This window comes from Nilaparvata lugens, chromosome 14, assembly GCF_014356525.2.
Source record: "Nilaparvata lugens isolate BPH chromosome 14, ASM1435652v1, whole genome shotgun sequence".
Classification (NCBI taxonomy): Eukaryota; Metazoa; Arthropoda; class Insecta; order Hemiptera; family Delphacidae; genus Nilaparvata; species Nilaparvata lugens.
The window spans coordinates 7,990,096-8,056,011 of NC_052517.1; the positions used below are offsets into that span (position 1 = coordinate 7,990,096).

General features: G+C 33.9%; 3 protein-coding genes across 10 annotated transcripts in view; 2 read left to right on the forward strand and 1 right to left on the reverse strand.

Annotated features, from left to right (window-relative positions):
• LOC120354181 (myoneurin-like) overlaps positions 1-16,925 on the reverse strand; it is a 20,230-nt gene extending 3,305 nt beyond the window's left edge. Inside the window, exons 1-5 of one of the 2 annotated variants that reach the window (XM_039440709.1) lie at positions 16,650-16,925; positions 15,070-15,109; positions 14,294-14,370; positions 10,897-10,965; positions 5,828-5,933 (exon numbers count right to left, since the gene is read on the reverse strand). In XM_039440709.1, coding sequence (XP_039296643.1) covers positions 5,828-5,933; positions 10,897-10,965; positions 14,294-14,370; positions 15,070-15,109; positions 16,650-16,652 — 295 coding nt within the window. In that variant the 5' untranslated portion in view covers positions 16,653-16,925. Of the gene's footprint in view, positions 1-5,827; positions 5,934-10,896; positions 10,966-14,293; positions 14,371-15,069; positions 15,110-16,242; positions 16,537-16,649 lie in introns of those variants that run through there. The other variant, XM_039440710.1, reaches the window with a different exon arrangement.
• Positions 16,926-32,473: 15,548 nt separating this feature from the next.
• Positions 32,474-45,698, forward strand: LOC111053232 (TATA-binding protein-associated factor 2N). Of its 5 annotated transcripts, none has more exons than XM_039440717.1 (4): positions 32,480-32,617; positions 43,450-43,710; positions 44,851-45,012; positions 45,043-45,698. In XM_039440717.1, exons 1-4 carry the CDS (start codon positions 32,557-32,559, stop codon positions 45,126-45,128), a joined length of 570 nt encoding a protein of 189 aa, XP_039296651.1. In that variant the 5' UTR covers positions 32,480-32,556; the 3' UTR covers positions 45,129-45,698. The 5 variants fall into 5 exon arrangements, with proteins under 5 accessions (XP_022195775.2, XP_039296651.1, XP_039296652.1 ...); XM_039440718.1 differs by having other exon boundaries at positions 43,450-43,620; positions 43,651-43,710; positions 44,851-45,698; XM_039440715.1 differs by having other exon boundaries at positions 44,851-45,698.
• A 7,833-nt stretch (positions 45,699-53,531) lies between these two features.
• LOC111053231 lies at positions 53,532-58,711 on the forward strand. Of its 3 annotated transcripts, none has more exons than XM_039440702.1 (3): positions 53,532-53,683; positions 56,703-57,991; positions 58,193-58,711. In XM_039440702.1, exons 1-3 carry the CDS (start codon positions 53,596-53,598, stop codon positions 58,580-58,582), a joined length of 1,767 nt encoding a protein of 588 aa, XP_039296636.1. In that variant the 5' UTR covers positions 53,532-53,595; the 3' UTR covers positions 58,583-58,711. The 3 variants fall into 3 exon arrangements, with proteins under 3 accessions (XP_039296636.1, XP_022195774.2, XP_039296635.1); XM_039440701.1 differs by having other exon boundaries at positions 53,540-53,683; positions 56,703-56,977; positions 57,014-58,711; XM_022340082.2 differs by having other exon boundaries at positions 56,703-58,711.
• Positions 58,712-65,916: the final 7,205 nt, after the last annotated feature.

The following is a 65,916-nucleotide window of genomic DNA, read 5'->3' on the forward strand; positions in this document are numbered from 1 at the left end:
GTAACTAAGCATTTTCGGATCTATGTTAATTTGAACTTTTTCTTCTTTTGATGAGAGGAATCACGCCCTGACTTATGGGCACCTTTATTCAGAACACTCTGTATAGACACTGAAATAGAAGTAGTTAGAATATTAAGGAGAAAAGCATCCAAGCAATTTGTTTTCAGCTTCAGTTATGCAATGCACATAATATGCACATCACCTATGCATTGGTATTGACCACCATCACTCAGCCAGTGCAGAGTTATTAGACCAAGTTGAATTTTGGTTGAAAGGGAATGGGATCATTGATTTGGATGGATAATTAAATGCCCGATAGAATTTAACAACTCCTCCATGTTCAATGGTGTCATACAGAAACTCTCATTAAATTCTGATTGTAAGTTGGAATTCCAACTCTAAGCCATTTTATCAATCAATTGGATTGATCCATGAAGGATATGCTGAGTCCACCCCTTAAAAGATTGAGGTCTAGGCATTATCTCCGACTGGCAGAAGTTGAGAGACAAGATATTATAGAATTGTGGCGGCAGGAATGGTTTCAGGTCAACATTAAGAATAAGACGTTGGTGGAAGACCCATCTGTGCCTTTGCCTGGAATGGATTTGAAGAGGAAACTTTGGTGCAGGTTGAATCGCTTTCGTACATCTACAGGCAGGTGTGCTCAAGCACAGACTACTTGGGGCATAGCCACTGACCCCCACTGCACCTGTGGAGTTGTGCAGACGATGCAGCACTTAGTTGAAGACTGTCCACTGTATTCCTATGAAGGGGGGGGGACTCAGGGGTATTCACCTGGCGGATGAGCGTGCCATGTCATGGCTGGAGGGGACTGTGGCAGAGCTTGGCATTTGACCTACCAAAAATGAAGAAAGCCCGACGAGACATATTTATGTTGAATATTATAAACCCTATATGTACGTTTGATTCATTAGTTTGTCTATATGTTGTTGTTTGTGTGTTTTATTAATGAACTGGGCCTGAAAAAAGCATAAGCATATATATATATATATTATATATATATATATTATATATATATATATATATAATATATATATATATATATAATCAATTGGATTCATGAGTTGATTAATTTTGTTCAGTGCATAATTTACATGAGGCAGGCATCCCATTCATGAGCATCATTCCTACGTTATAATTGCAGTGGAGAAAGATAGGAGAACAACGTCGCCGATCCTCAGTCTTGTCAATGCCTTCTATAGATGGTCGCTGATACAGGTTTATTGATGTAATATTAACTGTTCATCCTCGTTTAAATGAGTTATATTTTATTAAGCATAAAATTATATTTTTCAATAATTTCATGAGTTTTCATAACTAGTAGTTCTGTGAACAGTAGACCTCGCGCAGTTATAAACCACAGTCTCCTCTAATACTGTCTATCAGAGTAAATTCTGTCCTGTCCTGTCGTGTCGGCGAGATATCGGTGTATAAACGACTAATGGCTGTTTGGGTTGTTGAATCAAAAATGCTAATAATTTGATGTAAACAGCTATGCTACTATCATCAAAATCTTACCGAGTTGGAAGCAGAGAAAAGTTTGGAGAAAATACTATGCTACTTCAAGTTATCAATTGTATGCCTCACTGCATGCAATTAATAGTCCACACAATACTGTGGCTGTATTTTCAATAAGTTACATTGAGATATTGGATTGCATGCGTCATTGCATGCAATTTATAATCCACTCGACAGCTGATTTATAATCTATATAAATAAAAATCGAGCCTAAAATTTTGACATTCAATTTATTTATTTTTATGTTATTATTTTACAAAGGAGACTTTCTAGAAGTATTGTAAGCCTAGGTGATGATGATGGGATGAATGATAATACAATGAAGGTAGAGTTATGAATGAATAAAAATGATGGGTTATGCTATCCACTTGAATTGATTTGAGTCCACTTTTCAGTACAGAAGTAAATAAACTAGAAATTTTGAATTTGATTAAAAACCGAATATAATAGAATGATTACATTCAATAAACTCTCGAAAATTGAACTTGAAAATATTGAGTTATTAAGAAAAATTTTGAACCAGAAATAAAACACAAACTAATTCACTGAAAGCTCAGCTGTTAAAATAAATTTTTTATGTGTGCACCGAATTTGATGATTTTTTTTAGTTGTGTTTGTTGTGTTCAGGAGCAGGTTCATGGCCTATCAAATTTATGATCCGACTTCAAGACTCTTTCCTACGGCCCTTCAAAGTTTACATTTAATCCTTATGGGAGGAGATTTGTGAGGTGGACCAATACCTACTATTACTTAGTAATAGTAGGTATTGGCTGGCCACACACAAGTTAAAATCAGCTGTTATAATCATTGCGTCATCCAACTGCCGTCGGTAGATCTGTTTTTCCATTTTCTTTCTATTGATTTACAAAATTTCAATTCTAATAAAAATGCCACGGTACGAACGACGTCAAAACTTGGGTCGTAGAACTCGAAATACTGTAAATTTAGAATAAGCACGGGAAAAACAGCAGCAAGGAGATATACCATTCTATTTCCCAGCAAGCTGCATTTAACTATAATAATAATAATAATAATAAATGTTTATTTCCCAAAAAACTAAAACTACAACATTAATTACAAAAATATTAGATAAATTACAATATTACATACAATAGTTAGTTACAAAAGATTCTTATAATGTGTTCTCTACTTGTTTAGTTTTTCTGTGTGGAAATTGACCTACTCCACTATGGCGTACCATGTTCTAGAGTAGGTTTTGTTATTTTTTGTGTGTATTATCAATTAGTGTTTAGTAAGTCATTAGGTGGTTAGTTGTTATTTGAAATAATGTTTTCTATGTTCTGTCTTCCTTTGCTCATCAACCAATTGTGTACTATTGCTTTGAACTTTCTAGGAAGAATTATCTGTTTAAAGTTTGCAGGAAGTAGATTATATAATTTTGGTGCTAAATGATTGAAATGTCTCTGGTATAGTGCCTTCCTTGCAACACTGGTGATGAGAAGATTCCTGTATCTGGTGTTGTGGTTGTGGTTTCTAGTTTGAAATGTTGTTGGGTTCTTGTGCAATCTGCATAGTATCTCCTTGGAGTAAAGCTGTCTTGCATCCATCACGTCAAACTCATTGAATAGCTGGTCTGATGAATAACGTGGAGGCTTCTGGTTGATGACCCTCATGATCAGCTTCTGCACCCTGAGGAGCGGTTCAATGTGCAAGAAGCTTGCACCTCCCCATCCCACAATCCCATACAACATGAGAGAAGTAGACAACTCTTAGACATCCCTTGTCGACCAGTGTCCTCAGAATCCTGAATCTGTAGATGGTCTTCCTCAGTCTCCCGCATAATTCATTGAGATGATGATCCCAGCGCAGAAAAGAGTCCATAGTAACTCCCAGGTATTTCTGTGACTGTTTCCTGTGAACTGTGTATGAAGTGTTATTCCATTGATTCTTGATTACTATCTCATCTCCTGTTGGCTGTCCATGTTGAGTCGCCGAAAAGGTCAGAAAGAAGGTTTTCTCATGGTTCAATGTTAGCAGATTTTCAGCCAACCAGCGAGACACCCTCTGAAGTCCAGTCTCGGCTTCTCTCCAGGTCATCTCCCAGGTCGGTTCAGAGAACAGTATAACAGTATCATCTGCAAAGGTGGTGATTGATCCATTTATTACCATGTTGCATAATGGATTTATGTAGAGGAGAAAAAGAATTGGTCCTAGTACTGTTCCTTGTGGCACTCCAAACTTTACAGTCAGCTTGTTGCTTATACATCCATTGACTCTGACACATTGTGTTCGGTTTGATAGGTAGCTCTTGAAAAGATTCCATGCGACTCCTCTTATTCCATAGTTATCAAGCCTTGAAAGAAGAATGTCATGTGACACCGTATCAAAAGCCTTCTTTAAATCTAAGAATACTGCTATTGGTTTCTCTTCAATGTTTATTTTATCGGCAATCTGAGTGGTCACATAGTGGATAGCATCATTTGTACTGCGACTAGATCTAAAACCATATTGGTTTGGCGATAGAAGATTATTTTTTTCAAGAAAGCTGACTAATCTAAAAATACAAACTGCTGCACAACTAAGCACATAGGAAGTCCATATTGAGATATAAATGTAAATACTGATTGTTGGATAATTTAAAAAATATATAGTGCATCAGATTAAGCTAAGGCTATGCACACCTGAGGAGGCGCGGCTTGGTGATACAAAGTGTTGATCTTATGGAGATTGCCTTATCACACCGTTTCACGCCTTGCCCGATTCAGTGTGTGTAAGTTCTTCCATTCAAACCAATAAGAAAGAAGCACCTGGATGCACAATGCCGCATCGCGCCTCCTCAGGAGTGCATCCAGCTAAAGTTCGTCAAGAGATGCATTAACTATTTGGCGGTTTCAAAGTTCGCCGGGCCAGCTAGTGATGAATAATTCTATAGTCTGATTTTTACTCTAATATTGGCATATGAAGGAGGTTCCTTTTCCTTTCATATTAACCTCGAAATGCAAAATTTCCAAAAACCTTGTATATACATCTGTTGAGGCCATTTGAAATTGTATTCATTCACTCATTGACTGCCAGATGGCAGGAGAGTTTCTATAATTTTATAATAACTATTACTCATCAATTTATCGCTCAGGCATCGGCCGGTTTGAGAGTCAGTGTGAAATCAGCTCTCGCTCTGCTAGCACTCCCTGTCGAGGCTTTAACAATCAGGAAATTCATCCTGAATCTGCCTAAATATTCGTGTCATTTAATATCATAGGAAATTCGGCCTATACATTTATTCGTGAACATAAATTACATTTCCATTTTACGTGAAAAGTTACTCACGTTTCGTATTAATAAGTGAAAAGTGAATGCCAGAACGCAAGTTTAGTTTTTTGTTTGTATTCCTATTCAAATCTTAGTGTTAAATATCCAGTCAGTAAATTTCATCTTAGAACCGGGAAACAGCAAGGAACCAACTTTAATAGTCGCACTTTCGGTTTGCATAATTTCACCTATCTTTTCCTCTCATCTATCCTATCCAACTGTCCACCTTTTACCTCAAATAGAAGTAGGCAAACAATTTGATTTATGACATATTGGATTTGGGATTTGGTGAGTACATTTTCTGATTTTCTATGTTCTCTATGTATGTAGTGTTCCTGAATGGATATAATTATTCAACTCAAAGATTTGATTCCTTTTATACAGTCAACATCAGAGCATTTGAAACTTGTAGTTTGAAATATTTAAATTTAAAGTACCGGTATTTACGTACCAACATCAACGTGCAATTAAAAAAGAAACATACCTACCTGTCAAATTTCATGAAAATCTATTACCGCATTACGCCGTTTTGCTGTAAATGCGGAACATATAAACATAAAGAGACATGCAAAACCGTCGATTTGAATCTTAGACCTCACTTCGCTCGGTCCATTAAGATGAAATATTTCGTTAATTATTAATTTTACATTTTTAAAAGACGATCTGGCAGCAGAGCAAAGTGAGAAAAAATAGCGCTATCTGCTTTGTTGAATGATAAACAAGGATAGCAATACCATTGCTAATCTAACACTGCCATTATAACGTGGACCTTACTATATAGACAGTCAATCCTTATTAAAACTGAGAAATTTTCGAGAAGACTTGGTCAAACTTATAACAGTCATTGATTGACCGAACGAATGGCTTTGCTGCCATTATAACGTGGACCTCACTATACACTGATTATGACTAATATTAATAATAATTTTCCAATAAAACTGCACACTATCTAATCACCCAAGCAAAGTGTGTGGACCCTGATTAACAACGATTCGAGTAGTGATAGTATTAATCTCACCATATGGCTCCTCTTTAATGAAAATCATGTTGTAGCCAGGGATTAGATAATGTTGTTGGCTGCTATCATCCTCCTCCTCCTCCTTTTTAACAGTAACTGTCGCAATCTGAAATATTCACATTCGCAATGAAACACAGTAATATTATTATAGGCTCCTATTATTTATGATATTCTACAGAAAAGGTTAAGTGTGAGGTTCAATGAAGCACGAATTGGATGAAATTTGAGATATAAGCAAGCAAGTTTTTCAAAACATCTCACAAGTGCTCCATAGACCAGATAAAGCTGCAATAATCATTATTTCATCCAGGACCACTTGCTGTTGACTTTTGTGTAGTTGAGAAGTTGATATTGTGGTAATTATTCATATTGAATGAAAAAGACTAAGGAATTGTCAAAAAACCACTGATTTATTGAAAATTAGAAAGACCGGTTTCGGTTATTACACCATTGAAAATAAACCTCTCAGGTTTATCAGAGATTGGCAATGGTGTAATAACCGATTTACGTGTATAATTTGTATATGATTTACGTGTATATTTTGGTGTAATAACTTTTCTACCATATACGCTGCTAGTTGGTTGATTTCTAACTCAACAGCAAGTTGAATGAAAAAGACTAAGAAATTGTCAAAAAACACTGATTTATTGATAATTAGAAAGACCGGTTTCGGTTATTACACCATTGAAAATAAACCTCTCAGGTTTATCAGAGATTGGCAATGGTGTAATAACCGAAACCGGTCTTTCTAATTATCAATAAATCAGTGGTTTTTTGACAATTTCTTAGTCTTTTTCATTCAACTTGCTGTTGAGTTAGAAATCAACCAACTAGCAGCGTATATGGTAGAAAAGTTAGTATAACAGTAAATAGGTCAATAGCTATTCTATTATGTGAGATGAAAATACAATGTGAAGAAGACAAAGAGGTGCTGCATTCACTTCTTAGAATAAAAATACATCGATAATTTATTCTGAATCATCTCCAAATCATTGTTGGCAGTCGTTTATATTTATATTGTAGTACCAACTATAGAAGGTGATGCACAACAAATGTGGCAACATTATTATTCCCTCTCACTTAATAGCCTAAATCACACTAAAGGAGTGATTCCCGGCCTGGCAAATAGTATTGGCTCTCATCAAATTAATGTCCATTCACTTTTTTATCTGTTTGCGAATATTTACAGTTGCAAATGTATTTGAGGTGGTTGACAACATTATTGCAAGCAATTTGGATGTTTGTTCAATAATAACGAACATTGAGTATATCAGCAGTAATATATTTTTCTAGTAAAGATAAAACACATGCCTGATTGAAGGTTGGTTGTGGCTCTTCTTTGATGTGATTAGTTTCACATTCTTCTCTCTCAATCTTTACCTGTGAACAAAAGAAAAGTCTAGTGTAATTTGAGATTCAGGTTATGAATTTACTATCCTTTTCTGTCATTGGAAAACCAGATAGCTCAATACTTTCCCAGCTTAATTGTCATTGCTACATCGTTTCTAGGCTATGTGAAATACAATGAACTACCACATTATTCAATCTAAATGAAAAAATCTGGTGTGGCGCACTCACACAACTTTCCTTGCCGTTATGAAAATTGATCACCTGACGCTAGTGGTCCAGCGCATCTCAAGTCTACTATTCAAAGATTTGAGCCAGCTGGTGACAGGGCAATAACGCTGGAGACACACGAGGTCTGCTATCTCTTCATAGTGAATCATTCAATAGATTCAACAGTTTGCAATTGGATAATCACATTTTCTCGAATTTCGAGCTTATTTTTAATTTTAGGTTAAAATGTTACTGAACATTAATTGTAGAGATTCTCTTGCTCAATCTATTCCAATCGAAATTTTTTGTATAAATTGTATCTGAAGCCTGATAATTGAGAATCTAAAATCAAACTTCGCATAGATGGGGCGGAGCTCCTGAAATTTTTACAGATATGGGACTTGTGGCAGTTGATAGAGCTTATTGATAGTTAAATATCTATAGTAGTAGTACTACAACCCCATTGTTATAGAATATAGCTGACTATGCATTGTCTTCTTTATGTCTCAATTAATTATTTTCAGTTAGTTCTACTCAAACTCTTGACGAGAGCACTCGGCTCCCGAAATTCTTTAATTCGGTATTTTCTGTAGTTGTAGTGTTAATAAAGTTTCAATTTTTAAAAACTCAGTCGTGTCGTCCAATCACTTAACTGATGACTATTCCAGGTATAACTTCAATCAAAATCGTTGGAGCCGTTTTCGAGAAAATCGTGAAAAACCCTGTTTTTGACAACATTTTCGCCATTTTAGCCGCCATCTTGAATCGCATTTGATCGAAATTGTTCGTATCGGATCCTTATATTGTAAGGACCTTACGTTCCAAATTTCAAGTCATTCCGTTAATTGGGAGATGAGATATCGTGTACACAGACGCACATACACTCATACACACACACACACACACACACACACACACACACACACACACACACACACACACACACACACACACACACACACACACACACACACACACACACACACACACACACCACACACACACACACACACACACACCACACACACACACACAAATTAATATTATATCCGACATTTTCGGATGACTTGAATCACAGCTATCTACCAATAGAAGGTGATGGAAAATCACAAAAATGTCATTCTCAATGTACACTGATTTATTGATAATTAGAAAGACCGGTTTCGGTTATTACACCATTGAAAATAAACCTCTCAGGTTTATCAGAGATTGGCAATGGTGTAATAACCGAAACCGGTCTTTCTAATTATCAATAAATCAGAGGTTTTTTGACAATTTCTTAGTCTTTTTCATTCAACTTGCTGTTGAGTTAGAAATCAACCAACTAGCAGCGTATATGGTAGAAAAGTTAGTATAACAGTAAATAGGTCAATAGCTATTCTATTATGTGAGATGAAAATACAATGTGAAGAAGACAAAGAGGTGCTACATTAACTTCTTAGAATAAATATACATCGATAATTTATTCTGAATCATATCCAAATCATTGTTGGCAGTCGTTTATATTTATATTGTAGTACCAACTATAGAGGGTGATGCACAACAAATGTGGCAACATTATTATTCCCTCTCACTTAATAGCCTAAATCACACTAAAGGAGTGATTCCCGGCCTGGCAAATAGTATTGGCTCTCATCAAATTAATGTCCATTCACTTTTTTATCTGTTTGCGAATATTTACAGTTGCAAATGTATTTGAGGTGGTTGACAACATTATTGCAAGCAATTTGGATGTTTGTTCAATAATAACGAACATTGAGTATATCAGCAGTAATATATTTTTCTAGTAAAGATAAAACACATGCCTGATTGAAGGTTGGTTGTGGCTCTTCTTTGATGTGATTAGTTTCACATTCTTCTCTCTCAATCTTTACCTGTGAACAAAAGAAAAGTCTAGTGTAATTTGAGATTCAGGTTATGAATTTACTATCCTTTTCTGTCATTGGAAAACCAGATAGCTCAATACTTTCCCAGCTTAATTGTCATTGCTACATCGTTTCTAGGCTATGTGAAATACAATGAACTACCACATTATTCAATCTAAATGAAAAAATCTGGTGTGGCGCACTCACACAACTTTCCTTGCAGTTATGAAAATTGATCACCTGACGCTAGTGGTCCAGCGCATCTCAAGTCTACTATTCAAAGATTTGAGCCAGCTGGTGACAGGGCAATAACGCTGGAGACACACGAGGTCTGCTATCTCTTCATAGTGAATCATTCAATAGATTCAACAGTTTGCAATTGGATAATCACATTTTCTCGAATTTCGAGCTTATTTTTAATTTTAGGTTAAAATGTTACTGAACATTAATTGTAGAGATTCTCTTGCTCAATCTATTCCAATCGAAATTTTTTGTTTAAATTGTATCTGAAGCCTGATAATTGAGAATCTAAAATCAAACTTCGCATAGATGGGGCGGAGCTCCTGAAATTTTTACAGATATGGGACTTGTGGCAGTTGATAGAGCTTATTGATAGTTAAATATCTATAGTAGTAGTACTACAACCCCATTGTTATAGAATATAGCTGACTATGCATTGTCTTCTTTATGTCTCAATTAATTATTTTCAGTTAGTTCTACTCAAACTCTTGACGAGAGCACTCGGCTCCCGAAATTCTTTAATTCGGTATTTTCTGTAGTTGTAGTGTTAATAAAGTTTCAATTTTTAAAAACTCAGTCGTGTCGTCCAATCACTTAACTGATGACTATTCCAGGTATAACTTCAATCAAAATCGTTGGAGCCGTTTTCGAGAAAATCGTGAAAAACCTTGTTTTTGACAACATTTTCGCCATTTTAGCCGCCATCTTGAATCGCATTTGATCGAAATTGTTCGTATCGGATCCTTATATTGTAAGGACCTTACGTTCCAAATTTCAAGTCATTCCGTTAATTGGGAGATGAGATATCGTGTACACAGACGCACATACACTCATACACACACACACACACACACACACACACACACACACACACACACACACACAAATTAATATTATATCCAACATTTTCGGATGACTTGAATCACAGTTATCTACCAATAGAAGGTGATGGAAAATAAACGTAGCAAAAATGCCATTCTCAATGTCCACTGATTTTATAGTGTGAATTTCACCATGGAAGTAAGAAAGTGGAGATGATCATTTAAAAAATTGGACTCTGTTAGTCATTGAACTGGAATGTGAAGGAGGTCCTGAAATGTAATGTACAGTTATGCAATGATACAACTCTGAAATTCCGTACCTCAGAGTAAGAAGGGCGTAAGTCTCAAACGGCTGATTTTACAGGAGAGCCCAAAAAGTATTGCATTCCCGGCCTGGCAAATAGTATTGGCTCTCATCAAATTAATGTCCATTCACTTTTTTATCTGTTTGCGAATATTTACAGTTGCAAATGTATTTGAGGTGGTTGACAACATTATTGCAAGCAATTTCGATGTTTGTTCAATAATAACGAACATTGAGTATATCAGCAGTAATATATTTTTCTAGTAAAGATAAAACACATGCCTGATTGAAGGTTGGTTGTGGCTCTTCTTTGATGTGATTAGTTTCACATTCTTCTCTCTCAATCTTTACCTGTGAACAAAAGAAAAGTCTAGTGTAATTTGAGATTCAGGTTATGAATTTACTATCCTTTTCTGTCATTGGAAAACCAGATAGCTCAATACTTTCCCAGCTTAATTGTCATTGCTACATCGTTTCTAGGCTATGTGAAATACAATGAACTACCACATTATTCAATCTAAATGAAAAAATCTGGTGTGGCGCACTCACACAACTTTCCTTGCAGTTATGAAAATTGATCACCTGACGCTAGTGGTCCAGCGCATCTCAAGTCTACTATTCAAAGATTTGAGCCAGCTGGTGACAGGGCAATAACGCTGGAGACACACGAAGTCTGCTATCTCTTCATAGTGAATCATTCAATAGATTCAACAGTTTGCAATTGGATAATCACATTTTCTCGAATTTCGAGCTTATTTTTAATTTTAGGTTAAAATGTTACTGAACATTAATTGTAGAGATTCTCTTGCTCAATCTATTCCAATCGAAATTTTTTGTTTAAATTGTATCTGAATCCTGATAATTGAGAATCTAAAATCAAACTTCGCATAGATGGGGCGGAGCTCCTGAAATTTTTACAGATATGGGACTTGTGGCAGTTGATAGAGCTTATTGATAGTTAAATATCTATAGTAGTAGTACTACAACCCCATTGTTATAGAATATAGCTGACTATGCATTGTCTTCTTTATGTCTCAATTAATTATTTTCAGTTAGTTCTACTCAAACTCTTGACGAGAGCACTCGGCTCCCGAAATTCTTTAATTCGGTATTTTCTGTAGTTGTAGTGTTAATAAAGTTTCAATTTTTAAAAACTCAGTCGTGTCGTCCAATCACTTAACTGATGACTATTCCAGGTATAACTTCAATCAAAATCGTTGGAGCCGTTTTCGAGAAAATCGTGAAAACCCCTGTTTTTGACAACATTTTCGCCATTTTAGCCGCCATCTTGAATCGCATTTGATCAAAATTGTTCGTATCGGATCCTTATATTGTAAGGACCTTACGTTCCAAATTTCAAGTCATTCCGTTAATTGGGAGATAAGATATCGTGTACACAGACGCACATACACTCATACACACACACACACACACACACACACACACACACACACACACACACACACACACAAATTAATATTATATCCGACATTTTCGGATGACTTGAATCACAGCTATCTACCAATAGAAGGTGATGGAAAATCACAAAAAATGTCATTCTCAATGTACACTGATTTTATAGTGTGAATTTCACCATGGATGTAAGAAAGTGGAGATGATCATTTAAAAAATTGGACTCTACTGTTAGTCATTGAACTGAAATGTGAAGGAGGTCATGAAATATAGTGTAGCCTATAGCGGCAAACTTGAAGTCGGTTGCCGGCATTTTCACAACAAAATATTGCTCTGAAAATAGTTAAATCATAGAGAAAACATTCGAAGATTCAATCTTGAGTGGGCCTAATGTTTTCTCTATATGGTTTGATATTGAAGAAAAATTATCTAAAAGTTTTAATAATGAATTACGGAAAAATTACTAGGAATTTTTTAGTCAAGGCTGAGTTTCACCAGTAGGCTTACCTTAAACTTTAGATCTCTGCTGTATTTTCCTATTATTATTGTTGATTGTATTGCATTAAGAAGTGGAATTCGATAATAAAAAGAAACAATTATTACTCTACCTCACTTTAAATATTGATACAATTATTGTACTTTGATTTCAAATTCGATTCTTCACTTTTAAAGACTTGCGATACGTACCTTTCTGACAATGGACAATGTAGCCAACATTATATTGTTGAGGCTATGGAGATATATCATCGTATTCTATTGTTTGATATCAAAAACACAATAATAAATATTAAATTATGAAACAGTAATTTATAAAATATATTATTATAGACATAATACCGCGATTCACGATACATAATATATAGATTATTACAGTCATTATGAGATTATCTCTCTATGATTTTTGTGAGATCGGACACGATCAGCTGTTATTCAAGGTCATTTTACAGCCCTAGGGCTGTAAAGTTTTACCGGCCTGGTCGGAAAACAATCACTTTCGGCCTCCATATGACGCACGTAAACCAGCTCATTACATCCAAGTGTGGCGAAAACATCATTTTGTCAAAAAATGGACTTACGCTCCTCTAGCTGAGGTACAGGATTGTGATTTCAAGCTGAATATAAACAGCTGTGCTTAGTGAGAGAAGTTGTGTGTATTTTTGGGTTCAAAATTTTATAAAATAACTTGATTAATTCAATAAGAAGTGATAATTGAGTGTTATATTTAAATATAGTTTGCTGTTTTAATTTCTCTAAATTCAAAATGTTTAGCTTATATTCATTTTTGGACGAAAATTGAACTAGAATCTTTTACAGTAGAAACATAACCTATTTTTTGGACATTTTATTAATTTATCAAAATTTGAGAATGGAATAGATTTGGGCCAAGCCTGTTGTTCCTTCCTAATCATATTTATATAATTTGTGATTATGTCCACGAATAAATGATAAATAAATGAAATAATTGCTACATTATTTTGAAATAAATGAATAATAATTACTCGATCGGCTTTTGTCTGTTTGTTTGATTTTACTGCAGTTATTGTCCGATTTGGAAATACAAGTTCGGTATACATTGAAATTTGGTATACAAGTACTTTGAAACAAGATGCGTTAACGTGTATATAGGTAAGGTTTTTTTAAATTTTGAATTTTAAGGATAATACAAAAAGAGGAGTTTCCTTTGAACGCCAATATTAACCAGACTATAAAATTATTCAGCATAAATCAGCTGTCCAGTGTATTAATAATTGCATGCAATGACACATGCAATAATTAATATATCTCAATGTAACTTAGTAAAAAATCAGCCGTTGTGTGGACTATTAATTGCATGCAATGACGCAATAACTGAAAGTAAGATAATATTTTCTCTCGACCTTTCTCTGCTTTCAACTCGGGCTGACCTGTTACCAGTATGTCTTGAAGGAGATTAACTTTTGATGTTAGGGTTTTTGATACACCAACCCCAACAGCCATTAGTAGTTTCCATTCCGTTATATCACCGTCACGACAGGACAGGACAGAATTTACTCTGATGAACAGTATGGACAGAGGAGGTTGTGGTTTATAAATGCGTGAGTTCTACCGTTCACAGAACTACTAGTACGTTTACATGTTGAAAGTTGATTCATGGGAAGCATAAGTTGATTCTACATTTTTCTTACTAGAATGAAAATTATTCATGAAGTTTTGTAATTTTCACCCATTGCAGAGCATAGATCACACCTGCTTATTCGAATATAAATAATTGAAAATATTTTACTACCTGAAGTCTGTTTTCTTGTCTCGATGTTGTTGATAAATCTCTAAGCCTTTCAATGACCACTTTCGCTATTTTCTTACCTGAAATGTAATTGATTTGAAGAATTAACATTTCTCAGTATTAATAAATCAGATGTATTGGGATGACTTGCATCACAGCAACCTACTATTACTATCTTCTATGATCTTATACAGCTTCTATAATCTTCGACACAGCTATCCACTATAATGGAAGGCGGTGGAATGAGAAAATTGGCAACAATGCTGTCCTATGATATCCACTGACTTTTAGATGAGAATCTCACTACAGTCACACAATAAAAAACCAGTGAAGGAAATACACATATTTTTTTAGAACACTCGACTCTAGTCGAGAGCATGTGATTTCAAATGGTGACTGTCGCGGAGACTAGAGTCGACTGGTCTGAGTGTCACCATTTGGAAACACATGCTCTCCACTAGAGTCAAGTCTCTTCTCCACCTGAGTCGCGTAAGTGTTAGTTGAGCCTAACTCCTCCATGATTTGAAATTAGATTCTTCAAAAAGAGCAATTTATGTTGAGAATTTGTTTGTGATTAGCAATGAATTATAAATGTGAATAATGAATATTTTATTAATTTTATTGACATGATGATAATTTACCTATAATGGCTAATATCGAAATAGGGAATACATCGATATTGAATACACCTAAGAGAACTAAGTCCCTCCTTCAAAGTAGAAAGTACTGACTAAATAATTGTAATTGGGATGCAAGTATATTATAATTTTTTTACTTACAAATACTGTATTCCATAGTCTGGAAAACTGCAGTTTCACTCTGAAAACAATACAGAGAATTCATTTTCCAATTATTGTTTATGTAGGGCACAGTACTGCTTCACAAATGAGTACCTACTTATAAGTAATTGGGTGCCTAGGGCGAGGTACCCAACCAGTGTTGGGGGGTCGGGCAAGCTCCCGTTCTGCATCCAGCTATGAGCAAGGCAGCTCTATTACATTCTATACTCACTGCTTATAAGCAGGCTTGATCAATAAAATAGCCTATGGAGACTAGGAGCCTATATAGAACACTAGGGAACTTGGATTGGCGAACTTGGTTCACCGAATAAAGTTCGTGTAGGATTTGTCCCACACACTGTAGAGGGGAGAGTGAACAACCGTTCGTTACTTCAGTGTCTTTCGGGGTCTAGAGATGAGTGTTTCAAAATTTGCAGCTGTTGTGTTAGTTTTAGATGAGTGTGGAGTGTTTCTTTCTTCAAGAATGAAGCAAAAAGAAGAAATGAGTGGTCGAGAGGGTGGTTGCAGGAGAGAGAGCGTGGTCACATTTGAAACTTTTACACCATCTTAACCTTCCGGCAGTCGCGCTGTTGTAAAAAGTACAAGTGTCAGTTTTTTTGTTGCACAAAACTACTGAATGGTGTGGTGTCAGTGAATGAGTTACCTATGCATTCCAAAACTTTCCCCCCATTACTCCACTAAGTTGCAGTATTAACCGAGCAATGGTTCAGTCTTTAGGTGCCATTTAGTCGCGACAGTGCCTAAGATAGGGAAAGACTGTATACGAGGACTGTAAACGAACGAATAACACAGAATTTTTGGCTTTCTTGGTGCACCTTATTGGGCTATGAAATGGTAATCATCCAAATGTTCATAGGCGTAAAATAATCTAAAAAGATGGAAAAAGTAATTATACAATTAATTGAAATGTTTTGACAGTAAACAGAGTACACAACACTTGGAAAATTGGATGTTGTACAAAATACAACACGCGACTGCTTGTGTGATTGAGAAGGGCGCGACTACCGGCAGGTTGAAGAAAATGACGTAGGAGACTTTAACAATTATTTAAGAATGAGTGAGAGTAAAGTTAACTACTTGTTAGATCTTGTAACGTTTCTAATAAGTAGTAGGAATTTAGGAAAGATACATTACTTAGAACAGCTATATCACCTGAACACCGTCTCGAAGCTACACTCGCTACCTAACTAGGTAACTACTGGAAGGAGCTTGGAGGATCTAAAATTTACATGTGCAATATCACCCTAATCAGACAAACCAAACAAAGTTTTTAAATCCAGATTGAAACCGAATTCGCCACGATTTTGGTTGGCGGTTTACCAATTTTCCACATACACTGGGGAACTTGGTTCGCAAGATCCAAGTTCCCTAGTTTATGGGGCCCTTAACTATAGCATTTCCTTACATAACCTCATATTTTGGTCTAAGAGGAGCAGGCAGCAGCAATTATTATTTTCTATATTGGAAATAAGCATAGTATGATAATTTTCAAACAGAGATCGAATGATGTATGCTCTACACCGAAATAGGGAATATAAGCTAGTTTTGATCTTGCTTACCATGATTTTCGTGGAATTTCTCAAAAGTGGCAACGATTGGTGTAAATTCAAATGTTATTGGTTGCTCTAAAATTTTACTATGTTGTGTATTAATACTAGCTTTTATTGTAATAAATAAGTTATTCGCAAAACAATTTCAATATTTGGATACTGTGGCATAAACAACATGAATTCAAAGTGCATTTTTACTTCAACTACAACATTAAACATTTGAACATTATTTTGATTACTCTGATAACATTATTTTGTAGTCATTGAGCATCAGTGTACATACAGTATGGAAACTTGGCTAGTACCCTGGCGCAAAAATCCGCCATCTTGTTAGGAAGCGAAACATTGTAATATAGTGAGGTCCACGTTATAATGGTTGGGTAGGAAGATAGTGGCTGACTGTACACAGCTGTTACTCAATTCATCCGATTAAATTTGATCTAATAATAATTATCATTCCCTTGATAAAATAAACAATTTAATGTCAAATTAATCAAGAATTTATATGTTTTCATAATTTGATTTAAAAATTTGCTTCCATAACTGAGATCAAATTTATTTTTATACAAACCTAAAATGGCGGCTAATTTAGAAAGCTGTGATATACCAATCTGAATTTCAAAACAACAGAAACTATTTAGTTATTTTGTAGGTATCTATTCCAATTTCTTTCGAAAATAATAGAAAAATAGAAATCCTATTTAAAATGAGTAATTCTAATGGAAATAATTCTGAAATAACCTTTCAATATTATTTATACCAGTACGAGTAGGCCTAGGTCTAACCTATACATGTAGGCAAACTGTAGCATGGATGAAGTCTAGGATGGTTAGTTATCAACTTTTAAAATGTCAATTCAGGTATTTTAATATGTGTTTCTAATACATCAATGTCTAAAAATTATTTAATTGTTTCAAAAATACATTTTTAATCGATTATACGACTTGTGTACTAGAGTATTTTTATAGAATGGTGAAAAATATGGGGGCTGAGAATTTTTTGTCTACTTTTGTAGTCTACAGTCACTGTCAAAAGTAAAAATAAAATATTCTGGCCAAAGACCATGATGAGATATAGACCCACAATGCCTATGCCTTCCCAATGATAGCTCTTACTTGAAATTGAAGGCCGCCATTGGGGTATTTTAGCACGAGATATTATATCTATATATATTTGTAATACAATAGATCACAAAGGCATTGGTGGCATTGGTATGTAATAATCTTATGGGTTGTCCCCTCAATGGCGGATTTCAATTCCAAGTACGACACTAGCGCTGCATGTGAGTCTATGCATCTTTAAGGTCTTTGATTCTGGCAAACAGGCAACATTGCAAAGCTAGAGAGATATAACGCTATCTGTTTCGTTGTATAATAGAAAAGGAGAGCAACAGTATTGACAATCTTACACTGCCATTATAGCGGGTACCTCACTACAGTATTGATGGTGACTTTACATATAAAAATGTTACAGATGATATTTATTATTATCATAATATAACTTCAATACATTAGTTACCAGAACGTTAATAACAGTTTAGTCTTGAATATATTAAAATAAAGATGGTTGGTTGATATGAAGAGTATTATTTATTCAATATCTAACATGGTGCAGCTGAAAATAAAATAAAACAAGAATAATTGAATTATTTAGTGTTCAAGTGAGAAGTGATAGTTCAATATTGAAAATGGAATTGAACAAACCAGGTATGCTAGTTATACATGGGGATATCGCAAATAATTTTGTCAACTTCAAAGAAGAAGTAACAATGCTACCAAGACTGTAAAGCAAATCTCGAGAAATACAAGTAAGGAGATTGAAAAACTTACTGGGACCTGATGGACTTAAATTGTACAACACATTATCAGGGGAGAACGACATTGAAACGGTTACCTAGCATAAATTAAAACTACAAAAAGCATTGGTTAAATAGGCGTTTTTTTGACAGCTTCCATTCTTTACCTATTCTGTGACTGAATTAAAGTACAGGCACAGAATACATACAGAGTGGGTGTCGCCATAGTTCTGCCTGCCCTGAAAGCCACCACTCACCAAAAAAATGGTCAGTTTTTATGGATGCAACCAAAGTGGAACTGTGACAGACAAACTGGGTCTATTCCTATTTTACATCTATCATTTTTTGGCAGCACTAAACCAATTTTGGCATCAATACTATAGTGAGGTCCACGTTATAATGGCAGTGTAAGATTGACAATACTGTTGCTGTCCTTTTCTATTATACAATGAAACAGATAGCATTATATCTCTCTAGCTTTGCAATGTTGCCTGTTTGCCAGAATATTTTATTTTTACTTTTGACAGTGACTGTACAAAAGTGGACAAACAATTCTCAGCCACCATTTTTTTCACCATTCTATCAAAATACTCTAGTACACAAGTCATATAATTGATTAAAAATGTATTTTTGAAACAATTAAATAATTTTTAGACATTACTGTATTAGAAACACAAATTTAAATACCTGAATTGACATTTTAAAAGATGATTACTAACCATCCTCGACTTCATCCATCCTTCAGTTAGCCTACACATATAGGTTAGACCTACTCATACTGAAATAGAAATAAAAATAAAAATCTTAGTACCCTTTTTGAAATATTTAATCACAACAAGTTTCGGACATTGATGCCATTTTCAAGTGATATAGAGTAAATAAATAAATACTGCTAGAAGGTTCTTATTTTGATCCTATGTTAGTGTATTCATATTAGGTATTAGATTTTATGAACTAAAACTATAAATTGTGGATTTAAATTTGCACGATTCTATCAAAAATGGGGTTATTGGTGTCTAATTGGATTAAGTTTATTATTTTATCTCTGTTTAATTTTGCCGCTTTATAATAATGGAATTCTTCTTTAACATTCAGTTTACCACTTTCATTACCATAATTTAGTATTTCCATATTGGAATTTATATCTGTAAAACTATTGCCTGAATCTATCAAGTGTTCAGCAAATGCCGACTTTTGTGTATAATTTTTAGATTTTAGTGCTTGGATATGTTCTCTAAACCTGATATGGGAATTTCTACCCGTTTGTCCGCTATAGAATTTGTCACAATCACTACATTTAAGTTCATAGATTCCAGATTTTTTTAACTTATCTTGCTGTACATTTAAATTTGATTTCTTTTTTATCGGTTCGAATGCATTGTTTGTTGTCCTATAACCTAAAATGAATTTATTTTTTTGTAAAGGTTTTTCTTATAGCTTTATTAAATATTTCTTATTGCTTTATTATTGTGATGATAAAACAGCTGTAATATTTATAATCTGTTATCTCTGTTACTAAGACACATATTTAATGTCGAATAAAGCTCGTGTTGAGTCAAATTCTATTACAATTTATTCGACATTAAATATAAAATAAATGGGTCCGAAAAGAAAAACGAGTAAACATCAAGATTTAGTCAGTGAAGGAGAAAACGATTCGCAAAACCAAATGCTTGGAAAAATACTGAAACCAACAGTTTTATCGATTGACCAAGATTCAGATGAAGCACCGAAAACGTGGAGACATTGGAAGGTAACATTTTTAAACTTCTTAAAAAACAGTTCAATCCCGAAAAAGGATGAATTGAATGTTTTGATCAATTATGTGTCACCGAATATTTTTGAAAGTATTTGCAATTGTATATCATTTGAAGAAGCTATAACAACTCTTGAAGAAAGCTTATAAAACCTCAAAATGTAGTACATGCACGTTACTGCTTATCTAAAGCAAAACAACCCATGGAGAATCAATTGATCAATTCTATAATAAACTAAAACGGCTAAGTTTACCATGTAACTTTCAAGCAGTCACGGCTGACGATAACAAAAGTGAATATATCCGAGACGCGTTCATCTCCGGATTAGAATCATCGAAAATCAGACAACATCTTTTCGAAATGAAATCGCTAACTTTGCAAGACGCTATCTCACAAGCACGAATGTTAGAGAATGCTGAAAACATTGCTAAAGAATACGAAACCAGTTCAGAATATGTTAACACAGTCCTAGCAAACGAGAATAGAAATACCGAGAAAACGACTTTAGTCCGTAATTCTTACCAAAAGAAGATTCAATGCAGATTTTGTGGCTATAATAATCATACTGATAATAGCCAATGCCCAGCAAAAGGACAACCATGCCTAACTTGTAATCAAATAGGCCATTTTTCAAAAGTATGCAGAGCATGAAACGATAAAAAAAACCAAATGGTATCTGCCACAGTAATTTCAGCAGCAAATACCAGCACTGACCTCTCAAAATGTCTTGTTCCTATACGTGTTAATGGAATAGATACATTGGCACTATTAGACACTGGGAGCACAGCAAGTTTTATAGATAAGAAACTAGTAGTACAATCGAAGATGAAAACTATGCCATATTCCAATTTGATTACATTTGCTTCAAGTGCCTGCAACACTAAAACAACTGAGTGCGCTTTGAGTGAAATATGTTTCCAGAACGAAGAATATAATGATTTTCCTTTGATTGTATTGAACAAATGTTGCGCTAGTGTAATTTTGGGACACAATTTTCTAAAGAACTTTTCATCCATCACTTTTGATTTCGGTGGATCTAAAGCAGCACTACAACTGAATGAAGACAATGACGCAAGAAGGCCTACTTATGAAATTAAAAAGTGTGCTCTAGCCCAAGCTACAGTAGAACCTGTCTCATTGTTTCGTGATCTTCAACCGGACTGTCGGCCTATAATAACTATATCGAGACGACATTCAGAAGAGGATTACTTGTTTATGATGAATGAAGTCAAACGGCTTAAAGATGCTGATATTATAGAAAATAGTCATTCTTCTTGGAGAGCTCAAGCATTTGTTACTTCAAGAGAGAACCAAAAGAAACGTATGGTGATTGACTATTCACAGACCATCAACAAATTCACGAATTTGGATGCCTATCCACTACCACTAATGGAAGAATTAGTCAATAAGGTAGCGCAATATAAAATATTCTCATCTATTGACCTGAAATCTGCCTATCACCAGATACCAATCTTGCCTGAGGAAAGGCATTTCACCGCATTTGAAGTTGGACACAAACTGTATCAATTCAAAAGAATTCCGTTCGGAGTCACGAATGGAGTAGCTGCTTTCCAGAAAGTGATTGATCAAATCATAGAACAAGAAAATTTGACATCATGTTATGCCTATTTAGATGATATTATTGTATGCGGAAGGACCCAAGAAGAACATGATGAAAATTTAGAAAATTTCTGGAGAGCAACAGAAAAATATGGCCTCACGATTAATGAAGAAAAGTGTAAAATATCTATGGAGAATTTAACCTTTCTGGGATTCGAAATTGGTCAGGGTATGATTAAGCCCGATCCAGATCGATTGAAACCACTCCTTGATTTACCAGCTCCAAAAAATCAGAAAGAATTGAAGCGTGTCCTTGGAATGCTTGCACACTACTCCAAATGAATAAAAGAATTTTCAAAAAAGATCCATCCACTTGTGCATAATACTCACTTCCCGTTGAATGAAGAATGCAGAAATATATTTGAATCATTAAAGAAAGAAATAGGATCTGCAGTTCTAGTGCACATTGATGAAAAAGTCCCGTTCACTTTGGAAACTGATGCCTCAGATTACGCTATTGGAGCAGTATTAACACAGAATGAGAGACCAGTGGCGTTTTTCTCAAGAACTCTTTCCACATCTGAAACTAGGCACTCTGCAGTGGAAAAAGAAGCTTATGCCATTGTGGAATCAATCAGGAAATGGCGTCATTACTTACTTGGACGAGAATTTACACTTATCACAGACCAGAAATCAGTTTCATTCATGTTTAGTAATAAACAAACCAAACAAGCCTTGAATTGTCAGAATATAAGTTCAATATAATTTATAGAGTTGGAAAAGAGAATATACCAGCAGATACACTATCAAGAGTCTGTGCCACTGTTGGATGCCATACAGATATAAAGAAACTGATAAAATTCATGAGGACCTGTGTCATCCAGGAGTTACTCGACTCCATCATTGGACCAAAACAAAGAACTTACCATATTCAATAGATGATGTAAAAGAAGTATGTTCCAAATGTATTACATGTTCTGAAATGAAACCACGCTATGCCAAAGGAACTGGCCGCCTTATCAAAGCAACTCGACCATTTGAACGTCTTAATATGGATTTCAAAGGCCCACTACAATCAAGTTCAAGGAACAAGTATATTTTAGTTCTTATAGACGAATATTCCAGATTCCCATTTGCCTTCCCCTGTCCTGACATGACTACTAATACAGTAATAAAACACCTTACATCACTATTCTCTCTTTTTTGTGTACTGTCTTACATACATTCCGATAGAGGAACATCGTTTATGTCATCAGCTTTGAAAAATTTCCTACTATCAAAAGGAATTGCCAGCAGCAGAACATCGCCCTATAATCCAGCCGGTAATGGGCAAGTCGAACGGTACAATAGAGTTATATGGAAAAGTGTGATGCTAGCCCTAAAATCGAGAGGTTTGAACAACAGTCACTGGGAACAAGTTCTCCCCGATGCCCTTAACTCTATTCGTTCCTTATTATGCACAAGCACCAACTGCACACCACATGAGCGGATGTTTTTACATGCAAGAAACTCAAGTAATGGAAAACCATTACCAACCTGGCTATTGACACCTGGACCAGTATGGTTGAAGAAGATGACAAAAAACTCAAAACAAGAATCGCAAGTTGAAAAAGTTGAATTAATCGAGAGTAACCCTGAATATGCGTTTGTTCGCCACAACGACGGCAGAGAATCGACAGTCTCACTTCGCCAGCTCGCCCCATACCCCACGAGTGCCGATTGATATTAAGGGGGAAGATTGTGATGATAAAACAGCTGTAATATTTATAATCTGTTATCTCTGTTACTAAGACACATATTTAATGTCGTCGTCGAATAAAGCTCGTGTTGAGTCAAATTCTATTACAATTATATACTCTTTATTTCCTACATTTTCTTGATTATTTTGAGTTCTATTCTGTATTACTTTTTCTTTTTGTTTATAAATAATTCTATCAATAGTTTTGGTATTATATTTATTTGTTATTGCCATATACTTTATTATTTTCCACTCTTTTCTGTAATTATCTTTTGGCATTGGAATATTTATTAGCCTGTATATCATTGAATTGAAAGTTGAAATTTTTTGTTGCCAAGGATGATTTGAATCTCTAAGAATTATACAATCTGTATGTTTAGGTTTTCTATAAATGCTAAATTCATGTTTGTTATCTTTCATACTAATCGTTAAATCAAGAAAATTTATTTCATGTTCTTGAACTTCCATCATAAATTTTATATAAGGTGATAATGAATTTAAATATAATTCAAAATCGTCATGTGTTTTATCTTCATTATTATACAGACATATTATATCATCGACATATCTGTGCCAATAAATAATATTTTTCTTTAGAGGATTATTATCATACATTATTCTAGATTTTTCCAAATTGTTCATGTATATGTTAGCCAGATAACCTGATAAAGAAGAGCCCATTGCCAAACCTTCTTTTTGTTTGTAATTTTTCTCATTGAATTTGAAATAATTTTGATCTACACATACTGTTGTCAATGCTATTAGATCTTCTATTTCATCATTATTTATATTATTATCTATCAAATTTTGTTTCAGAATTCTAATTGTTTCATCTGTTGGAATACTAGTGTACATGTTGGTTACATCAAATGATAGGAAAATAGCATCAGTTGGAATTCTTATATCTTCAATTTTTTGAACTAAATGATATGTCTTTTTATGCTATGGTTTTCTCCCATTATTGTCTTTTGAGGTGGTATTTTATTCAAATATTTGCAAACTTTATATGCAGGAGCATTACGATAATTTACTACTGGCCTTATTGGTATTCCAACCTTATGTACTTTTGGTTGGCCTCTAAACATTGGAGATAAAGGATTTATCATTTTCAGAAGGTATTCTTTTTTATTTATTTATTTATTTATTTATTTATTATTTATTTATTTATTTATTTATTTATTTATTATTTATTTATTTATTTATTTATTTATTATTTATTTATTTATTTATTTATATTTATTATTATTTATTATTTATTTATTTATTTATTTATTTATTTATTTATTATTTATTTATTTATTTATTTATTATTTATTTATTTATTATTTATTTATTTATTTATTTATTTATTTATTTATTTATTTATTTATTTATTATTTATTTATTTATTTATTATTTATTTATTTATATATATTCTGATAGAGTATCGCCTTGATTCCGCTCGGTATCATCTTACACTGCTGACCCCTTAGTCAGATGGTGGCGAGTGGCATGGTGATTATACCATATTGTCTAGTACAAAATTCAGAGCCCTTATATTCATCTACCTCTCCTGCATCCATATTTGTGGAGTCAACCGAATCAGTCATAAGAACTGTGAACTGTTAAAGCATTATATATGTAAAGCATATTATATTGTATTACTATGACTTTGTCAATTACCTATATTGGTCTACGACAATAAAATCTATTTATTTATTTATTTATTTATAGCAGCCGACATTTGCAGGCATCAAAAGCAGAGAATTATTTGAGCTCCTAGAAGGGCGGGTAAGAAACTGGTGGTATTTTTCTTTCAGGAGTCACAAAAATTTATTCAAAAATCTTTGCTCTACCGACCGCGGCCAAGCAGGGCACTTGCGATGCCAAATATAACATCACAAGGTTACCATATGTTTTTGACGCAATGAAAAATTTGAAAGCTTTTAGTGCGATTGAATAGTTGTAGTAAGTTATTTATTAGGTTTGTTCTCGGAACCTTTTAATTAGTAAATTATTATAGTATAGAAAATAAAGGAAGATTTTGAAAAAGATTTGCTTCACTCTTTTATTTCACAGTACTATTTTGATAACTCTGATTATTTGATTTACCTAAGTAATTTCCTAATTACCTGAGGTTTCAGAGATCTTTATTACTCTTTTGAAATAAATAAAAACAATATAAAAATCTTGAAGTAGGTACCCTTTATTTTTTAAAAGCTTGAAAAAAACCAATAGAGTACTTCAAGATTTTTGACCGAGCGAAGTGAGGTCTAAGATTCAAGTCTACGGTTTGGCATTTCTCTATGTTTAAATGTTTGAATGTTTAAATAATGTTTATGTGTTTATATGTTGCGCATTTACGGCGAAACGCGGTGATAGATTTTCATGAAATTTGACAGGTATGTTACTTCTTTAATTGCGCGTCGACGTATATACAAGGTTTTTGGAAATTTTGCATTTCAAGGATAATATAGAAGGAAAAAGGAGCCTCCTTCATACGCCAATATTAGAGTAAAAATCAGACTATAGAATTATTCATCATAAATCAGCTGACAAGTGATTACACATATGTGTGGAGAAGCCAGTCTATTGCTGAATTTCTATAAGATCTATAGTTTCAATCAGGTACTTGTGAATGAGAATACTGCATGAGGTCTACTGTTCACAGAACTACTAGTTATATTGTTTTTATTAATTTAAAAAGTAGCCCATGAGAGTGAAATGTTTATATCTTTTGAAGTATTATCCAAAGATAAGTTTATATTGATTTTCCACAGTAATTCTCACGCTTTCGATACTGCTGTTTCGATATTCCAACTTGTGTATCGATAGCAGTAAAGTATCGAATCTTCGATAACGATACCGATACCACAGGTATCGGAGGCAAAATATCGATACCAATAAGAATCGGAACGTCCCTAAGTGAATGTGGAAAGCAATTCTGAAGAAGAATATCATAGGCTATTCATGCTACAAGAAAATGAAATTGAAAAATCTGGTGTGGCGCACTCACAAAACTTTCCTTGCCGTTATGAAAATTGATCACCTGACGCTAGTGTACACGCGCATCTCAAGTCTACTATTCAAAGATCTGCCAGCTGGTGACAGGACAATAACGCTGGAGACACACGAGGTCTGCTATCCATCCCTTCATAGTGAATAATTTAATAGAATCAACAGTTGCCAACAGTTTGCAATTGAATAATCTTATTTTTCTCTAATTTCGAGCTTATTTTCAATTTTTGATGAAAATGCTACTGAACATTAATTGTAGAGATTTTTATGCTCAATCTTTTCCACTTGGAACTTTTTGTTGAAATTGTATCTGAAGCCTGATAATTGGGAATCCAAAATCACACTTTGAATTGATGGGGCGGAGCTCCTGAAATTTTTAAAATTTATAAAATTTTGAAATTTTGTAGAATCCAACAGTTTGCATTATTGAATAAACACATTTTCTCGAATTTCGAGCTTATTTTCAATTTTAGGTGGAAATGTCACTGGATATTAATTGTAGATATTTTTATGCTCAATCTTTTCCACCTAAGATTTTTTGTTTAAATTGTATCTAAAGCCTGATAATTTGGGAATCTAAAATCAAACTTTGCATAGATGAGCCGGAGCTCCTGAAATTTTACAGATATGTGAATTGTGGCAGTTGATAGAGCTTATCGATGACTATTTTAGGTATAAATTTGATCAAAATCATTGGAGCCGTTTTCGAGAAAATCGCGAAAAGCTTTGTTTTTGACAACGTTTTCGCCATTTTAGCCGCCATCTTGAGTCCCATTCGATCGAAATTGCTCGATGATAGCGCTATCTCTCTCTCGCATTGCTGTGTTGCCAGATCGGCTTTCAACAATATAGAATGATAATTAATCAACAAAATATTTCATCCTTATAATTATGAAAATTCATTATGGAATTATTGAAAAATATAACTTCTTGCTTAATAAAGTATAATTGATTATCTTAAACGAGAATGAACAATTAATATTACATTAATAAACCTGTATCAACTACCGTCTATAGAAGGCATTGACAAGACAGTGAGGATTGGCAATGTTGTTCACCTATCTTTCTACACTGCCATTATAACGTGGACCTCACTATAGACTGGATTGTTTGAATCAATTTTTTATATAAATATTCTAAATTCTGAATTTCTGGGTTTGAAAGTGTAAATGAAACATAACCTTCTGGAATAGTTTCCATTCAAAATTTGGGAATAAAATAGTGAATGCTATAAATAATAATTATTAAACGAAATCTCAATTAAATGCTGAAAATCACCCCGGAGACTTTCGCAACTGCAAATATTGGCAACAGGGTATACAGCTAGATGGAAATTTGATGAGCGCTACGATTATTTGTCAGCCCGGGAATGGGCTGTATAGCCCTGTAATTTTTACTTTCCTTGCCCTATTACCATAGGTAAGGGAAGTATTACTTTCCGAAAAAAATTAAGGTACCTCAATTTCTATATTTCTATACGTTTCAAGGTCCTCTGAGTCCAAAAAAGTGGTTTTTGGGTATTGGATGGTCTGTATGTGTGTGTGTGTGTGTATGAGTGTATGTGCGTCTGTGTACACGATATCTCATCTCCCAATCACCGGAATGACTTGAAATTTGGAACTTAAGGTCCTTACAATATAAGGATCCGACACGAACAATTTCGATCAAATGCAATTCAAGATGGCTGCAAAAATGTTGTCAAAAACAGGGTTTTTCGCGATTTTCTCGAAAACGGCTCCAACGATTTTGATCAAATTTATACCTAAAATAGTCATTGATGAGCTCTATCAACCGCCATAAAGTGCCTTATCTGTAAAAATTTCAGGAGCTCCGCCTCATCTATGCAAAGTTTGATTTTAGATTCCCAATTATCAGGCTTTAGATACAATTTAAACAAAAAATCTTAGGTGGAAAAGATTGAGCATAGAAATCTCTACAATTAATGTCTCGTAACATTTTCACCTAAAATTGAAAATTAGCTCGAAATTCGAGAAAATAAGATTATTTAATTTGAAAACTGTTGGCAACTGTTGATTCTATTAAGTCACTCACTATGAAGAGATAGCAGACTTCATGTGTCTGCAGCGTTATTGTCCTGTCACCAGCTGGCTTAGATCTTTGAATAGTAGACTTGCGCGGGAACACTAGCGTCAAGTGATCAATTTTCATAACGGCAAGGAAAGTAGTGTGAGTGTGCCACACCAGATTTTTGTATAATAGTGCTCATCGAATTTCCTTCCAGCTGTTGTCAATATTTGCAGTAGGAGAAGTCTTCGGCGTGATTTACAGCATTTAACTGGGATCTTCGTTTAATAATTACTAGTAGTTCTGTGAACAGTAGACCTCGCGCAGTTATAATCTACAGCCTCCTCTTATACTGTCCATCAGAGTAAATCCTGTCCGTATGTCGTGTCGGCGAGATATTGGGGTTGGTGCATCAGAAATGATAACATCAGAAGCTAATCTTCTACAAGACATATTGGCAACAGGTCAGCCCGAGTTGGAAGCAGAGGAAGTTCAAGAGACAATAAAATGTTATTTTAGTTTATTAATTGCATGCGTTATTGCATGGAATCAATAGTGCATAACAATTGCATGCAATGAGGCATGCAATTAATAGTCCACACAACACCTGATTTTTTACCAAGTTACATTTAGATATTTGACGCATGTAATTAATAATCCACTCGACAGCTGATTTATGATAAATAATTATTTGTCAGATTTTTACGGTAATATTGGCGTTAGAAAGGAGACTCCTTTTCCTTTTGTATTATCCTTAAAATGAGAAAAATTGAAAAAACCTTATATATACGTCGATGCGAAATTCAAAAATCTGGTGTGGCACACTCACACAACTTTCCTTGCCGTTATGAAAATTGATCACCTGACGCTAGTGTTCCTGCGCATCTCAAGTCTACTATTCAAAGATTTGAGCCAGCTGGTGACAGGGCAATAACGCTGGAGACACACATGAGGTCTGCTATCTCTTCATAGTGAATGATTTAATAGAATCAACAATAATTTGCAATTGAATAATCACATTTTCTCGAATTTAAAGCTTATTTTCAATTTTAGGTGAAAATGTTACTGAACATTAATTGTAGAGATTTTCATGCTCAATCTACTCCACTTGATTTTTTTTTGTTTCAATTGTATCTGAAGCCTGATAATTGGGAATCTATCTGCATTGATGGGGCGGAGCTCCTGAAATTTTTACAGATATGGGAATTGTGGCAGTTGATAGAGCTTATCGATGACTATTCTAGGTATGAATTTGATCAAAATCGTTGGAGCCGTTTCCGAGAAAATCACGAAAAACCCTGTTTTTGACAACATTTTCGCTATTTTAGCCGCCATCTTGAATTGCATTTGATCGAAATTGTTCGTGTCGGATCCTTATAGTGAAAGGACCTTAAGTTCCAAATCTCAAGTCATTCCGTAAATTGGGAGATGAGATATCGTGTACACAGACGCACATACACTCATACACACAAACACACACACACACACACCACACACACACACAAACACACACACACACACACACACACACACACACACACACACACACACACACACACACACACACACACACACACACACACTGACCAATACCCAAAAACCAGTTTTTTGGACTCAGGGGACCTTGAAACGTATAGAAATTTAGAAATTGGGGTACCATAATTTTTTTCGGAAAGCAATACTTTCCTTACCTATGGTAATAGGGCAAGGAAAGTAAAAAGGAACATACCTGTCAAATTTCATGAAAATCTATTGCCGCGTTTCGCTGTAAATGCGAAACATAATTAAAAACATATAAACATAAAGAGAAAAGCAAAACCGTCGACTTGAATCTAAAACCTCACTTCACTCGGTCAATTATTTTATTATTTACATTTGAACAAAGGCATTTTCCAATTCATTTCCATCGGTAAATGTTATAAGCCTGTTTTCCATACATCATCATTTATGACTAGCCTGTGAATTTATTATTGTTGAATGAGGAGTGAATAGATAAATGCTAGACAACACTGAACTCACAAGGAGGTTGAAGAGAACAAAGCCCTTCGTGTTGGTGTAGTGCTAGTGAAGCGAAAAAAGTATATTAAGGCTGTGCAAAGGCAAAAAATAAACTTTCTACTCGTGCTTTTTTTCAAAGTTTTTCGATTTGTCATCAAGCTATCAAAATGTAAAAGTTTTCTCAGGAAAACATTTTTTCTCGATTATTACTTTTTGAGATATGAGCGCCTGGAGTTTGAATTTTTGGGACAGAACATTTCAAATTCGGTAACAGATAAACCCATGAGATTTGAAGGATAGATTTTTCATGGTATTGTTGATCTAGTAAAACAAAAATTCTCTGAAAATATCAATTTTCAAGATAGTTATTCAATTTACTAAAAATAACCAAAAATAACTTTTAGTTGAGTTATTTCTGGTAAATTGAATTACTTTTCAAAAATTGATGCTTTCAGAAAAGTTTTGTTTTACTAGATCAAAGCACAATACCATGAAGAATCCATCCTCTAAATCTCATGGATTTATATCTTACCAAATTTGAAATGTTCTGTCCCAAAAATTCAAACTCCAGGCGCTCATATCTCAAAAAGTAATAATCGAAAAAAAATGTTTTCCTGAGAAAACTTTTTCATTTTGATAGCTTGATGATATGAAAATCGAAAAACTTCAAAAAATATCACGAGTAGAAAGTTTATTTTTAGCCTTTGCACAGCCTTAAATAAATGTGTAGTGGAAGAATTTAATGTAGTGAAATTATAGATTGGAACTGTAGGCTCCACTGGAAGACTTTAGCAATAATAGGATAAGAAATAAGATAACAAAATTATTGGTTAGTCCTTGTGACTAGTTTTAATAGAATTGATTAATTAAAAAAATTATGACTAGCCCATAGAGAAACAATAGCATAAGTTTCTCTATGCCTATGTGTTTTAATTATTGTTCAATGAGTGAGTAAAAAAATCAATGAATATATGGATAGTAAATTGATACATCTTCTTCTTCTTCTTCTTCTTCTTCACTTCAAGGATTAGGTTTGTTAAAGAACCTGTTCCGGCACCCATCTTTTCCTCGGTCTTCCCACGTCTCTTTTCCCAGAGGTTTATAGCATTTAGCCTCCAAAGGTATTCGTCCAGGAGGCATTCTATTCAAATGACTGCACCAATTTATTCTGTTTTGAATGATTTTTCCATGTAAAGGTGTAACAGATAAAGCTCTTCTTATCTCCTCATTTCTGATTCTATCTGCTCTAGTGCAGCCAAACACACTTCTTAGAAACCTCATTTTCTGCAGCTTGAATCTTGCTGTCTACTCTACGTGTGTGGATCCAATTCTCACTTCCGTAAAGCAGCGTTGGTACAGCGATGGTATTGAAGAATTTGATTCTAGTATCCTGCCTTGTTTTATTTTTGAGGTTTCTATGAATATTGCCACATATTCGTTGGAACTTTGATACTTTGTTATGAATATCTTTATCTGTATCATAGGTTACATCATTGCCAAGATAATTGAAATTGTTCACAATAAATTGATACATAAATATGTATATGCTGGGACTTGAATATCAATTATTATTCATTGCATCCTTAATCAAAACATGCCAAAGTGTGAGGCTGAGATTATCACATAATTTATACTGTTAACAATAGGAAGTGCGAAATGCTTGATTTAGTTTGAATTCAAGCATTAAATTGAACCTTATATCAAATACATGTTTGATCAAAGCTTATTTGAGAAATTAATTGAATTGACAATAACACCTGATTTAAATCCTGAAGCTGTTATCATAATCTGAATCATAAATTTTTATGATATGGATATAACAGCAAACAATTTTCTAAACCTATTGTGAGATTTGGTTTTAACTCCCATCATTTCCTATAGAATAACATCATTGTGTCCCATTCAATCCGAGCTGACAGTTTCAAGTGAATATAACTAGAATAGAGATGTTCAAAAGGGGTTTGAAAATGAATTATTCAATAGTTGAATACAAGGTGAGCTTCTAACTCTGAGACTCTCAAGTTGGTTCTGTTAGAAGTCACAACAATGGACTTTAAAGCTTTGATATTTTTTGGTGCTCTGTTGATTGATAGTTGTATCAGCTTTGGTTGGTATCTTCTCACATTTACTAGTAGTTCTGTGAACAGTAGACCTCACGCAGTTCTCTCATCCACAAGCATCTGATGTCACCTGTTCTAGTTGATTCAGTTAAATCACAATTCACAGTTGTAATTTACTCTTAAAAACTGTTATTTGTGTCCTCCAAGATCAAAAACTCATTTATGTTAACAAACTCAGTTCACGTTTGAATTTGTATCCCATATGATGATTTATCCAGTTCTGTGATAATCTTTCCATCTGATAAAAATATTTCTCAACATTTTAAAATTAACTTTTTACTTTCCTTGCCCTATTACCATAGGTAAGGAAAGTAGACTATTGCTTTCCAAAAAATTTAAGGTACCCTAATTTCATGTTTTCTATACGTTTCATTACTTTCCTTGCCCTATTACCATAGGTAATTTTTTGCTTCCCAAAAAAATTTAAGGTACCCTAATTTAATGTTTTCTATACGTTTCAAGGTCCCCTGAGTCCAAAAACATGATTTTTGGGTATTGGTCTGTATGTGTGTGTGTGTGTGTGTGTATGAGTGTATGTGCGTCTGTGTACACGATATTTCATCTCCCAATTAACGGAATGACTTGAAATTTGGAACTTGAGGTCCTTACACTATAAGGATCCGACACGAGCAATTTCGATCGAATGGGACTCAAGATGGCGGCTAAAATGGCGAAAACGTTGTCAAAAACAGGGGTTTTCGCGATTTTCTCTAAAATGGCTCCAACGATTTTGATCAAATTCATACACAAAATAGTCATCGATAAGATCTATCAACTGCCACAAGTCCCATATCTGTAAAAATTTTGTGAGCTCCGCCCCATCAATGCAAAGTTCGATTTTAGATTCCCAATTATCAGGCTTCAGATACAATTTAAACAAAAAAAATCAAGTGGAGTAGATTGAGCATGAAAATCTCTACAATTAATGTTCAGTAACATTTTCACCTAAAATTGAAAATAAGCTTTAAATTCGAGGAAAAGTGATTATCCAAATGCAAAAATTATCGTTGATTCTATTAAATCAATCACTATGAAGAGATAGCAGACCTCATGTGTGTCTCCAGCGTTATTGTCCTGTCACCAGCTGGCTCAAATCTTTGAATAGTAGACTTGAGATGCGCGTGAACACTAGCGTCAGTTGATCAATTTTCATAACGGCAAGGAAAGTTGTGTGAGTGCGCCACACCAGATTTAGGAGAATTTAAGCATGGTTTTTTATGTTTTTAGAGTATTTTTCTGGGAGAGACATGTACAGTCCGTGCAGACCATTAGCTAATATCTCGCAATGGTTGATCGCTGCTTGTTTACAGCTTATTTTACACTTATTAAGAAATGGAGTGGCTAGTAAGAGAAGAGTACTGAACTCACAGTTGATGTCAAAAATGTGTATAGATATATATTTTTTTAAAATCTGCAGCAATAACTCTCGGCGGGCCGGACAAAATCTATCCGCGGGCCGGATGTGGCCCGCGGGCCGTAGTTTGGAGAGCCCTGAACTAGAACATGTGACATCAGATACGACTTGTGTATGAGAAAACTGCGTGAGGTCTACTGTTCACAGAACTACTAGTAAATACCAAGTCTTGGTAAGTATTAACTAAATTCTAAATACTACTGTATTATTTTTGACTAGCAGGTCTACTACTCCTCCCACTTCTTCTCTACTCCTCCCACTAATAAATTGTACACATTAATTAACAACCATCAAATACCCGTAGGGTTTCGTTTCAGCAGGGGAACTGAAATTCAGACGAAATCTTTCACTGTATAACTTGGTAACTAAGCATTTTCGGACCTATGTTAATAAGAACTTTTTTCTTATTTTTTGAGGAATCACCCCCTGACTTATGGGCACCTTTTATGAGAACACTCTTCACATGCATAAAACGCCATTGAGAAGTTCAGAAAATATTAATGATCATAGAAAATTTAGGGAATAATTGAAAATAATAATAATCTTCAGTAATGCCACCCATTCTGCCACCTTCACAGAATACAGTAAAACTTGGAGCTCAGAATACAGGAAAACTCAGATTAGGAATATCATAATATGATGATTTCAATAATCAAAATGTAACTACATTATAAATAAGATTCGAAACGATTTTATAGATAAAAAAATCTCACGTAATTTACTTAAAAGTATAGAATATTGGATTGAGCGGAATATATTCTTCAAAATAGTTGTATGAAGTATAGTATTGTACCCAACAAGCATTGTTACTAGAAACTGTGAACGATGGTTTTTCAGTTTCAGATTCTTAAACCAGTTATGTAATTGTCCCACGTCATCTTGAAGGAGTTTAGTTTTATTGTATTTATTTTCTCTTTTTGAAAGATTAACTGTCATGATAGCCTCAAGACGTCACAATAATTAATTGGATATCACTTTATCATATAATATGTAGTATTCTTAAGTTTTGTTTTTTCCAAGCTTTTGCGATTTTTGTAAATCACTGTAACACTCTCTTTAACATTATAAAATTTGAATTGTATAATTATAAAGTACTTGAAGCGGAATAAGTGAACTGTAATTCACTGGTGCCAACACACAAGGTTTCTTATGTTGGCAGTGCCGAATATTACATTGATAATATTGTTATACTCAAGTTAAAATCAATGTCTATTTGTATTGTATACTCTTGTAATTAATATTGCACAAATATGTATTTGTAATTTTTGGCAGTAAATTCAATTCAATTCAATTCTATGTTTAGTCCAGTCAATATAGACATAAAAAGGGGGTGTGCTTGCATCAATTTATATTGTAGTTCTGATTCTTTGTTATATTATTTGGATACATGAGAAAAGTTCACAACCAATTTTTTCTTGCAAAATTTCCTTGTGTTAGATACAGAATGGCCCAAAAACCTTGTATTTTCGGTTCATTTTCCAGTTTTCAAACATTTTCGTCAAATTTAGTGATCGGACAGAAAAATTTGCTGTCGCCTTTTTGGGGATATAAAATTTTGAATGGAATGAAATCATTCGTAACTCTCTATCTCAAATGAGTACTGAGTTATGGTTTTTCGAAAATGAATAAAATTTGAAGTAAAAATCAATTTTCATAAATATTTTAGTTTTTGATCTACAATATCTTTCGATGTATCAATATCGGGGAGCGAGCTTCGCTCTGGAGTACAAAAGCATAAAAACTTTATTACGAATGAAGAAATTATAATAACATTCATAGTTCATTCAGAAATGTTCTATCTAATCACAGTAAATTGAGATTAATTCTCAGGAGAATGCAAAAATTTCCCTCACAGAGGCCCGGTTGCACAACAGGTGAAATTTTTATCATGATTAACTTCACGTGAACCAAATCAGAGAAGACCATTTCAAAAAGATGGATCTACTGGAATTAATCATCATTGAGAATAACCCGGCTTTTTTGCAACCGGCACTAAGTACCTGATTGAATGATTACAAAAGTTCAACAGCTGAGTCATAATTTTGACACAGTCCCACATGAACTCGCTCACTCATGCACTTCCATCACCAACAGACGACGAAATAATTATTATCAGCTGTTTTTCCAAAGATGAATAATAATTATCCTTTTAGTGTCCTTCAGCGAGTTTTCCCAAGGATGAGACCTAGTGCAATCGAATCTTTATATCATAAACCTACTATGTTCGGAATTTCGTGAGAATCGTTAGAGCCGTTTTAGAGATCCAGTGAAATACAAACATCTAATATCTTAACATGTAAACAGATGCTGCTCGTTTAATAGTATAGGATTGGTTATTTTAAACGAGAATGAACAATCAATATTACATCAATAAACCTGTATCAGCTACCGTCTATAGAAGGCATTGACAAGACACATGATCGGCAACGTTGATCTGCTATCTTTCTTCACCTCCAACGTGGAGGTCTCTTTAGTGTCCTCGATTTTTCCCATCTGTTGCTTGTCGAATGATACAGTATCACGTTGGCTTGTATCATGTTTGCTGCCAGCGCTATCTAGCGTCACACTTTACAACTACATTAAGCTTTTCTCTACTCGATTCTCCGTCAATGCAACTTGGATCACTGATTTTCATCAAATTGGAAGATGAATTTTGAAAATTTTACTATCAAGAAAACTTCTTTGATGCGTGGAGAGCTTACTGAATGAATTTCAATGCAATTGGTGAAGAATATATCACTGGAACTGACTTTATAGGTGCTGCCTCTCGCCAGAGCTTTGTGTGGAAACTCTCTTCAATTTCTTTGAATATTGTGATATGTTGCACAATATTACTGTTGTAAATGATATTTAAATATTTTTTTTGGAGAATCATTGTGATTTAGAGTAGTTTAATAATTACTTTCACGATGATTCCATATCCTTCTATATACCTCAATTAATGTTAAGCTACGTTTACACTATATAGCCACAGAATAGATACAGAATGGAAACTTGTAAGTTGTAATCAAACGCCTATCTAACATTATGCTTTTTACATGACCCCAATACTAAACACGTCACGTGACCTTGGGAAGTTCCAATCTTGGTCTTCTGATTGGCTCGTGGCAGTGAACGAGATCAATTGATCCGGATCATTAAAGTGATCCGAACCTACCATCAATACTATTACAATGCGGCGCTTCCTAACAAGATGGCGGATTTTGGCGTCAGGGTATAGCCAAGTTTCCGTACTGTATGTATGCTGTGATATAGCTGGGGGAAAGCAATATAGCAGAGCTATAAATATAAAATTTGAGCTACATATTTACTTATATAGCTCTGTCAACTATATGACTCAGTGCCTGCTGGGTTTACACCAGATATACTGTAATCATTAGTTGTCAGAGTGCTAGTAGGCTACTGCGCATTTTTACTTTCCTTGCCCTATTACCATAGGCTTGCCCTATTACCATAGGTAAGGAAAGTATTGCTTTCCAAAAAAAAATTAAGGTATCCTAATTTCAAGTTTTCTATTCGTTTCAAGGTCCCCTGAGTACAAAAACATTATTTTTGGGTGTTGGTCTGTGTGTGTGTGTGTATGTCTGTGAACACGATAACTCCATTCCTAATTAACTGATTGACTTGAAATTTTAAACTTATGGTCCTTATACCATGAGGATCCGACAATAAGAAATTCAATAAAATTCAATCCAAAATGGCGGATAATTACCATGTTTTTCACGGTTTTCTCGAAATCGGCTCTAACGATTTTCTTAAAATTTATATCATGGATTCATAAGCCCTATCAACTGACATGAGTCTCATTTCTGGGAAAATATTGCGGGAGCTCCGTAATATTCTTGAGAAAAATGGCGGATAATCACTAAAAAACCATGTTTTTCACGGTTTTCTGAAAAACGGCTTTAACGATATTCTTCAAATTCATACCATGGATTCATAAGCACTATCAACTGACATGAGTCTCATTTCTGGGAAAATTGCAGGAGCTCCGTAATATTCTTGAGAAAAATGGCGGATAATTACTAAAAAAAACATGTTTTTCACGGTTTTCTCGAAAACGGCTCTAACGATTTTCTTCAAATTTACACTATGAATTAGAGCTATTCATAAGCCCTATCAACTGACATGAGTCTCATTTCTGGCAAAAATGCAGGAGCTCCGTAATATTCTTGAGAAAAATGGCGGATACCTAATCACTAAAAAACCATGTTTCACGGTTTTCTCGAAAACGGCTCTAACGATTCTCTTCAAATTTATACCATAAGCCCTATCGACTGGCATGAGTCTCATTACTGGGAAAATTGCAGGAGCACCATAATATTTTTGAGAAAAATGGCGGATAATTACTAAAAAACCATGTTTTTCACGATTTTCTCAAAAATAACTTGACCGATTTTTTTCAAATTCATACCCTGTATAGTTATTTATCAGCTCTATTAACTGGCATGAGTCTCCTTTTTGTGGGAAACTAATGGGGAGTCCACCTCATCCTTGAGAAATGGACTTTGTAACCTCCTTCTCGTGCATGAGGTAGGTAGGTAGAGCAGTTCATAAAAAGAACACATAGACGAGATATTTCATCTGTAGAACAGCTGTTTTGACGACTTTTAAAAAATATCGAATTTCACAATTTACACAAAGGAAAAAGTACTCCGAAAACATTTATATATAGCCTATACATAAATACAGAAGTCTGATCATAGTTTCAAATATGTTGCCGCCAATCGTCATTATGTTATTCCCCTAGATTATTCTCCTTTAAGAATGGGGCTTACAGTTCAATGAGCAAGGAAAGTTGTGTAAGTGTACCACACCAGATTTTTTTACTTTCCTTGCCCTATAACCATAGGTGAGGAAAGTATTGCTTTCCGAAAAAATTAAGATACCCCAATTTCTAAATTTCTATGCGTTTCAAGGTCCCCTGAATCCAAAAAAGTGGGTTTTGAGTATTGGTCTGTATGTGTGTGTGTATGAGTGTATGTGCGTCTGTGTACACGATATCTCATCTCCCAATTAACCGAATGACTTGAAATTTGGAACTTAAGATCCTTCCAATATAAGGATCCGACACGAACAATTTCGATTGAATGCAATTCAAAATGGCGGCTAAAATGGCGAAAATGTTGTCAAAAACAGGGTTTTTCGCGTTTTTCTCGAAAACAGCTCCAACGATTTTGATCAAATTCATACCTAAAATAGTATTGATGAGCTCTATCAACTGCCACAAGTCCCATATCTGTAAAAATTTCAGGAGCTCCGCCCCATCTATGCAAAGTTTGATTTTAGAATCTCAATTATTAGGCTTCAGATATAATTTAAACGAAAAATTTTGAGTGGAAAAGATTGAGCATGAAAATCTCTGTAATTAATGTCCAGTAACATTTTTATCGAAATTTGAAAATAAGCTTGAAATTTGAGAAAATGTGATTATTCAATTGCAAACTGTTGGCAACTGTTGATTCTATCAAATCATTCACTATGAAGAGATAGCAGATCTCGTGTGTATCCAGCGTTATTGTCCTGTCACCAGCTGGCAGATCTTTGAATAGCAGACCTGAGATGCGCGGGAACAATAGCGTAAGGTGATCAATTTTAATAACGGCTAGGAAAGCTGTGTGAGTGCGCGACACCAGATTTTCAATCAAGAATATTATAATTTCTTCAACATTAATTTGTTTATTTAATAATTTTTCATTTTATTTTCAATCACCTATTGAATTTGTTTTTCAAATGTGAGAATATTGATACTAATGGGCACGCATCATAAAAAATATTGAAACCCCTCCTTATAGAAATAGACACGGCCAGACATCTGTGTAATGCATGCAATGAATGATCCACTTGTCAGCTGATTGATTATGAATAATTCTATAGTCTAATTGATCCTATCTTCAAAGTAGATCATATATTAAATTTATAGTGATATCAGAGTATGGAGGAATTCTTTTTCTTCTCATATTATCCTTAAGATGCAAAATTTAAAAAAACCTTATGTATAGGCTACATCGATGCGCAGTTGAAAAAGGAATATTCCTGCCAAATCTCATCGAATTCTATCAACGCGTTTGGCCGTAATCGCGTTACATACAGACAGACAAAAGAAAATCCAAGTTAAAACATAGACTCACTACGTTCGGTCAATTAACCAATTCATTCAATTCATGAATGTATACATATTTTTATCAATATATTCATTTATGTCGACCACAGGCAACCTCATTTCAATGCTTTATTGGCCGAACGCAGTGAGGTGTAGGCCTACGTTTTAATTCGGATTCTCTTTTGTCTGTACATACCGTATGTAAAGCATTTACGGCCAAACGCGTTCATAGAATTCTATGAGATATGGCAGGAATATTCCTTAATTATTAACCGCGCGTCGATGTATACACAAGGTTTTTTGAAATTTTGCATTCCAAGGATAATATGAAAAGAAGAGGAATTCCTCCATACTCTGATATCACTATATATATATATATATATATATATATATATAATATATATATATATATATATATATATAATATATATATATATATATATATATATGCTACTCTAAAGATACGATCAATCAGACTATAGAATTATTCATAAAGAATCAGCTGAAAAGTGGATTATTCATTGCATGCATTACACAGATGTCTAGAGAAGCTGGTGAACAGGTAACACCAGAGAAAACTGACAGAGACGTCCACTGTTCACAGAACTACCTACTAGTTTATATATCGATCCAAAAAAGTTACTTGACAAAAATTACATTGGTGCTTCACTTTTTAGGCACAATTTTTCAAGGTTCTACGCCATGCTTTTGGAAACTTTTTAGGGGTGACTATGTCAGAGTAGGCCTACCTATATTTCGAAATGGAGTTAATATGAAACAAATGGATCTTATCCGTTATGTGCCAAGAAATGTACTCCCTCCAATTTCTACTTTGGTGTAGTTCTAGTAGTTCTAATTTTCGCTACTAGGCTGCGTTACTATCGCACTTCCATCGTTTAGCGGGTAATGAGAATTCAATGATAATGATGATAATGAGAATTCAAGCAAATATATGAGGAAAATCCTTCTTTTTTACGTTTTGATTTAAGAGTGCCTAAATTTCAAAAAACCTTATGTATAGGCTACATCGATGCGCAGTTGAAAAAGGAATATTCCTGCCAAATCTCATCGAATTCTATCAACGCGTTTGGCCGTAATCGCGTTACATACAGACAGACAAAAGAAAATCCAAGTTAAAACATAGACTCACTACGTTCGGTCAATTAACCAATTCATTTAATTCATGAATGTATACATATTTTTATCAATATATTCATTTATGTCGACCACAGGCAACCTCATTTCAATGCTTTATTGGCCGATCGCAGTGAGGTGTAGGCCTACGTTTTAATTCGGATTCTCTTTTGTCTGTACATACCGTATGTAAAGCATTTACGGCCAAACGCGTTCATAGAATTCTATGAGATATGGCAGGAATATTCCTTAATTATTAACCGCGCGTCGATGTATAGGCCTACACAAGGTTTTTTGAAATTTTGCATTCCAAGGATAATATGAAAAGAAGAGGAATTCCTCCATACTCTGATATCACTATATATATATATATAATATATATATATATATATATATATATATATATATATATATATATATATATGCTACTCTAAAGATACGATCAATCAGACTATAGAATTATTCATAAAGAATCAGCTGAAAAGTGGATTATTCATTGCATGCATTACACAGATGTCTAGAGAAGCTGGTGAACAGGTAACACCAGAGAAAACTGACAGAGACGTCCACTGTTCACAGAACTACCTACTAGTTTATATATCGATCCAAAAAAGTTACTTGACAAAAATTACATTGGTGCTTCACTTTTTAGGCACAATTTTTCAAGGTTCTACGCCATGCTTTTGGAAACTTTTTAGGGGTGACTATGTCAGAGTAGGCCTACCTATATTTCGAAATGGAGTTAATATGAAACAAATGGATCTTATCCGTTATGTGCCAAGAAATGTACTCCCTCCAATTTCTACTTTGGTGTAGTTCTAGTAGTTCTAATTTTCGCTACTAGGCTGCGTTACTATCGCACTTCCATCGTTTAGCGGGTAATGAGAATTCAATGATAATGATGATAATGAGAATTCAAGCAAATATATGAGGAAAATCCTTCTTTTTTACGTTTTGATTTAAGAGTGCCTTAAGTTCAAATCTTGATGATACCCATTCCCGAATTGTTAGCAAAAAAACTCATGTAATTTTGAGGAAACATTCTCCCAAGACATTGTTAATCTCATGTAATATTTGATTTCTTGAAATATTAATTCCAGGGTTATCAAAGTTTCAGTTTCTACATTCCGGTTATCACTAAATCATTGCAGATTAAAAAAATTATTTATTTTATTTTATTTACAATGCAAATGACACTAATGTAATAATAACATTGGCAGATAAAATAATAAGGTTGTCATTGTGCTATTTTTCTTCCAAATTTATAGGTGACAAAGTCCAAGATAAGGTAAAAATTTTACGTGTACAATTTTCATAAAATTTTAGTTCAAAATAAACATTAAAACTATACATTTTGTTTGTATATGGCTTGAATAAATAAATGATCAGAAATATTCGACTCATTATTTTTCAAAAAAATAATCAAATTGTGTTATGTTTGTCAAAAATGAAATGCTTTTCCTTTCAAATTCATAAACTTCATGGAACAAGTTTCGAAAAGCTAAAGTTTTAAAATTATAAAAAAAGTTTTTCTTTGAAAATTGATCTTTATCAAAAAATGTTTCAAAAAGTAAAGTGCACAAGTTTCCCTTCAAGTTGAATTGTTTGGATTTATTTCAATATTCATGTTGAAAATTTACATAATTTCTCATCATGTGCTTCCAATTTATATGATGGATAATAATGTCTCTTTTCTTGGGCTACTTTCAATATAAATAGAATACAAATCTCAGTACCATTTTTGAATTATTTTATCACAACATGTTTCGGACATTCATGCCATTTTCAAGTGATTTGAAATAATGAATAATAAATAATTTTCTTTATTGTCAAATACAAGAAATATTTTTACAAATGAAATGATCATCGAGTTACAATAGTTTTTGGCGTGACTGGAAAAAGAGGCCTTGAGCTCCAGCCAAGAGTTCTAAAAATAAGAAATACATTTTTCAAATAAATAAATATTTCTTCCAGCAATATTTATATTTTTATTTATTTCAAATCACTTGAAAATCATGATAAAATAATTCACAACAACAATTCACTTGAAACATGTTGTGATTTGTACTGTATTTCTATTGAAGGATAATAAACACATAATATGAACCTGTAATATCTACACGCTGACTTATGTAATATAAGTTTATAATGTTCTTTTCATTCTCTAGATCAAGGAGGTCATGGAGGTAGGGAACTTGATCGAGGAGGTCATGGAACTAGAGAAACTTATCAAGGAGGTCACGATGGAGATCATGGCAGATATTTAGGAGGATATTATGATATTGATGATTATGTAGCTGTAGGACCTCCACCTCAAATAGTTCTAGATTATCAAGGAGGTCATGGAGGTAGGCAACTTGATCAAGGAGGTCATGGAGGTAGGCAACTTGATCAAGGAGGTCATGGAGGTAGGCAACTTGATCAAGGAGGTCATGGAGGTCATAGACTACATGGAAGAGGACGTATACCTGAATGTCCTGAATGAGTATAATTTTGTGGATTTAAGTGAGATTTTCAATATTTCAAGTGATTGTGGAAAAAAATTATTTATTTTATTTTATTTACAATGCAAATGACACTAATGTAATAATAACATTGGCAGATAAAATAATAAGGTTGTCATTGTGCTATTTTTCTTCCAAATTTATAGGTGACAAAGTCCAAGATAAGGTAAAAATTTTACGTGTACAATTTTCATGAAATTTTAGTTCAAAATAAACATTAAAACTATACATTTTGTTTGTATATGGCTTGAATAAATAAATTGATCAGAAATATTCCACTCAATTATTTTTCAAAAAAATAATCAAATTGTGTTATGTTTGTCAAAAATGAAATGCTTTTCCTTTCAAATTCATAAACTTCATGGAACAAGTTTCGAAAAGCTAAAGTTTTAAAATTATAAAAAAAGTTTTTCCTTGAAAATTGATTAACTTTATCAAAAAATGTTTCAAAAAGTAAAGTGCACAAGTTTCCCTTCAAGTTGAATTGTTTGGATTTATTTCAATATTCATGTTGAAAATTTACATAATTTCTCATCATGTGCTTCCAATTTATATGATGGATAATAATGTCTCTTTTCTTGGGCTACTTTCAATATAAATAGAAATACAAATCTCAGTACCATTTTTGAATTATTTTATCACAACATGTTTCGGACATTCATGCCATTTTCAAGTGATTTGAAATAATGAATAATAAATAATTTTCTTTATTGTCAAATACAAGAAATATTTTTACAAATGAAATGATCATCGAGTTACAATAGTTTTTGGCGTGACTGGAAAAAGAGGCCTTGAGCTCCAGCCAAGAATTCTAAAAATAAGAAATACATTTTTCAAATAAATAAATAAATATTTCTTCCAGCAATATTTATATTTTTATTTATTTCAAATCACTTGAAAATCATGATAAAATAATTCACAACAACAATTCACTTGAAACATGTTGTGATTTGTACTGTATTTCTATTGAAGGATAATAAACACATAATATGAACCTGTAATATCTACACGCTGACTTATGTAATATAAGTTTATAATGTTCTTTTCATTCTCTAGATCAAGGAGGTCATGGAGGTAGGAAACTTGATCAAGGAGGTCATGGAACTAGAGAAACTTATCAAGGAGGTCACGATGGAGATCATGGCAGATATTTAGGAGGATATTATGATATTGATGATTATGTAGCTGTAGGACCTCCACCTCAAATAGTTCTAGATTATCAAGGAGGTCATGGAGGTAGGCAACTTGATCAAGGAGGTCATGGAGGTAGGCAACTTGATCAAGGAGGTCATGGAGGTCATAGACTACATGGAAGAGGACGTATACCTGAATGTCCTGAATGAGTATAATTTTGTGGATTTAAGTGAGATTTTCAATATTTCAAGTGATTGTGGAGGAATATTATTGTTTGGATTTGTGTTTTGAAATTAATCAATCTGATAAACTCGAAATTGTAGTAGATACATTTTTTGGACTCAAAATAATGTGTGAATTAAGTTATCATTCTAACATAACCTGTAATCTAGTCTAGCTAGACTGTGTTTTAACTTCTCGACCTGAGTCACGTAAGTGTGAGTTGAGCCTTAGTCTTTCAATAGCCGGAGACATGATGGAACACATTCAAGTGATGATTGGAAGAAGTATGAGAATCTGAAATAATAATTTTTATTTGGGTTTTATATGTAAATTTTGAATCAGCAGCTTCTGAATCAAAATTGCTGACCTCTGAGCAAAATGAGGCAATTTTTTGTTTGGAAACTTGTTTTTGTTCAATCAGATGTTTGATATTTATTTTGTATGTTAATTTTTCCCATTGATGGAATAATATTATAAATTCAATTAATGATATTTGTATATTAATGGATTGATTCTGGATGTTTTGTCGAATATGAATAAAATATGAGAATTGGCAAGATTGCTTTTGTTCACTTTGATCCCTTCTTTGACCCCTCCATCATTGGATAATTGTCAAAAAATGTACAAATTTTGCCATAAATTGTGACAAATCGCATTATTATAAATACTGTTCAAATTGGAAATTATTTAGAATTTTAGTAATGAGACAATTTGAAGAATATCCAAGCCAAAACACTTGTCATAACTTAAATTTCAAATATTATATTGAACTTATCATTATTCCTTTTTCTTTCATTAATCCAATGATACAAAATCATTATTTTTAGTAATAAAATTTAAATATTAATATCAAAATATCGGGTACCGAGCTTCACTCTGGAGTACAAAAGCATAAAAAATTTATTAAGAAAGAAGAAATTATAATAATATTCATAGTTCATACAGGAATGTTCTATCTAATCATAGTGAATTGAGATTAATTCCCAGAGGAATGCAAAAATTTCCCTCACGAAATTGCACAAAAGCCGGATAAATTTTAATCCTGATTAATTTCACGTGAACCAAATCAGAGAAGACAATTTCAAGAAGATCGTTCTACTGGAATTAATCAGGATTGAAAATAACCCGGCTTTTTTGCAACCGGCACTAAGTACCTGATTGAATGATTACAAAAGTTCAACAGCTGAGTCATAATTTTGACACAGTCCCACACACATGAACTCGCTCACTCACTTCCATCATCTACATATGACGAAATAATTATTATCAGCGGTTCCCCAAGGATAAATAATAATTATCCTTTTAATGTCCTTCAGCGATTTTTCCCAGGGATGAGACCTAGTGCAATCGAATATTTTTATTACAAACCTACTATGTTCTGAATTTCGTGAGAATCGTTAGAGCCGTTTTAGAGATCCAGTGAAATACAAACATCTAATATCTTAACATGTAAACAGATGCTGCTCGTTTAATAGTATAGGATTGGTTATTTTAAACGAGAATGAACAATCAATATTACATCAATAAACCTGTATCAGCTACCGTCTATAGAAGGCATTGACAAGACACAGGATCGGCAACGTTGATCTGCTATCTTTCTTCACCTCCAACGTGGAGGTCTCTTTTTTGTCCTCGATTTTTCCCATATGTTGCTTGTCGAATGATACAGTATCACGTTGGCTTGTATCATGTTTGCTGCCAGCGCTATCTAGCGTCACATTCTACAACTACATTAAGCTTTTCTCTACTCGATTCTCCGTCAATGCAACTTGGATCACTGATTTTCATCAAATTGGAAGATGAATTTTGAAAATTTTACTATCAAGAAAACTTCTTTGATGCGTGGAGAGCTTACTGAATGAATTTCAATGCAATTGGTGCAGAATATATCACTGGAACTGACTTTATAGGTGCTGCCTCTCGCCAGAGCTTTGTGTGGAAACTCGCTTCAATTTCTTTGAATATTGTAATATGTTGTACAATGTTGTATGCTGTATTATGTAAATATTTTTTTGGAGAATCATTGTGATTTAGAGTAGTTTATTAATTACTTTCACGATGATTCCATATCCTTCTATATGCCTACCTCAATCGATGATAAGCTACGTTTACACTATATAGCTGGGGGAAAGCAATATAGCAGAGCTATATATAAAATTTACACATGAACTCGCTCACTCACTTCCATCATCAACATACGACGAAATAATTATTATCAGCGGTTCCCCAAGGATAAATAATAATTATCCTTTTAATGTCCTTCAGCGATTTTTCCCAGGGATGAGACCTAGTGCAATGGAATATTTTTATTACAAACCTACTATGTTCTGAATTTCGTGAGAATCGTTAGAGCCGTTTTCGACATCCGGTGAAATACAAACATCTAAACATATAAACAGAAATTGCTCGTTTAATAGTATAGGATTTCATCTATCTTCTTTTTCAAATCAGAGTTTGTAGAATTTTAGACTTTCTTTGTTAGTCTGAAATCTACTTGTACTGCTATTGTTGGCTAATACTACCAAATTTGTTTTGTACAAGTTTAAAGGTTCTTTCTTATACCATATATACAGAGTGAGTCATATGTATGGGAGCCCTTCAATAAGTTTGAGACGGTTGTGGATATAATACTGTAACTTTCAGAGTAAGTTATTGGTCGAATACTCTACCTTTTGACGTACAACTGAATTTCAATCCCTCATAAGGGGGTGACTTAGTGGTTGTAACTCGAATATTTTAAATGTAAACACCCATTGTGTGGGACATCATTATGAAAGCCTTTAGGAAGACAACATCAATTAAAATGTTCTATGATACTAACTTGTATCCAAAATGGCGGCTGATTGAAGTTTAAGTTTTTAAAGTCATAATTGATACAGTTCAAGCAGCCGCCATTTTGGATAAAAGTGTCATAAAACCTTTTTATTGATTTCATCTTTCTCGTTTTTAAAAGGTATTCAAAATGATGTATCATTCAATGGGTGTTTACATTCAAAATATTCGAGTTACAACCCCTCGTTTCTTTGAAAACTAAAACTTCAATTAGCCGCCATTTTGGATACAAGTATCATAGAATATTTTAATTGATGTTATCTTCCTTGTTTTAGGAAGTGTTTTATAATGATGTGCCACACAATAAGTGTTTACATTTAAAATATTCGATACCGTATTAGATCTATCTATCAATCCTTGGAACGATGAGATCAAATTCAGCTGGATATCTTGATTTGATGCCGAGATATGCGTTTCAATGAAACCATGATTGCAGTTTCGAAATTTGGGGAACCCTGGAGCGGAACAATACCTACTATTACTTGGAGTAATAGCAGGTATTGGGTGGAAGCAAGTGGTGAGACGATGAGTGTTTTGTGATTCCAGGCCATGCATTACAGCACGTCTTTGTTTTTTGCCTTCATTGGATGGTTTAATTGGGGAAAAATTAGACAATTTTTTTTCATTATGCATAGTTATTGATAAGGCAGTATTCGTCATGGAGTACTAGATGAGAAAAATTAGAAATTTAGTCAAGACTGTAGAGAATTTCCTACTCTTTCTATTACAATAAACGATTCCATTCATATGATTACAAATAAAACGTTACAGCTGAATAAAAAAAGAGGTGAATTCCATTTTCCTACAATTTATTTATTTGATAGAGCAAACAATACAATAGTCGGAAATAGTTATTTGTGCAACTAGTGTGCAAAGTGACAGTTTGCTGCACCGAAAGAAACGTTTACGCCCGAGCCGTATGGCTTCTTGAGTGCAGCAGAGGAACTTTGCTCACGTATTTCACATTAAGTTTTTCCTACAGTTACCATTGAATATGAAAAGTGGGTAATTATGGGTAAAATTGCCTGAAATGCATCAAATGTTTTTCTGTGTAATTTTATTATTGATAAAAACCTTAATCCTAAAATCCTAAGGTCCTCGTTGTCCTTGGTTATAATATATAATGAATAATAATTAGCGCGTTGTGCTTCGTTGCACCTCTGCTCACTATAGCAGCCACAGCAGTCACTGTTACCAACTTCATTTTGATTTTGCTGCACTGTTGCTCCATATAACCTACTAAGTATTTTGCGTTGCCATGTTGCAAATCTGGAGTGCAGAAAAATTTTTCCCGCACTAGAGCGGAAAAGTGATTCTTTGCGTTCTGTAATCAGTGCAGCAATGGCCACTTTTCAACGTAACTGTAGGAAAAGAAAAAAACAGGCTATTGCTCAAAACTTCTTCAATTTTCTAATTTTGTCTCGAATTGTCCAAATTTTATATAGATATTTTTTATGTCAATCAATCAATAATTTTATTCAATTCAACACAATAGAACTATACATAAAAGAAATCAAAATACAAAAAATCACAATCAAAAATATATTTCCAATAAAATACAAAAACAGGCTTAATGGTGGGGTGTGCTGAAAAGAAAGAAAGGAGGAAAAATACCTAGCCAACTATGGTTTCCCATGTAATAGGCAGGTAGAGATAAGATTTAATATAAAATATATTTATTGATAATTGTTACAAGAGGGTATAAAAGTGAGGAATGAAGGGGGAAGAAGAGCGGAAAAGGGAAGAATCGGAGAAGAAGGTGTGAAAAAAGAGAGAAAAAATATGAGCAAACATTGTAAGCGAGTCCACTTTCAACAAATTTATCTAAAAGAAAAGGCCTTGCAAACAGTAGTTAGAACAGAAATCTCGAGACTCATACATCTATATCTACAAAAAGTTACTGTAGGTCCAGGTTTTTATTTCTAGTTTAGTTTTTCTACTTATCTTAGAGTCTATGAGGAAGTGGTCCGGAATAAGGTTTATTATTACTTTCCTCGCCCTATTACCATAGGTAAGGAAAGTATTGCTTTCCGAAAAAAATTGAGGTACCCCAATTTCTAAATTTCTATACGTTTCAAAGTCCCCTGAGTTCAAAAAATGGTTTTTGGGCATTGGTCTGTTGATTCTATTAAATCATTCACTTTGAAGAGATAGCAGACCTCGTGTGTCTCCAGCGTTATTGTCCTGTTACCAGCTGGCTCAGATCTTAAATAATAGACTTGAGATACGCGTGAACACTAGCGTCAGGGGATCAATTTCCATAACAGCAAGGAGAGTTGTGTGAGTGCACCAAACCAGATTTTTTAGTACTTATATAGATCAACTGTTTCCTTAAGCATTCAATATTGGTGTGATATGTGACATATCAATTTGCAGTGAGCCTTGAATAATAATTATTGACAATCGAATTTAAAGTGCGAGGAAAATGGGATTTATATTTTATCAAGTATTTAATTACGGTTTTTATATATAATTGTCGTATTGTCATTACCTTAAAGTCACTAAAATCCATCTCGGTAGGGTACAATCTAGGTTTTTTTGAATAATTTTAATGATCAGCTTTTGCACCACGAATAATTCCTCAATATGACAGTTGAAACAGCCCCTCCCCCCCAAACAGCTATTTCAAGCTGCAGAATTGATTTAATTAGAGCATGATATACCATTTCTAAATTTTTCTTATTTAGAATTCTATTTATTTGATAGAATGTGTAGGATAAATATCTAATTTTTCTACAGATGGACTTAATTTATGTACATCCCACTTTCGATGATCATCTATTATGATTCCAAAGTATTCAATATTTGTGACTTTTTATAGTGGAACAATCACAATTACCTAAGGTTTTATATTGAATGTTTAAGTTGAGATTTGAATGAAATATTTTTGTTTTAATTAGTTTTTAAATATCAAAATTTAAAATTTTTAGTTTAGTCATTAGTTTTGAAGTGGAAATTGGTCTTTTTGAAGTGAAAAGTGGAATCATAACCTCATTCTTTTTTGAAACTTTATTTTAAAAATTTGGGAGAAGACAGTTTTGGGCAATGCCTGTTGTCTACTCCCAATCATATTATATTGTAATAATGATTTGTAATTGTCATTGAAATAAATTAATAAATAAATATTTATCTCGTGCCACTCCCGTGTTTCGGATGGACACGTTTAGCCGTCGGTCCCGGCTGCCTAAAAAGCGGTCGTTAGGTCATGTGAGAAGCCCTTAAATTGATCAGTTGCGACCTGAAAACTCTGACACCAGACCTGAGCCAGCCAGTTCACTCGATATTATTATTATTATTAAAAGATTGACAACTATTTTTCTTTTGATATGATTTGAATTGAAAATTATTATTTTGGGATCACTGATTGATTTATATCAATGTACTATTTCTATGTTTTTTTTAATATAATGTAAAACTTGACTCCTCCAGTCAAACATTCTTTAGAAGGTTTTGGAGAATTTATAATTCGTCTGGTTTATAATATTTGAAATTTTCCACTGAAAAGGAATTTTCTTATCTTTTGTCATTCTTGCTTTTTTATTATTCTTAATTTGTTTTGTTTGTAAGATTTCTTTTTATAAGTGTATTTTTCATTTTTGTTTGTTATATTTTCTATAATAAACTCCCTTCTTCTGGGGGTACCAGGACGAAGGGAAAAGGAAAAAAAAAGGATTATTATATTATTATTATTATTATATTATTATTATTATTATTATTATTATTATTATTATTATTATTATTATTATTATTATATTATTATTATTATTATTATTATTATTATTATTATTATTATTATTATTATTATTATTATTATTATTATTATTATTATTATTATTATTATTATTATTATTATTATACCTAGGTTAAGAGCACCTTGAGTGGAGCTTCAACAGGCTGCCCTATTTTATTTAATATTAATTCCACTCTGTTAATCAACAGCCTCCAAATTGAGACTGAATTGAGACTGAGGAACTTGCGATTGGTCTCAAATTGTAGAGAATTATAATTATGCTCTACATGCTCAGTTGTCTCTAATCCATCTTGAGCCGTTTCTCTTCAGTCAAAAAATACAGAAAACGTTGAAATGAGAAAAATACCTTCAAATTCTTGATTTTGTTTCAAACGAACGAATCGATCATTCCAAATATGTTTAACATTAATTATTCATGTCAAATGAAAGAGTAGGGTTTGAGACCAAGTACAATTTTTTATCATTATGGTTCTGTGAAATAAGCAGCTTTGATTATAGAAATTAGCAAATTTTCGTGTAAAAAATATATAGGATCAAGTATAGAAAAGGATAAGGCCAAAATTTCTAATTTTTACCGAATTCAACTAAGGCTAGACACACACTGGTTAGTCAAGACAAGACTAGTCACGTTTAGTCACAATACTTCACATAGTTGCTTATGAAGACATGTCTAATTGCAATGACTAATCAGTGTAAGTTGCTATTTTGTCGTCCTATTATTTTCACTGACTTTATTGACCGAACGTAGTGAGGTCTATGTCTCAACTAGATTTGCTTTTGTCTGTCTGTATGTAACGCGATTACGGCCAAACGCGTTGATAGAATTCGATGAGATGTGGCAGGAATATTCCTTTTTCAACTGCGCGTCGATGTGTACACAAGGTTTTTTAAAATTTTGCATTTCAAGGATAATATAAAAAGAATGGAATTCCTCCATACTCTGATATCACTATATATCATCTACTTTGAAGATAGGATCAATCAGACTGTAGAATTATTCATAATGAATCAGCTGACAAGTGGATTATTCATTGCATGCATTACACAGATGTCTGGTTGTGTCTATTTCTATAAGGGAGGGTTTCAATATTTTCTATTATGCGTGCCCATCAGTATCAATATTCTCACATTTGAAAAACAAATTTAATAGGTGATTGAAAATAAAATAAAAAATGATTAGATGAATATGAATAATACCGATGAAATTATAATATTCTTGATTGAAAAAAATTAATTTTAAAATAGTTGAGAAACATTTTTATCAGATGGAAAGATATACGAAACAGGATAAATCATCATATGGGATACAAAATTTAAACGTGAACTGAGTTTATTAACATAAGTGAGTTTTTGATCTTGGAGAAAACAAATAACAGTTCCAAGAGTAAATTATGATTCATCTGAATCAACTAGAACAGGTGATATCAGATACTAGTGGATGAGAAAACTTTGTGAGCCGTGAGGTCTACTGTTCACAGAACTACTAGTAATATGAATCTCACTTAATCCTTCTTCATCCAATTATCTTCTGCAACAAATATAGTGATAACTATTATCATTATATTAGCCTCAAATTTCATCCTCTATTAACCATGGCAATCATGCATAAAATTCAGATAGGAGTAAAGAAATAATTTCAATTTCATCTTAAAAATCTCAATCTAATCTAATTTATTTTTTGACAATAAAAATGTTGTTTTACAACAAATTACCCAAGTCATAATCTGTATCTTTTAAATTAATTTTGAATTGAATTCATGGGTGATGAATAATAACAGTAATAAAATATTGTTGTTTTTAGTTTGATATAAAAGTAGAATTTCAATTGTAGTGGTGTACTTTTCTTTTGCATTAGAACTTGTAGTGAAGTCATGCATCTACAGGTTCTAGTGATTTTTAGCTGTGTACTGTTATTCTCTAGCAATGTTTGCAGTTTCTCTACTGGTTCACAATACAGAAGTAAGTTCAATTTTCAACTTTTATCAATACTAGTAGTTCTGCGAACAGTAGACCTCACGCAGTTTTCTCATCCACAATAATTATCTGATGTCACTTGTTCTAGTTGATTCAGTGGTTGAATCACAATTCACAATTGAATCATAATTCACTCTTAGAGACTGTTATTTGTTTTCTCTGAGATCAAAAACTCACATATGTTAATAAACTCAGTTCACGTTTGAATTTGTATCCCATATGATGATTTATCCACTTTCGTGATAATCTTTCCATCTACTGATAAAAATGTTTCTCAACTATTTTAAAATTAATTTTTTTCAATCAAGAATATTATAATTTCTTCGGCATTATACAGTTTATTTAATCATTTCTTATTTTATTTTCAATCACCTATTAAATTTGTTTTTCAAATGTTAGAATATTGATACGGATGGGCACGCATCATAAAAAATATTGAAACCCCACCTTATAGAAATAGACACAGCTAGACATCTGTGTAATGCATGCAATGAATAATCCACTTGTCAGCTGATTGATTATGAATTCAAATTCTAATTTATTTCCACAAAGTAGGTACAAACATTTAACTATAAAACACAAATGCAATTCAAATAAATAATATTCCTTACTAGAAAAAATAATAAATTGACCAATAATAGCATTAATACTTCTATTCCTAACTAGTAAGAGTTGTTATAATGCACAATCAAACTGAATGAATTGAGGATTATCATTACATTATTATTCAGTACTCAAATAGTATAATAAATAGAATAGTATAGTAAATAGAATAATTCTATAGTCTGATTGAACTTCAAAATAGATGATATTATATATAGTGATATCAGAGTATGGAGGAATTCCTTTCCTCTCCATACTATCCTTAAAAGGCAAAATTTGAAAAGACCTTGTGTATACATCGACGCGCAGTTGAAAAAGGAATATTCCTGCCAAATCTCATCGAATTCTATCAACGCGTTTGGCCGTAATTGCGTTACATAGGTACAGACAAAAGCAAATCGAGTTGAAACATAGACCTCACTACGTTCGGTCAATAAATTGTAATTCCTGTTGGTAAAGTAAGTGAAAATGATAGGATGCCATTGTTGTAACTTTTTCCATCACCTTCTACAGTAGATATTACTGTGATTGAGAATGATAATGGATCAATCAATGTACGAATAAATCAAATAGTAGATTTGAAGGTAATAGAGGCTTGGATTGAGGAAAAGTATTGTACCGTATTTCTTTTCCCTGGGATCTGAATGGTGGTAATATATAGCTTATATTTATAAATTTTTTAAAGCATTCTTCATTTTATTTTAAGTACCTGATACCTGAGACCTGAATGGTAGGCATACTTTTCATTAATTCTCTGTTTTTTCAGTTTTTCCTATTGGAAATAGAAAAAGAAATGAGGGCTTGTAGCTCAAATATTTTTAAAATAAATATATAGCTTATATTTATAAATTTTTTAAAGCATTCTTCATTTTATTTCAAGTAATTCCTGAGACCTGAATGGTAGTCATAGGCCTACTTTCATTAAATCTCTGTTTTTTCAGTTTTTCCTATTGGAAATAGAAAAAGAAATGATGGCTTGTAACTCAAATATTTTTGAATTGTTAACACCCATTATGTAGTAGCCTGCATCATTTTCAAGGTATTTTTAAAACAAGAATGATCACATCAATTAAAATTTTTTACTACACTTCTATCCAAAAGTGCGGCTGATTAAAATTTATCAATTATTTCTTTAAAAACTCAAACTTCAATCAGCCGTCATTCTTTAATCATAGAACATTTTTATTGATGTCATCTTTCTTGTTTTGCAAAGGCCTTTAAAATTCAGTTCAATTCGTTTATTTCCACTTGGCATACAATACATGTAAATCACATTTTTACAAAAACAGTAGAAAGAACATATTGATTGAGTGGAATTCCCCCAGTAAGACTATGCGTCTGAGATTGGGGGACAGTCATGCACCACTCAATGGGTGTCAACATTCAAAATATTTGAGTTACAACCCCTCATTTCGTTGAAAACTAAAACTTCAATCAGCCGCCATTTTGGATACAAGTATCATAGAACATTTTGTCGATGCCATCTTACTTGTTTTGCAAAGGCCTTTAAAATGATGTACCACTCATTGGGTACATACATTTAAAATATTCGAGTTACAACCCCTAAGTCACTCCCTTCTGAGGGGTTGAAATTCAGTTGTATGTCAAAAGACATTAGAGTATTAGAAATTAGAGTACCTATTAGACCGATAACTTATCCTGTAAGTTACAGTATTATATCTACAATAGTCTTCAATTTATTGAAGGGTTCCCATATATATGACTCTCTCTGTATAATGTACAATATCGGGGCACCGAGCTTCGCTCGTTTTTTTATTTATTTTTTAACAGAACACAATTCTCTCAAATGATCGTGTTTAAATTATATTTTACAGCTGGCTGTACGTCAGCTTATGAAATCGGGGATGCGATGTTTTGATTTTCCACAGAATTACTCGCTCACTTTATAATACTATCCACAGACGACGAAAGTCACAGCTGTTTCAGCAAAGGATGAATTAATATTCTTTTAATGTCGTTCAGCGAGTTTTCCCAAGGATGAGACCTAATGCAATCGAATTTTCATATCATAAACCTACTATGTCCCAAATTTCGTGAAAATCGTTAGAGCCGTTTTCGAGATCCATTGAACATAAATAACAAGATAACCAAATATAAAAATATAACTTTAAAGTGAAAAAACACTCACATTCTTTGGTGTGGCGACGACCGTTTCGTGCTGGTGTTGCACATTTTCAAGCCTCACTTTAAAGTGTTTTAAGTGCTTAAGTGTTTAAGAGTTTTTTCACTTCAAAGTTATATTAGAATACGTTAGTGATAATAGTGAAAACAAGATGGATAATCAACAACGGATATAAAAATATAAACAGATATACAGAAATTGCTTGCTTAATCCTAATAGGATAGATGGATACATGGAAGAAACCTCTTTCTTTTGCAGGTCAGAGATTTGGAGGAAGAGGTTATGAGGAACCAGAGGAACCAGCCGACCGCTCAACCACTGATCCCTATGGCTGGTTAAGGAGAGAGTATCAAAGCGCACCACATCCCAGCCAGCATCGATCCCAGCCAGCAACAGGACGTGCCTCTCCAACCATGCAGCAGAGGGAATCACCCTACCTGTACAGGGATCCCTCATCCGTGGATGCCCGGCAATTTAGATCAAGTCCAATGCAAGGATCCTGGCTAAGTATGCAATCAAGACAGTATCCCCAAATGGACAGAAACATGCGAGCAAGACATTATCCCCAAATGGACAGAAACATGCGAGCAAGACAGTATCCCCAAATGGACAGAAACATGCGAGCAAGACAGTATCCCCAAATGGACAGAAACATGCAAGTAAGACAGTCTCAACAGATGGATGGAAGAAGCATCATCTTGGACGGACACATTGGTTTACTGTCATCACCGGATTATTGGTATGAACGCAGATACTATGGGAGGGAATCACCCATGGACTATAGAACTATGAGCAACTATGGGCAAATGATGGGCAGATCTATGCCACCTGGCGAAGAAACATCTCTTCCAGTGGAATCAGAATTTCTGGCTACACAGCCCAATACATCTTTTGAGAAGACTCCAATGACTTTAACAGCTGATCATTTACCTGATTCCATGGTCACCCATCCTAAGAATACAACACATCAGCCATCAGAAATTCAGCAGCCTCCTCTGCCACAGAATACATCCACTAAAAATATGCCTAATGATGGTGATGATTATTATGATTATGAATATGGAGATGATGATGATGATGATGATGATGATAACTTGATCAAAAATATATTAGATGAAGATTTTGAAGAGGATGAAGATGAGGAACGTCTGAACAAGCTGCTGGATAGTGCAGATGCCATCATTAACAAACTCAGGAACATTGTGGCTGGCCATTTCCAGGCTCATGAAGAAGAAATAGAAGGTAATAATGAAACAATTGGGGTTGATGGAGATCTCGATAAGGTAAAAGTTAAACCTGAAACTGTGGTGGACAAGAGAAAAGGGAATCATTCTCATATTTCGGATGGTAACAGTGATGTAGTCCTCCCTTCAACACCTGGCGGTAGTGATAGTGAGAAGTTTGAAGCTTGGCGAGAAAAGTGTCTAGGGAAATCAAAATTTGGTGGCAGGCGCATCAAAGACGATCATTGCACATATGAAGATTATTTGAAGCAACAGCCAGGTTCTCAAAATGGAACTAGCCCAGCTGATAATTTGAGTGGAGGACATAATGGTCATAATAATCATACTTCAATACCTGCTGGTCGAGACAGTGAGGAGTTTAGAGCTTGGCAAGAAAAATGTCTAGAGAAACCAAAATTTGGTGGCAGGCACATCATTGAAGATTGCTCATATCAAGATTATCTGAACAGACTTCCAGATTCTCCATTCACAGAACCTAGCCCAGCTGATAATTTAAGTGGAGGGCATCATGGTCATAATAATCATACTTCAATTGATACTCCAATACCTGGTGGTCGAGACAGTGAGGAGTTTAAATCTTGGCGAGAAGAGTGTCTAAGGGAATTTGGTGGCAGGGACATCTTAGAAACTTGCTCATATAGACATTATCTGGCAGCACATGATCATTCTGAATTTAGATCTGGTACAACTGATGGAGGAAATCCTGAACCAATAGACCAAAATCTGAATGAAGTTGATCTAGTTCCTACTGGAAACGCACAAACATTGCCCTTTGAGCTGATTGCAGCACAATTACAGAACAAAACTAAGGCAGAGATGACCAAAATTCTGTTGGACAGACACAATGCACAACCCTTGTACAGGCAGAAAATGTATCTCTTCTCACAAGAATAATAAAAATATCATCTATCAGGAGGAGTAAGGACATACAAGCCCTCTCTACCACCCAACCTGACCATTAACGAGATTAGTAACATTTTGTGTCATGAATTGTGTTTCTTGGAAATAAATATTTTAATTCTATATTTGTATTTTTTTGAGTTCTGTATTAACATACAGGGATATGGGATAACTCCCATCAGCACCTTGAAAATCTTGTTTCTTGGAAATAAATACAGTATTTCAATTTTATCCTGGATTTTTGAGTTCTGTATGTTATCCCATCAGCACCTTGAAAATCTTGAACCAATAAGATGAATAAGATTGAGTTGTGTATCTTCAGAATAAATTTGTAAATTGCATCCTAGATTATTGAGTTGTGTATCCCAACCCATTTGTTCATTTGCACCTGGCGTACCCACTCATTTGAGCTCGGGCCATATACAGAATGGGTGAAAAGTCCGGCTTAATATCTCATACACAAAGGTAATGTGATGGTGGGTGTGATTGGGGATCCTACTCAAATTGAAAATACTACTTTACTTCAATTTGAATAGGATCCCCAATCACACCCACCATCAAATTACCTTTGTGTATGAGATATTAAGGCGTTCTTGGACTTTTCACCCACTTTGTATATCAAGCCCAGTTTATTTTTGGGTGTTGGAATCCTACTAATTATTACTTAATCCCACCAATAGAATTATTGTCAAGCCTACATCATATTTCATGAGTATCAGGAGGATGATTTTTTGGTTTTGAAGGGTTGATATTAATAGAATAGTTATTTGTATTGTAAACACGATCTGGACGGCAGGATAAACCTCCACCAAATATGTAAGCAATATGTGCCTACACCGAGTATGTAAAGGTGGGGAAATGAAAACAAGAAATGATCGTACTGGTTTTGATAATTAAAACAAAACGATAAATATTTGTACAAAAAAATTAGAATTATAATTATAAATTATGAAATAACAATAAAAATATGAATATTTCAAGGGCTACTCGCTTGGCTGCTAGTGAAGATTAAATTTGTTGTGGTTATGGAAAAATTAAAACAATGACTCAGTAGTCACCTACCTTTTTGATAATGGCCCCCAATTTGGCATCCACTGGTTAATCGCGACGTTAATTATTAATGAAAAATAAATAAAAAAAACTGATCTAATGAAGTGGGTTCAGATCCCTTCCTATTCAATAATACAATTCTCTTTAAACTGCCCGAACTGTGACAGGAAAACTGTATTATAAAACAAGAACAAAATCTATCCCCTTCACCAGCAACAGCCGGACTTTACTCTCAGTCCTAACGAACGAGCTCACACACCGACTAGTAAAAATTTTGGGTATTAATATATAACTCAGTCAATGCCAAACATGAAGCCATTTCAAATACATATTTTTATCAGTCGCACAAGCCGAGCACGTTTGTTATGAAAAACAAAAGAGAAACTACAATAATTTTGATAACAAGTGAAATAAACAATCTTTCTGTCGATGACAAAACTGTTCAAAGGCAGAAACACCGTTCATAACTTTTCGTAAAATAAAACTCTAAAAATCCTGATCAATATGAGATAAATATATGAATCATATATGTCCATATGACCAGGTGACAGTATATCTAGAGTGAAAAATGCCACTTTTTCTCCCTGAAGGGAAAGATTGTCTAGAGAAACCAAAATTTGGTGGCAGGCACATCATTGAAGATTGCTCATATCAAGATTATCTGAACAGACTTCCAGATTCTGAAGACATCTGAAGACATCTTAATTATTCGGCTTTGCCTCGGGCAACAACAATTTCCCTGGGGGAGAAAAAGCATTTTTCACTCATGATATACACAACATTTTTCCTCCACCAACATTTCTAGAAAAAACTACAAATAAAATAATTTTAAAAACTTATGTCACCAGTAACAATGTGTTACAACATAACCTAAAAAGTAAACAGCTGGAAGTAATCACAATTCACCGCCAACAGTGATACACGCTATCAGAGAAAACTCCTATAATTCTGTGACGCTATCTGTCGGCAAAAGTTGTAACAACAATGGCCGACTCATGTTCGCGTTCCAAATTTGATTGGTTGATGGGAAATTTTTGTTGGCTGATATTTTGAAGAACATGGAATATTGAAAAATATTTCTAAATTTTTATAGTATACTAATATGAAGTATGTAATAGATAATTTTACCATACAAACATATATATATTTCATATGTTAATCAAATTTCTGGTTGAGGTATTTAATTTAGTTGGCTCAATTATGACTACTCTATTATGCTTCCTCATCTGAGCTTAGACCTTCTAACCTATTTCCAAGGTAAGTTTTTAAAATAGAGATGCTTTTCATGTTATTTGAATGGAGTTACTTTTCCTCCCTTTTTTAGTATCAAGAGCGAAAAAGTGACACTCGAGTATTATGTTCCAGGGAGTAAAGCTACTCTATTATGCTTCCTCATTTGAGCTTAGACCTTCTAACCTATTCCCAAGGTAAGTTTTTAAAATAGAGATGCTTTCCATGTTATTTGAATGGAGTTACTTTTCCTCCCTAGGGAGTTTTTCCGTTTTTTAGTACCAAGAGCGAAAAAGTGATACTTTTGTATTATGTACCAGGGAGTAAAGTAGGTACCTTAGACAGTAGGTGGAGAAAAAAGTTTCTATTGGGGAATAATGGGTTATGTATACTCATATCAAAAGTGTTTCCAGTTTATCCCTTCCATTCTCTGTTTCGTTCATTCCAGTAAGTTCTGTACCCTTATATTCCGTACGTGTATAAGCCAGCTCTTTACGTTATCATAGTAACTTATAGATAAACGAAGAGAGTGGACGTGGGGAGGGGGAGCAGGAGGAGAAGAAGGAGGAGGAGTAGAAGGAGGAGAAGAAGAAGAAGAAGAAGAAGAAGAAGAAGAACAAGAAGAAGAAGAAGAAGAAGAAGAAGAAGAAGAAGAAGAAGAAGAAGAAGACAGAAGAAGAAGTAAAAGTAGTAGTAGAAGTAGAAGTAGAAGTAGTAGAAGTAGAGGAAGAAGAAGGAGAAGGAGGAAGACAAGAGGGAGAAGGAGAAGGAAGATGAAGAAGGAGAAGAAGAGGAAGAAAGAGAAGAAAAACAGAACGCGGGAAGAAGAAGAAAAGGAGGAGGAGGAGGAGGAGGAGGAGGAGGAGGCGGGGAGGAGGAGGAGGAGGAGGAGGAGAGGAGGAGGAGAGGATGATAAGAAGAAGAAGAAGAAGAAGGAAGAAGAAGAGAAGAAGAAGAAGAAAGAAGAAGAAGAAGAAGAAGACGAAGAAGAAAGAAGAAGACGAGAAGAAGAAGAAGAAGAAGAAGAAGAAGAAGAAGAAGAAGAGAAGAAGAAGAAGAAGAAGAAGAAGGAAGAAGAAGAAGAAGAAGAAGAAGAAGAAGAAGAAGAAGAAGAAGAAGAAGAAGGAAGAAGAAGAAGAAGAAGAAGAAGAAGAAGAAGAAAGAAGAAGAAGAAGGAGGAATGATGCAGGAGGAGAAATAATAGCCGTAAGATTAGTGATAAATGACTAGAGAAATGGAAAGAAATGTATAATAGCTCCAGTTCTTTGCACCCCTGCCGCCACATTTGACCCCACATTCAATTAAGGCTAATAAAAAACCAACCTTAGTGCAGTTCACTGCTATCGGTCAGTATTGTTTGAATGAGCAAGCATTGTGGCTATTCATAGGGAACGCTGTCAGGTTGCAATGATCCTCGTTATGGCTTTATGTAAATTATTGTATCGATTGAAATGCCACCCTCTGTCTCACTCACTCCACCCCACTGCACTATTACAACAATGAGTCACTTCAAACTCACCAAATATGAACTTTCTAGAACAATATTCAAAGTTTTCAGAGTTTTTCAAAAATCAAAATATTTAGGACTCCTTGCACTTAAGGCTGTACAAAGACTAAAAATCTGGTGTGACGCACTCACAAAACTTACCTTGCCGTTATGAAAATTGATCAACTTACGCTAGTGTTCCCGCGCATCTCAAATCTACTTTTCTAAGATCTGAACCAGCTGGTGACAGGACAATAGCGCTGCAGATACAAGAAGTCTGCTATCTCTTCATAGTGAATGATTTAATAGAATCAACAGTTGCCAACAGTTTGCAATTGAATAATCTTATTTTCTCTAATTTCGAGCTTATTTTCAATTTTTGATGAAAATGCTACTGAACATTAATAGTAGAGATTTTAATGCTCAATCTTTTCCACTTGGAACTTTTTGTTGAAATTGTATCTGAAGCCTGATAATTGGGAATCTAAAATCAAACTTTGCATAGATGGGGCGGAGCTCCTGAAATTTTTACAGATGTGGGATTTGTGGCAGTTGATAGAGCTTAACAATGAATATTTTAGGTATGAATTTGAACAAAATCGTTGGAGCCATTTTCGAGAAAATTGCGAAAAACCCTTTTTTTGACAACATTTTCACCATTTTAGCCGCCATCTTGAATTGCATTTGATCGAAATTGTTCGTGTCAGATCCTTACACACACACACACACACACACACCACACACACACACACACACACACACAACACACCACACACACACACACACACACACCACACACACACACACACACACACCACACACCACACACACACACCCAACCCACACACACACACCACACACCACACACACACACACACACACACACACCACACACACACCACACACACACACACACCACACACACACACACACCACACACACACACACAACACACACACACACACACACACAACAAACACACACACACACACACACACACACACACAACACACACACCACACACACCACCACACACACAACACACACACACACACACACCACACACAACACACACACACACACACACACACACACCACACACACACCAAACTTTTGGACTCTGGGGACCTCAAAACGTATAGAAATTTACAAATTGGGGTACTTTAATATTTTTTTCGGAAAGCAATACTTTCCTTACCTATGGTAATAGGGCAAGGCAAGTAAAAATAGACTTTCTACTGGTGATATTTTTCAAAGTTTTTCGATTTGTATTACTATCAAGCTATCAAAATAAAAAAGTTTTCTTAGGAAAACAATAAGGAGTGGGGTGTAAGATTCAAGTCGACGGTTTTGCATTTCTCTTTATGTTTATATGTTGTGCATTTACAGCAAAACTCAGCAATCGATTTTCATCAAATTTGACAGGTATGTTCCTTTTTGAATTGAGCGTCGACGTATATACAAGGTTTTATAATGTAATTTATAAAAGGGAAAGGAGCCTCCCTTATACGCTAATATTAGAGTAGAAATCAGACTATAGAATTATTCATCATAAATCAGCTGTCAAGTGGAATATGAATTGCATGCAACGATGCATGCAAATCAATATCTCAATGTAACTTAGTGAAAAAACAGCTGTTGTGCGAACTATTAATTGCATGCGATGAGGCATGCAATTGATAACTTGAAGTAGCATAGTATTTTCTCCCGACTTTTCTCTGCTTTCAACTCGGTAATCTTTTGATGATAGTACATCGCTGTTGACATCAAATTACAGTATTAGCATTGTCGATACAACAGCCAATAGTCGTTTATACATCGATGTCTCTGTTAATTAATCATTAATTAACAAAATATTTCATATTAATTTATTATGAAAATTCATCATGAAATTATTGAAAAATATAATTGCTTGCTTAATAAGATATGATTGATTATTTTAAACCAGAATGAACAGTTAATATTACATCAATAAACCTGCCGTTCAATAAATCAGCTACCGTTTATAGAAGGCTTTGACAAGACAGAGTATCATCAACGTTGTTCTCCTATCTTTCTCCACTTCCATTATAACGTGGACCTCACTATAGAGTTAAAAACTACATAGATGAGTGAGTTGGTGCGTCCAACTTTATAGAAGGCTATGACAAGACAGAGGATCGGCAACGTTGTTCTCCTATCTTTCTCCACTTCCATTATAACGTGGACATCACTATAGAGTTAAAACTCCATAGATGAGTGAATTGATGCGTCCAACTCTGATGATTTGATTGTATGGGAGGAGAAGTTGTCGTAGTTTTTCTATAATTGAGAGAAAAAGACGTTGATGTTGTCAATACTATCATATTTTTTGAAAATGAGGTATTGCATGAAACGTTGTTCTTAATTCAAATTGATTTTGACAAATATATAGTGATATTGACAACATTATTCTTAAAATCTGACAGATATCCCACCAACTGTAGTGGAAGATTTGAATCCCTATCAGACCTGAGATAATTCTAATATTATTTGATGACTTCCAATGATGGAATAAATAATATGTGTACCATGTACAGTGTGTTGGTTTACTGAAATACGTACTTACAGGTCACCCTCTATAATATCAAAGTGGATTAATCTTAGCAAAAGGGCTGTAAAAACGCCACACCCCTACAACTATACAACATGCAACAGTCTGGAGAATAGAAACACAGCCAACTATAATTGCACTCAATCCTTTTCTTCTTCTTCTCTTCTTCTTCTTCTTCTTCTTCTTCTTCTTCTTCTCCTTCTTTTTCTTCTTCTTCTCCTCATCCTCCTCCTTCTTCTTTCTTCTCCTCTTCTTCTTCTTCTTCTTCTTCTTTTTTCTTCTTCTTCTTCTTCTTCTTCTTCTTCTTCTTCTTCTTCTTCTTCTCTTCTTCTTTTTTCTTCTTCTTCTTCTTCTTCTTCTTCTTCTTCTTCTTCTTCTTCTTCTTCTTCTTCTTCTTCTTCTTCTTCTTCTTCTTCTTCTTCTTCTTCTTCTTCTTCTTCTTCATATTTGTATAATATATTCAAGTATCCACATTTACGTATACTGTATATAACTTTTTTTTGAAATTCTGAATTTAAAGGATAATATAAAAGGAAAAGGGACTATATCAAAATATTCAAAGTCAATCATTATTTCACAGTTTCAAGTGATTAGTGAGTGTTATTTTGTTAATAAATTTGCTTTGTGAAAAATATAAATTCGAACTTTTCTGTTTGGACTAGAAATTGCAATTCAAAACTGTATGGAACATAACCTACTTTTTGGATTACTGTATTATTATAGTGTATACATCAAAATTCGGGGATGAAACAGTTTCGGGCTGTGTCTATTGGTCCTTCCCAATCAATTGAAAGAATTGTGTTCTGTTTATCAATAAATAAATAAACATAAACTATGCTTTTATGCTTCTATGCTTTTGTACTCCGGAGCGAAGCTCTTTACCACGATATTTGCAATTAATAATAACTCATAGAGCTGGTTGCACAAAATCCGGTTAAATTTTTCCCGAGATTGATTTCACGAGAATTAATCAGATGATCAGAAGAACGT

What these genes read in the sequence shown, in the direction of transcription:
- LOC111053232 (XM_039440715.1), top strand. Translation starts at nt 32,557, where the DNA reads ATGGACTTTAAAGCTTTGATATTTTTTGGTGCTCTGTTGATTGATAGT. An exon ending in TGATAGTTGTATCAGCTTTG is followed by an intron (nt 32,618 to 43,449) that starts GTTGGTATCTTC and finishes TTCATTCTCTAG; the next exon opens with ATCAAGGAGGTCATGGAGGT. An exon ending in TAGGCAACTTGATCAAGGAG is followed by an intron (nt 43,711 to 44,850) that starts GTCATGGAGGTC and finishes TAGATCAAGGAG; the next exon opens with GTCATGGAGGTAGGAAACTT.
- LOC111053231 (XM_022340082.2), top strand. Translation starts at nt 53,596, where the DNA reads ATGCATCTACAGGTTCTAGTGATTTTTAGCTGTGTACTGTTATTCTCT. An exon ending in TACTGGTTCACAATACAGAA is followed by an intron (nt 53,684 to 56,702) that starts GTAAGTTCAATT and finishes TTTCTTTTGCAG; the next exon opens with GTCAGAGATTTGGAGGAAGA.